The 70,324-nt window shown below is 35.6% G+C and overlaps 8 protein-coding genes across 9 annotated transcripts in view; 2 read left to right on the forward strand and 6 right to left on the reverse strand.

Moving 5' to 3' along the window:
- LOC132176666 (patellin-4-like) overlaps positions 1–158 on the reverse strand; it is a 4,201-nt gene extending 4,043 nt beyond the window's left edge. The window contains exon 1 of the mRNA XM_059588933.1: positions 1–158. This exon is cut by the window's left edge and continues 949 nt beyond it. Within this exon, the coding sequence (XP_059444916.1) occupies positions 1–158 (158 nt within the window).
- A 2,275-nt stretch (positions 159–2,433) lies between these two features.
- LOC132174025 (uncharacterized) lies at positions 2,434–4,506 on the forward strand. Its single transcript, XM_059585738.1, has 3 exons — positions 2,434–3,012; positions 3,214–3,271; positions 4,175–4,506. The coding sequence occupies exons 1-3, from the start codon at positions 2,434–2,436 to the stop codon at positions 4,384–4,386; spliced, it is 849 nt and encodes a 282-aa protein (XP_059441721.1). The 3' UTR covers positions 4,387–4,506.
- A 92-nt stretch (positions 4,507–4,598) lies between these two features.
- Positions 4,599–16,173, reverse strand: LOC132175220 (thiosulfate/3-mercaptopyruvate sulfurtransferase 2-like). The gene is made up of 12 exons (XM_059587090.1): positions 15,906–16,173; positions 14,886–15,074; positions 14,444–14,503; positions 14,186–14,248; positions 12,699–12,823; positions 12,428–12,590; positions 11,355–11,414; positions 10,252–10,310; positions 9,331–9,412; positions 8,937–9,000; positions 5,437–5,504; positions 4,599–4,899 (listed from the first exon to the last, which is right to left on the reverse strand). The coding sequence occupies exons 1-12, from the start codon at positions 16,005–16,007 to the stop codon at positions 4,804–4,806; spliced, it is 1,131 nt and encodes a 376-aa protein (XP_059443073.1). The 5' UTR covers positions 16,008–16,173; the 3' UTR covers positions 4,599–4,803.
- A 5,012-nt stretch (positions 16,174–21,185) lies between these two features.
- Positions 21,186–24,011, forward strand: LOC132174970 (ubiquitin-conjugating enzyme E2 5B-like). The gene is made up of 4 exons (XM_059586749.1): positions 21,186–21,259; positions 22,281–22,408; positions 23,650–23,754; positions 23,845–24,011. The coding sequence occupies exons 1-4, from the start codon at positions 21,190–21,192 to the stop codon at positions 23,986–23,988; spliced, it is 447 nt and encodes a 148-aa protein (XP_059442732.1). The 5' UTR covers positions 21,186–21,189; the 3' UTR covers positions 23,989–24,011.
- A 1,225-nt stretch (positions 24,012–25,236) lies between these two features.
- LOC132175579 (uncharacterized) lies at positions 25,237–32,022 on the reverse strand. 2 transcript variants are annotated; one of them, XM_059587556.1, is made up of 5 exons: positions 31,887–32,022; positions 30,868–31,673; positions 29,207–29,452; positions 25,845–26,014; positions 25,237–25,572 (listed from the first exon to the last, which is right to left on the reverse strand). In XM_059587556.1, exons 2-4 carry the CDS (start codon positions 31,588–31,590, stop codon positions 25,883–25,885), a joined length of 1,101 nt encoding a protein of 366 aa, XP_059443539.1. In that variant the 5' UTR covers positions 31,591–31,673; positions 31,887–32,022; the 3' UTR covers positions 25,237–25,572; positions 25,845–25,882. The 2 variants fall into 2 exon arrangements, with proteins under 2 accessions (XP_059443539.1, XP_059443540.1); XM_059587557.1 differs by lacking the exons at positions 25,237–25,572; positions 25,845–26,014 and adding an exon at positions 28,964–29,102.
- An 888-nt stretch (positions 32,023–32,910) lies between these two features.
- LOC132175386 (uncharacterized) lies at positions 32,911–38,030 on the reverse strand. The gene is made up of 4 exons (XM_059587326.1): positions 37,927–38,030; positions 34,233–34,510; positions 33,960–34,076; positions 32,911–33,856 (listed from the first exon to the last, which is right to left on the reverse strand). The coding sequence occupies exons 2-4, from the start codon at positions 34,506–34,508 to the stop codon at positions 33,008–33,010; spliced, it is 1,242 nt and encodes a 413-aa protein (XP_059443309.1). The 5' UTR covers positions 34,509–34,510; positions 37,927–38,030; the 3' UTR covers positions 32,911–33,007.
- Positions 38,031–43,806: 5,776 nt separating this feature from the next.
- LOC132176612 (putative Peroxidase 48) lies at positions 43,807–46,888 on the reverse strand. The gene is made up of 4 exons (XM_059588869.1): positions 46,595–46,888; positions 46,014–46,211; positions 44,523–44,688; positions 43,807–44,396 (listed from the first exon to the last, which is right to left on the reverse strand). Exons 1-4 carry the CDS (start codon positions 46,886–46,888, stop codon positions 43,948–43,950), a joined length of 1,107 nt encoding a protein of 368 aa, XP_059444852.1. The 3' UTR covers positions 43,807–43,947.
- Positions 46,889–48,482: 1,594 nt separating this feature from the next.
- Positions 48,483–69,847, reverse strand: LOC132173784 (uncharacterized). Its single transcript, XM_059585388.1, has 17 exons — positions 69,580–69,847; positions 63,925–64,114; positions 61,414–61,722; positions 61,224–61,313; positions 59,760–60,242; positions 59,521–59,628; positions 58,623–58,753; positions 58,376–58,508; positions 56,916–57,279; positions 56,304–56,828; positions 56,011–56,189; positions 55,767–55,925; positions 55,240–55,314; positions 53,389–53,551; positions 50,346–50,500; positions 49,400–49,615; positions 48,483–49,218 (listed from the first exon to the last, which is right to left on the reverse strand). The coding sequence occupies exons 1-17, from the start codon at positions 69,804–69,806 to the stop codon at positions 48,571–48,573; spliced, it is 4,155 nt and encodes a 1,384-aa protein (XP_059441371.1). The 5' UTR covers positions 69,807–69,847; the 3' UTR covers positions 48,483–48,570.
- Between the last annotated feature and the right edge of the window lie 477 nt (positions 69,848–70,324).

Raw genomic sequence — 70,324 nt, forward strand, 5'->3', positions numbered from 1 at the left:
GCTTCATTCTTTGTATTCTCAGTCACCACCACCTCTTTCTTTGGTTCTCCATCTCCTTCTACAATACTATTCACATTTGCCACTTTAACATCTTTGTTTGAGACATCCTTAGATGGATTTTGCTCTTGTTGTTCATCAATCTCATTAAATTTCTCCATTTTTTAATTTCCTAGTGAATTATGGGAAATCAATGAGTAAAGAAAAAGGAACTACTTCAAATATGGGAAAGAAAAATGTAGAGAGAGAGAGGGTAGAAGAACAAAGACCTCACATCTTTCCCCATTTTTCCTCCTATGTTTTCTCTGTTCCTTTGTTTGGTGGGAAGAGAGAGAGAGAGAGCTTATGAATGGATAAAAATTTAAGAGTTTGAAACAACCATCAAAATTAGTGGTACTTTAGAAACCGAAAAACTTATTGAATTTAGATCCATTCAAAAGCTCTTCACACATCGCCAATTGAGCTCCATGGCGAAGCTAATCTACGTTCATCGCACGACAATGATTTAATAAGGGTCTTCTAGGGACCAAAATTTGCTACAAGCTGATTTGTAGCTAATTCATACAAATTCATCTAATAAAGTGACATGTGTCCCTTAACATGCGAGGAACACATGTTTTTTTTAATAGTTATGTGACACATCACTTTATTAGATATGTTTGTATGAATTAGCTACAGAAGAGAGACAGAAGTGCGCTCTATCTAATAATATGTTGTAGTAGCCGCTCCAAGGTGGGCACGCCAAATGGATCCTCATACACCCAACCGTCACAAGAGTTGAAAATCAACGGTTGTTTGGAGTTAAGAATTCCCTGGCCTGTAACTGTTGTTCTATAACCAACTGTTTTGCATTAAATCGAATGTGTGAGAGAGAAGCAGAGACAGATCATCTTTTCCTCATCCTCTCTTCTTTTCCCCTTTATTTGTGGTTTTCTTCAAGAATATTTGGAATAGATGCTTAACATGAAATTAATTTTAAGGTGTCCATTTCATAAACATACCTAAAATTTAAAAGAGCAAAATCCTATGACTTTTTATAAAAAAGCCCCTTGAACTAACAACGGTTCTTGAAATAGCCCCATGAAGTGACAAGTGTGCTAAAGTGATACATTAAACTATCAAAATGTCTAAAAAATGCCCATTTTTTTTATTATATTTTGTTATATCCTTTTTTTTTTTTTTTTTACGGTTTATTTTTTAATTATTTTTAGGACACGTGACATGTTTATTTTACGACACACGCGTGGTAGTCCGTTAATTTGGGCTAACGGAATGTGATGGAGATACTAAACTGGTATTTACCCATAAGTTAGGTACCATATGTGATACCATTTGAAAAAAAAAAAAAAAAAAAAAATTGGGTTGAGGGTATGTCTATTCATATAAATACTAATTTTGTGACATTTTTTTATTTTTTTTATTTTTTTTTTAATTTTGGAGGGGCTGGAACCTCCCAATACTAGGGATGGTTTCGCCCCTGGACTTGATGTCAACCAATATTGCATCAAAAAAAAAAAAAAAAAAATCTGGTGTATTAATTCTGTCTTGAACGAGTGTATATATATATATATGTAGGACTTTAAATGTTTTGTTTCGTCCATTAAAATTATTCCTCATTTGAATTTGAGAAGTACAAAGTTTTGTCTTTTTTATATTTTGTTTAATTACCGCATAGAAATTAATGTGGTTAAATTTTGAAATTATAAAAAAAAAAAAATTAAAAAAAAAAATCCATGCAAATATGGAGAAAAAAAAAAAGGTTTTGGAATTAAGGATAAAGTTGAAATTTTATACAAAAATAAGGGGTATAAACATCATGTAACGTTTAAAATCTGACGGAGGGGTTCACATTGAGAGCAATTGAAAGTTCAGAAATCCAAATTAATCGAAAAATTTTAAAGTTCGGAGAGAGTGTTAAATCGCGTAGAAGTTCAGAGGGTGACCCCTGGTAAATTAATGTCAATATATTTCGATAGACTATACTATATACAGGGTCTTCTATTATTTATTATTATTTTTTTTTTTTACAAAAAAAAATGCGGTTTTGCATTAATACTAGCTGCCGCCAATTATTAGCTGAAAAGGCAATAACGGTTTTGCATAAAGCAAGGCCCTAGCTTTCCTCGCAAGTCCTCCTTAACCGCTCCAAACCTCCACTCCCAGATTTATCTCACCCCACAATCCACCCACCCCCATCTCTCTCTCTCTCTCTCTCTCTCTCTCTCTCTTTGGGATGGAGTAGTAAGTAGTAGTTCAATATTGAGGCTTGCAGTGAGGATAATGTCAGTCGTTTATATAGTTTTCTAGTTGCAAGTAAATGGTCTCTTTTACTTCAACAAACATTTACAATTCCTTACACACTTTCTTCTCTCTCTCTCTCTCTCTCTCTCTCGGATTTCCTGCCCCTTTTTCATGGCTTTGAGTACATTCTCCAATATGGGTGCACTTGAAAGCCTCAGCTCAGAAATGAGAGAAGCAGAAATCCTGAGCTACTCCAACAATTTTGATCTTCCATTGATCAACACTACCTTTCTTCATCCACTCTATGAAGAAGAAGACCAAGAAGATGACACCCATCATCATCATCATCCATGCTTGCAGCCTTGTCAATATTGTGACCCTCTCATCATCTCCTCCCTCTCTGAGATGTTGACACCCCAAGATTTGGACCCCGCGTACTACTCATACCCAAAGCGCCAGAAATGCCATGGAAATGATCAATGTCTCTATGATTTTACACCAACTTTGTTTGATGGGTTTTTACCTGACTTCTTCTCATCCCCCATGCCCCAACCCCAACAAACCAAAATGATCTGTAGTGAAACAAGTGTGTCGTCGCAGAGCATTGCGGCTCGGGAAAGGAGAAGGAAGATCACTGACAAGACTCAAGAGCTTGGGACCCTCATTCCCGGGGGCAACAGGATGAACACAGCTGAGATGCTCCAAGCTGCTTCCAACTATGTCAAATTCTTGCAGGCCCAAGTTGGGATTCTTCAACTCATGTCCTCTTTCCAGGTATTTCTATTTTACTTTATTAATTCTATATATATTTTAACATTCCCACGTACATACTGCATGCATGTAGCTAGTTTTGAATCTTTTGATGTATAATGTTATTTAGTAGATTCTCATACGATAGTTTATTATAACGACTGTCAGACAAAGACTTGTAAAAATAAAAATTAAAGACTGATATTCACTATCACATCATCACAGTTGTATGACAGTTCATGTACTAGAAGGATCAATATTGGTTTTGCAATCTATGATAAGGGTCAAATATTCCTCAACTATATATGCTTTCTCTATAAAGAATTAATCAATCAAATTAGCTGTCAAATTAAAATTTGATAAATAAATAAGATCAATAAAGGAGAGAGAAAGAGAGAAATTAGGAGACAGTTAAAAGGGAAGAAGGTGAGGAGCAAAGGGGAAGTTAAGCGATATATCTGCACGAGACTTGAGGAGAAAGTTAAGAGACGTGCATGGAAGTAGGAGAGAGAGAAAGCCGCACATGTTAATTCCAAACAATAGTCCAACTATTTAAAAAAGAAAAAAAAAAAGAAAGGTGGGATATGTAGAATACTGGATTTATTTTTCATATGCTACTTTTTGTAATGCCTAGCTTATTTATTTTTCCTGTGACCAAAAACCAAGTGGCAAAGAAAGTCCAAAATAATTATGATAGAAATGGTAGGAAATGATTTGTTAAATAGGGAGATAATAATAATAATAATAATAATTTATATGGGATAAAATAGTTAGGAAAAAAAAAATGTGATGGACACTAATTAGCTAGTTGATTAGATTTCATAAAACTAACTCTATATTAATTGAAACTTAATTGGGATACTCTTGTCAATAATTCTGCATGATAATTCTGATTACAATTACAAGTCCTTTATTAATTAATTCAAAAGCGCAGATTGATGGGAATTAGACTGAATTGACAAAACTTTTGGCCACCTTGGACAAAACAAACTTTTATTTTTTTTATTTTTTTATATATATATATAATTAAATTGGCTGCCTTAGTCCTAATCCATCATAATTTTCAGCCTCCATTTCTGTTGCCTTTTATTTAATATCAAAATTCCATCCCAAATTAGCATCAATAGTACTGAAATGGCCTATTTATATCAAATTTCTAAATAGCTCATGAATATGAAATGATGAGAAAATGATTCTGTGCAGGAAATAAATGGTGCATCACCCAGGGAAGAAATGCAAGTCATCCTCAAATCCCCATCGGTTCAAGAGAAGCTATCTTTGGAGGACAAGTGCTTGGTCCCAAAGGAGCTTGCCAAAATGTTATCAAAACATTGTGACATCAAATCTAACCCTTCAATTTCTAATGATCTCAATCAGCTGCTAAGGTCGGAGAATTGACAAGGCGGCGGCGGCAGCAGGATATGTTCCACTTATGTGTTTTACTTGTACGAGTTTTTTCTCCAATTAATTTTCTTGTAAATATCTTCGCAGTCGACTTTGATTCATCTGATGGTTAATTAATTTTCTGCTTGAAAAGTTTCTCATCCAAAAAGACAGTTGCTGCAGAATACATCTTTGTTCAGCAGGGAAATGTGGTGGTTCACTTGGTCTCAATAACACTTGGTTGACATGAAATTCATCAACCAGAAAAGTGGAATAACTTAAAAACTAATGTAATTCAATTATTTCAGTCTTGCGTGTCACATTGGTTTCCCAAACAACTGTTTTAGATACAACCTCCTTGGTCACAATATGAGTGTGACAGACCTCATGAAGCTCATGCTTCTGGTAAGCTTCCAATATTGTCATAGGCATTTAGGAACTGTCAACAGGTGTCTCAGAATGTGCCCCCCATTCAGTCCAAGATCCATCATAGACAGCAACATCAGACCGACCAAGTCGGTGTAGGCCCTGAAAAACACAAGCATAACCTTTTCAAAACACAAGCATTGATGAGACCAAGGTTATTCTATTGCCGATACAAGCAGAGCAAAGTTATATAACACATTTTTATCTCACTTTACTGATGTGGCATTCCCAATCCAAAGGCTAATTGACGATACCACATCAACAATGTGAGATAAAAATGTGGAGTATACCATTACTAACGCAAGTATTTCCCAGCAGAAAACTAGCTCTGTGGGCATCTAATTATTCTTTGGGGCAAGTATAGGCACCTAGCTACTCTATCATCTTATCATTCATTTTGTACTGTTTTCTACTAATTGAATGGAAATAAATGAGAAATATAAATTATTTTACCCAAATGCCCAGAGGGAAAAGGACCCCTCCCTTTTCCTCTTCATATCTGTCTAACCAAACAAGGGAAAAGCCAATCCTTCCGTTTATGTTCCAACTATCCACCAATCAAAATGTTTTAACACATTCCAACACACACACACACACATATATATATATATATATAGAGAGAGAGAGAGAGAGAGAGACCAATGCAATGACGCATGCAGTTACTCCTGTGCCACATGAAGTTACAACAGGGCTTTCCAAAGAGATGCCTGCAGAAGAGTTTGGGATCAGGATCCTCATATTACAAAATCAAGTTGAGCCTAAGTTGCCAATGGCCAATTTACCCCTATGCTCGCATAAAACATACGCATGGCATAATTGCAATTGATCAAAAGCCCAAAAACAAGAAGTAAGCTTGGTGTATAATGTATATTGAGCCAAAATAAGTCTTTAAGCTTATTCTTGGAATCACAACAAAATATTTAACCTCTAATATTTGGTCCACCACTCATTTCATTGGATTTCAAAGGGGATACAGTTAATAAACTTCGATTAAAATGTGAAACTTCTAATCTTTCAAAATATCATATATACCATTTTTTTTTTTTATAAGTAGTGATGCATTAAAGAGCATAGAGGGGCGCAACCCAAATACACAGGAAGTGGTGAAGCACATATTGTCACCATTTCTAATCACATATTGTCAGCATTACGCTTATCTAATTACAATCTCAAGGGCTTGAATGAAATGGAAGTGGTGAAGCACATCGTTCAAACTACTCAAAGTGTTTAAATTGATAGATTGACACAAAGGAAACATATATATATATATATATATATATATATATATATATCTTATTCATGTGATATATTGACACAATTCATACATAGAAAATATGGAAATGCAAATCATGATGATTTCAGAATATTTTGTACTGCAGGATTCTTGTCTCTTTGGATTGAGAAGACAAGTCAAAAGAGGTTGCCTAGACTTTGCTCAGATCATTTTCTCATTCTTGATTGTGGCGATGTTCAGCTGGCAGAAGATACTTTAAGTTCGAGAACATATGGTTAAAGGCCCAAGGTTTTGTGGATAGGATGAGACAATGGTGGACCTCTTATCATTTTCAAAGCTCTCTGAGCTTCATTTTGGCTCATAAACTCAAGGGCTTGAAAGTTATTTAAGAGTCTGAAATGAACAAGTGTATGGTAATGTGGAGAGACCCATCTAAAGATTCTTTTGGATGAATTGGTGTTCTTGATGGCTTGGAGGAAAGAGCTTTATGTGACAAAAAGTTCAGGAAAAACAAAGTTATTAGTGATTTGGAGAGGGCTATCTTATTGGAGGAGATGAGTTAAGAGGCATAAGTCAAGGACACTATGGTTAAAACAGGGTGACAAGCACTAAGTTTTTCTACCGAGTGGCCAACTCGAAAAGGAGAAACTACTCCATTGAGCCTTTGTTAGTGAAATGCTCGGTTTCTTCTAACCAAACTACGATCAGGGATCACATTGTGCAATTCTATGACAGATTATTTACTGAATAGTTTAATTAACAGCCCAAGATGAATGGCCTAGCTTTTGATTTCATTCTGAAAAAATTCAGGGCTATTGATGTTAAGGACTTTCAACCTATTAGTCTTGTGCGTGGAGTGTACAAGATTACTGCCAAAGTCGTAGCAAATAGGCTGAAAAGCGTTTTGGGGAAGATTACTTCCCAGCCCCAAAAAGCGTTTGTCAGAGGTTAACAAATCCTTGACTTTGTACTTATAACAAATGAATGTCTGGATAGCACGATCATATCTGGTGAGCCAGGGATGATTTGAAATTGGATATTTAGAAATGATCATGTCAATTGGGAGTTCTTATTGTATTTGTTGAGGATGTGCAATTTTTGAGGAGAAATGGCATTCTTGGATAGCGCATTGTATTTCTTCGGTGCACTTTTATGTTTTGGTGATTTTGGATTCTTGAGATCTTTTGTCTTTGTAGCTGTTTGTCATCATCATGGAGACTTTTAAGTAAAATGTTTTTAGCCACTGCTAACGGGGGCCTTCTTTTAGGCTTTTCTGTGGGGTCTAGAAACTTTGGTAGGATTAATATATCACATCTCTTGTTTGCAGATAATACCTTGATTTTCTATGGGGCTAATCTAGACCACCTCCGCTATCTGTGTCTTATTTTTACGCTTTGAACTTTGAAGTTGTCTCCAGTTTGAGGATTAACTTGGCCAAGTCAAAATTGGTTCATATGGGCAGGTTTTCTAGGATACAGGGTTTCTTCTTCGCTTTTAAAGTATCTTGGGTCTTCCATTGGGAGCCAATTTTAAGGTCAAATCTATTTGGGATAGTGTTATTTAAGGGCAGTAGGATTACCATGATCAAGAGCAACCTTTTAGTTTACCCATGTCTACTACATTTCTCTTTTCCCTCTCCTTACTGGTGTTGCCAATCACATAGAGAAGTTGCAACGGGATTTTTTATAGGGCGGGCTAAGTTAAAATTTCAAATTTCACTTGGTGAGCTGGTCCAAGGTTTGTTCTTCGATTTTTGAGGGAGTTCAAAACTTGCTTTTGCTCAACCTTGCTCTTTTGTGGAGGTGGCTATGGTGCTAGAGAAAGGCTTTACAAAGAATCGTAGTAGAGCTTATCAAAAAAAAAAAAAAAAAAAAGAATCGTAGTAGAGCTTAAATATGCAAGTTTGAAGGGTTTGTGGCGTTCTAATGAGGTTCATGGGTCGTATAGAATGGGGTTCTAGAAAATATCAAGAAGGGTTGAAGGGAGTTTTAGTTGTACCATATATATATATATTTTGACATGTCCCCACAAGGGAATGGGGAGGGAGATTTGAACTAGTGACTTCCGCTTCATGAGACGTAGTCCCCAGCCGATTATACTACCTCTTGGAGATTCGTCATACCAGATTTAAGGTGGGAGATGGCTCCAAGATTAGATTTTGGCATGACATATGGTGTGGGGACCAGGCTTTCAAGGAAGCTGTTCCAAATATGTATAGTATTGCTCACATTAAGGATGCTTATGTGATAGATCATTTGGAGATTTCTAGTAGCTCCCATCATTGGAACGTAAGCTTTACAAGGTGGATGTCTTTGCTTCTTTTTTTGTTTTTAATTGCATTCCTTTATATTTGGGCAGGGAGGTGAAGACAAGCTTTGTGAGCCTCTTCCAAAAGAAGTTTATTCATCGACATTAGACCATTATACAACATCCTTGTCCCTCATGATGGTTCTCCTCCCTTGGAAGAATATTTGGCGGGAAGGTTTCCTTAAGAACGGGGTTCTTTGCTTGGCCGGCCACCCTAGGGAAGATCCTCACTTTGGATTATCTTAGGAAGCATCATATACTGGAGAGTTTTACCTGTCTCACGTGGCTAATTCATTATGTATTTGTATTGATCCAAATTATTTTAGATCCACATTTTTTTTCTTTTTTTTAGTTTCAAGGGGAGAGGGAAAATGGGAGATTCAAATTAGTGACTTCTACTTTATGCGGCATGGTTTCCAGCCGAGTATACTACCTCTTGGAGTTTCAAATCCACAAGGAATTAACATGTAGATAGGAATTTTCTCAATTAAGTTCAGTGAGGAATTTCACAGCTCCTAAAATAAAGTATAAATTTTTTTTCTCACAAGAATAGAACCAACACTAGGAAAGAAAAATTAAGAAAGAAAAAAATCCTTACCTTCTTGATCAAATCGTCTCTTTAGCTCATCTGCAGGTAAGAGTGTCTGGGAAGCATCCAACACCTACAAAGAAACACCATACATATTGATAAACAAATTGTTTATGTTGCATAGCTCAATGGATTTGGATCCAATGAAGCAGGCACAACAGGAGAAATCCTGGTGAGAACCTACTAAGAGCCACAAGTGAAATTTATTTAGATTTCCAAGTCAGGAAAAATGTGGGAGTAACTAAACCACGAAAACCATGGATCAACCAACATTTGAAGTAAAGCTAAATTCAAATGCAACCTGGGAAAATAAATAGATTCAATGCAACAGTTGGGTAAGCTATGTGTGATTCTTCAGATCATCACAATACAACAGACACCTTACAACAATTTGATCTCTCACCTGGGCAAAAGGAATACACTTGCTGCCAGGTACATGACCACTTCTTATCCCCTTTCGAGGCTCTGCTGCAGATCCATCAAACCTGAGAGAAGATAATATCTCCATCAAATTCAAGAATGTTTTACTAGAAATATGCATTCTGGAAATCATTCAAAATTATATTTACAACCAGAAATCACTTTCTTGACCACTTAACATAGTGAAGTCTGGACCATCCTTGGCAATCCTCTACAAAATAGGCTACAACAATCATGGGCTTGTGAGTTGGATATACCCAATCATATCCAGATGATGCTTAGGTTTAGCAATTAGAATCAAGCAAACTACGTCAAAGCAAACGAAATAGATGGAATCAAGCTTGAGTTGTACTTTGCTTGTAAAGTTCTGATCTAAAATATTCCAATTATTCACCTGGCCACCAAACTGGCCCAAGAACCAATTTCATAGAGCATTAAAAGTCATATGAACATAAAGGCCTCCCATAAACAGGAACTCTTGGTGATATAAATATCACATTTAGATTATGTTGACACACATTTTGTTAGTCAACGATGCCAATCTAATTGGGCTTACAGAATTAGTGCATGTTTGACCAATTACCCATTGTTTACATAGAACTTGGTATGTTTACCATAGACAGGAGCTTCTTATCTATTTGTTATCAAGCTTCTTGTCATTTTATTGGCAACGAATAAAAATTACTAAAAGAAAATACAAAGACAAGGATGAGAAATTTATGAAGAAAAGGGAAGGAAGCAATAAACAAACTAAATGCTGAAAATCAAACACAAGTTTTTCAAACCAACAGCACAAGAATCAGAGTCAATATTCCACAAAATTTCACGTATATTACCTTCTCTGGGTGAAGCCATCATATTCATAGATCAAGAGAAATACAAAAAAGAGAAGAATATTGGCTACCTGGCCTTTGACCGGGCATCTAAGTGTTGGTGAGTCCTTTCCTCGATGTTCTTTTTAACCTGGAAAATCCACAGAAGAAATGTGGTCAGAATATTGAAATCAGAACCTAACTTACCTAGGAAACTTCTGCCCATACTTGCTGAGACAAAACTTGCTTCCATAGAAAATAAGTCGCTAACTTAGAATTCTCTAGTTACTTCAATAGAACAAGTATAATGCCTAGGGTTGTACATGCGGGCAGTTATTAACCGGAACTAATCACTAACCACTAACCGCATATGTGGATGCGGTTAATAACCACATCTGCATACCTTTAAATATATAAATAAATTCCCCAACCACACTTTGTAATTTGTATGTTTGTATTTTCTAGATGAACCCATCATAGGGTGTGTATTTTCTTTGTTATTTTTAAGCTGGAATGTGGAATCAAGATATGGATTCATCTAAAATACTAGGGCTTAAAAAACACTAAAACAAGCCCAAAACACTAAAACAGGCCTAAAACATTTCAAAATCATTTAAAATAGGCATTAATAGAGACCCAAAAATGGCCCAAAAGGCCCATTACCTTATGGCTGATATACGGATAGGGGTTAATAACCGTATTCAATAACTGCGTGGATAGCAATTAGTAACCACATGACGTGAATGCAGAAAGTGATTTCATTATCATTAATTAAATGCAAACCAGCACAACTCTAGTACGCAGAGTATACAAAGAGAACCCCTAATCATATGAAAAAGAACAAAAATTCAAAAAATCTGCAAATAACCGCATCCGCATGTATAGCCCTAATAATGTCCATCCATAATGGATTTATACATTGCAGTCAGCTTAAAGGCATTTTACTAGAATAAATAACTCATATGACCCTTTAGAATGCATATCACATACGATATATTCACAAAAAGCATGCTATGGGCCCATGATCATGCATCATACCGTTACTAAAACCACAGACATACATTTCATTCATTTGTCATAATACATCAGGTTGGAAAACCTGATCATAGCCAGTTAGCACTTTCGTAAATGAAAATGAAACATAATCTTAATTTTATTACGAAAACAGTACGGATTAAGATAAGAGCAACCAAACCTGCTCAAGGGTCCAGACAAGATGTGGCTGAAATTTTGTGTGAAATGTAATTGGCCCAATCTGCATAAGAATAATGCACGTCATTGCAATGACTAACAAGATTGCAAAAGTACACTCAAACAGTACAAAAGATGAATAAAATATTAGGAAAAAAAAAACAATTATCAAACAAGTGGGGGACCTGGTATGATATATATGAATCTGATACCTTATGCCAGCAAAGAATATTGAAGCTTTAAAAAGGCAAGGAAAAACACTTATCATGAAAAAATGCACCTGTGTCAACCTCTAAATCAAAATTTATAATTCCTTTCCCACTAAATTATGTTTCACATTAAGCTAAGGAACAAAATTACAGAAACAGTATTATTTTACATAACCTAGTTGGCAGTAAACAATAAAGAATTTCCCATGGAAATTGTCTTCTCTGATCCATACTATAAAAGTAAACACAAGAACGAGATATGTCTTTCAAAAACAAAAATGCACAACAGGCCTACTTAGCAAAATGGCTATAAAATAGCAACATACTTTAGCACCTACCTTCCTGCAACATTTGCCTTTGAAATCCTAACCTTGCAACTTGCTCCAGTTCAAGTGATCGAATAATAAAATTTTCTTCTCCAAAAGCAATTCTTAATTGAACACAATTTTACCACAAAAACAATTTTAGCTCAGTTTTCAAAAGCATGAAGTAAGAAGGTATTATATTTATAATGTAGCGTCTTAGAACCCCAAGTCAATATTTTCTTTTTATAAGTAGTAATCAATATCATTAAAAGAGTAAAGAGTAAAGCGCCTCCAAGTATACAGGAAGTATTCATGAGAAAACACCTAGGTAGAAGAAGAAAAAAGTACAAGAAAATCATGTACCGTAGGAGAAACAAAAGCACCGTATTAACATATAGAGAGCTTTTTCTTCAATATTTAAGGTAAAATAATTATGAGAATTATTTACAAGACAATGAATTACCATAAGCATCAAGAAAATAAAACCTAAACTATTTCCATCCCACGAAAAAGGAACCAACAGAAGAGAAATCTGAGACAAATTGAATCAGTTATGAACTTACCGCCTGTCCCTGATAAACTTTCTCTATCGCCTCACTGGCAGCACTAGCTTTCACAATAGCATCACTAGAAGCACTAGATTCAACATCGTATCCAGATGCACGCCATCGTGGCAGGCCTCCATCTAACACCCAAACTCTGTCATGCCCAAATACTCGGAACATCCTTATTATTAGAATAGAAAATGAAATTTATCAGTTTATGATTAGTAGCCAAAGCATTAGACATTGATTCCAGTGAAGTTGAACTTTTATTATCAATGCCACAACTCACCACCAGACTCGAGCGGCACTAAAAAGCCCCTTCCCATCATAAACAACCAACCCATCTTTGTTCTCGATGCCAAGAGCAGAAACAGCAGCAGCAAAAGCATCCTCGGATGGCAACATGTGAGGCAACTGATACAAGTCACCAATTCTATATTATAAACAGGGGGAAAAAAGGGAAATGCATACAAGATAAAATAAAAAAGGTGGCGTATGGATGGCACAATAGCACACCCACCTAGAAAAGTCTCCTTGTTTAAAGCAAAATCATTAGAACATTTCGAGCTCATCTGCTGAAGTTTAAGGAATTGGAAATTATTTTCTCAAACGCATTCTTTAGACTCTCATACAAGATATGTTCTCTTATATATTCAATCTATTTATTGGTTAACTGAAGAAATTATCATGTAATAAATGAAAGAGGTCTCTTATAGGTCCTTTATTTTCAAGAAGCACATAAGCAACAAAATCCAACTGACAATAGCTTCACAAGGTGCAAATTAAATATATTTTTCAAAAATCCACAGAAGACGACAGTAATTTAGGCTGCATTCTGCTGATTCTCCACAAGTGCTTCTAGCTAAAATTTTAGGGGAGACCTTTGCAGCGAAAACCTTCTCCACAAGTCCATTTGACCAAAGATACCCAAGATAGCTTTTCAAAGTGTTCATGAAAAGCTATTTATTCACTTAAGTGAAGAGATAGACAACCACTTTTATCTCTATTTTAACACTTTATTTAACCAAAACCAACCTATTCTTTAATCATCACAAAATATTTGATAATAAATCTGATTTAGGTTGCAAACAAAAGAATTCACCTCTAATTCTAAAATTTCCCAGTTAGAATGTGGATTTCTCTTCACTTCTCACTCCCTGCTTTGCTTTTCTTTTCACAAAGGCTTTACCTAGAGAAGCAAAACCCTCGTACACGAAAAAGTATACAAGAGAAGCAACTACCCTATTAGAGTTGAAAATCTAAAAAGTTAACAAGATCTACAAGATTAGAGGAAGAAAAATTAGGAACAACAGTAATTGTAGCACATTAGACTCGTGGTCCTTGAAAAGACACCGATTTCTTTCTCCCTAAATACTCCAATATACAACAATTACTGATACAGCATAAAACAATCCAAACCCCTGACAACCTCCAGGCCTCCCCATGAAGCACATGAGGAACACCAACAACACATGCTCCAGGAAAAGTCAATTATCTTTTTTCCATTGGCACTATGCTGCCTCACCAAGACACACAGTGTGGTTCATTCTTTTGTTGGGGAGGGGGCAATTAGGTCTTTAACTATTATTTTTTTTATGGTTCATGAATGTATCTCAACAGAAAAGTATGTATATTGCTCAATATGTCAATATACATACATACATACATATATATAGAAATCTAAATATATAATCATCAGATATGTATGTGTGTAAATATGTATTTATGTTTTGCATGGATGTGTATAAAAATATGGAAGACAAGAAACTGTCTCACATTTGTAGTTCGGTCTGTTATCCCATCTACGTCGAAGAAAAGGGCACCAGGAATATGAGCAACCTATTGGAGAGATATCAATTGAGGAAAATGGATCAGAGCTGAGGCAGAAAAAGTACAACAGACAAAATCTTACAGAAATGATGTAGGGAGCATATCTCGATTATACCATATACCAAATTTTTTTCAGAACCCAGAGGATGAAAAATCTATCAAACACTATTTTCAAAGTGATTTTAACATAATCTTAGCAAATACCTGGTACTCTTGAATTGGATTCCTCTGCTCATCTGGCATGTACCAGGATGCATCCAACACCTGAATAGAAGAAATATATGAAAAACCAACTCTTAATACTAAGCTTGGTTCTGGGGCTTGTATATGGGGTGTAGTGAGGTTGACGTTCCGTAAATGCAAAGCTTACTGTTATGAGAGAGAGAGAGAGAGAGAGAGATTTGTGTGCATCTATGCACGCTAACATATATGTTAGCATGGATGTATCTTTATGTACATAGAGATATGAAGATGTGATATATTTTTTTTGCTTCATCTTAGATGTGATATATAAGATGAAGCAGAAGAAATTTCCACTCTAATAGAAGAACTGAATTCAAGAACACCATTCAAAGATTCAGGTCATTTCCACATTCCACAAAAAGGAAAGAAAAAAGGCACGGTAGGAACAAGCCCAAGCAGGAACCTTGAGATCAGGCTCCTTGAGGTTAGCAAGGAGCCAATCAACGGAAACAACAGGCTCATTTGTAGATAATGATTGTGTTGAAAAATGAGCTCTTCTCCCAGCCACTGAGGAAGCCATAACACAAGGAATCCGAGGTGATGTTCTATATGCTGTATAGGTGGGCACGGCTTGAAAGTGAAATGGTCTCTTCTGCAAGTAACATGAAAAACCATATCATATCATCATATGATCTTGGCCAAAAGAGCATAACAAGATTGAAGGGATAGCTTCAACTCACTAAGACTGTTTCAATACAAACACAAAGGTTTTTACCATCAAACTAATTTCTTTCCAAAATATACAAAATCTAAATAAATAATTGTACGAAAATCACATGATCAAAGATTCTTTTAAACATTTTCGCAGTTCAGTTTAGACCTTCAGGATACAGCAAAAGCATGTAAAACAGATTTGCACTATAGGATTTGCAAAGATATCACTGCATAAGTCTCGTCGAGCAAAAGCATTAAATGCACTCTATGCACCCTAAAAAAATTCTGTCTTTCCTGCATTGATCTTGCATAAGACACGACTCGTTGGATTTCACATTTCCACAGATAAGTCCATACCTGATGCTTCAAACATAACAACAATCATAAAGAAAGGAAAAGTAATAAACTAACACGCAGAGCCCAAAACAACTGCTCGTCTTTTTCGTTTGGTTAAAATAAGAGTCCAAAACAATTGCTACAGTAATTTATAACAACCCTTCCATCATAGAAACCCTGATCAACGCAAAGCCCCACTTCTCACACTCAAAACCACCAAAAATAATTCAAAACTATTAATAAATTATAAATTTTATATACACGTCCCAACAAAACGGAATACCCACATGGAAAAACCGATCAAAACAGCCATTAGAACAAAATTTACCCAAATACAATCACAGAATTCGACCAAACAAACCAAAACCGACTCATGTTTTGGACATTTAGCACATACCCAGATTAAGATTTCTCAAAAACAATTGGGACTTACATTGAAGAGGGATGTCAAAAGTCGGGGCTTGTGAGAGAGAGAGCAGGAAGAGTGAATCAGGCGATAACCCAAAAGAGTCCTTGTTAGGCTGGCTGTTGCCATTTACTTAGAGACCATAAGAGTTAACGTCGGGCTTTTGGTGGCTTTCGGGTCAGATTTCAGTGAAACAAGACGAAGGACTTGTGCTAGCGCTGTTGGACGTTGTGGTCACTGACAGCTGCTACAGCCCTTACTGGTTTTTATACCATTGTTTGCGTTTGCGTTAAAATATTTCAACGCATCTTGAGTCACTCATTGAGTTGTTTTATATATATATATATAATTAAAAAAAAAAAAAAAAGGTTGGGTAAGCTTAAAATAGATAGAAGTGAAAATACTTTTATAGCAGGTCAGATTTAAAATATTTTTATTAAAGATAAATGATATATGTATTTTTTAAGTGTCCTCACACTAAAAATTATCATTGGATTTAAAATTTAGTGATAATTATTCAAAATATAATAATGGTTTTTATTATAAATAATCACTTGAAAATATATATAACATTTTTAGTTTTTTTTTTAAAAGAGAGAGAGAGAGAGAGAGAGAGGAAGTAAAAGAATAGGAGCGAAGGAAACAAGAAAGAGAAGAAAAAAATGCGGAAGAGACAAGAGAGTGGACCAAGTGGAGGCATTTCCAATTGGTGAAAGAATGGCAAGAGAGAAATGATGGGAGGAGGAAAACTCGAGAACCACTAGGCCATTTGGCCACTTAGTTTTTTTGTGGAGGGTTAGGATTAAATTATGATTGGTGATAGTTTTTGGAATATTTCAAGTATAATATTGACATGACGTAAGGGTATTTTGGTACTTTTGTTAGGTAATATTTTAAATTGGAAATTCAAGATGGAATTTCTTAATTAAGATAATGACTCTGGCTCTAGAGTTTATTTAAGTAAAATTTTACTCAACTTTGTTAAAAATAAATAAATTTTAACGGAAACTTTACAAAGGCCTCATGAGCTTTCATTTGTTTTAAAAAGATTCCCTTAAAGTTGAAAAACTCTAAATTTCATTTATCGCCCCTCCCTCCCCAGCTAAAATGGACAGTAACAGGGATGAAATGACATTTATAACCCTGAAACTTTTATAAATTTTAAATTTACCCTTAGTTTTAAATTAATTTTTTTTAAAAAAAAAAAAAAAACAAGGGTATTTTGATATTTTTCATAGCTTCTGTTAGGAGTTAATGCCAAAAACGGATGGAAGTAGTAGATTGCATCAAATTAAAAGTTTGAGGGGGTGAAATTAAGAGTTTTTAAACTTTTGGGAGGTCTCCTATAAATTAAAACTAGGGTTTCTTGTAGTAAGAGTATCCATCGAATCAAACGACGTTTGGTTTCTTTCTTGGCCAACAAATGCAACAAAACAGTATGGTTAGATTAGATGATGACCATGGATCCTTGTTATGCCAATTACCCACCTAAATTAACAAGTAAATAATTGATATGTTTTACTCGCAAGTGCACAAGATCAAAACGATAATATAGTAGGCAAATACAAGATTATTGGTAAATTATGCTTGGAATGTTTTCCTAATTAATTAATTAAATTAAACAATATGTCACGGGTTGAATTGAATAATAAAATAAAAAAGTAATAAAAGATAGAAATAATAATAAGAACGAGGGTTAGGGTTTTGACATCCACCGCTAATCATACTCAATTAAGATAAACAATATGTCAATGTTAACAATTATACCGATATACTAAATCCTTGCCAGTCTAAGGGCATGATATCTACTCCTTAAGCTATTTATCTCCCTAAGTAATGAATTAGGCATGATATCTACTCTAATTCTTTTATTTCTCAAAGAATTTAGCATGGTGTCTACTAAGTTGTTCTTCAATAAAGTATAAATCTATGGAAATCGACAAATACATAAAACTTATGGCATGGTATCTACTCCTAGTTCTCCATGTTAATTAATCCAGAACTCGTGATAAGATTCTTTTGTCACTCTATTATGCCAAGAACTTGGTCATCCAAACTGACACAAATAACAAACCCAAACACATGCATTTGTTTGTCAAGCACATTCATATGAGGAATTCGATTAAACAGGAAATAATCAAGTTAAACACTCAAATATAATTGCAGCAAATGCACCAATATTGAAATCTTAAAAATACATGACTAAGGCTTTAATCGAACTCTAACTAAAATATTAGTTACATATACTTCGGATGCTAATCATCCTAAAATTAAAAGGGAAAAGAAGAAACCGAAAACGCTTCTTGATTGAGCCTTCAATTCTTCTTTCCAAGATTATCTATCTTTCTCAATGCTTAGAGGTCTATTTATAGGATTAGGAGAAACCTAGAAGCCCTAAAAACCCTAATAAAATTGTAGGTCAGTCTCCTAATCCAAAAAGGAGATTGAAAACCCAATCTGAAATGTAAAAGGGGTCTGGCCACATGCTGGGAGCTCGAGTGTGCTCGAGCACACATCTATGCTCGATCTTGGCCTTTGTGCGCTCAAGCTTGGCTTTTCAGTTTTTTTCCCAAATTGTCCTTAATTTAAACTTGGAACTTTCAAAAAATGCTTTCTTTTATTCAAAAACCTAAAAACTACAAGAAAACATAAAAACAACACAAAACATTACATAATAACAAAACTAAGAGATTAACATATATGAATTAAAGGGCTAGAATATGTAACATTCAACACTTAATTATCACACCCCCAAACTTACATATTACTAGTCTCTTAGCAATATGAAACTGAAAATAAAAACAACATAAAACAATAAGATAAATCATTCTTTCGTGAGATGTACGATTACATTTAACGTATGCAACAAGCTTTTTAAACCCCTAGGCATCCCTAGAGGACGAGTAAATTTTCGTGAGGGTTTAACAGAAATGTTATCCACAAACATTATACAAAATTCATATTATCCTTAAGATTGAAGTATCCCTCAAAAACACTGATTTTTCATTCATTAGTAAGCTTAAAAAGATAAATTCTTTCTTCAAAATGAATTTAAATTTCAAAGTCTAACCACTTACAAAAGACAGGCCAATGCATCACAATTTCAACTTAGTGTAAATTGAACTAACACATTATTATGAGGTTTCAAATTATTTCCAATGTGCAATGACTCAATACCTCAAAGTTCACTGAGATTCCCTATGAATGAATAACCAAGGCATAACTTTCTTTTCTTTTTTGATCAGACTGTGTAATGCTTAGTTCCCTTAAGGTTTTTAACTGACCCATATAATGAGTGTTAAGCCAATGACTCCCAAACTAGATGGTTTTAGAGTATTAGGTGTAAAGACACCGTTAAGGACTTATTAACTCGAGTCAAAAAGGCTACAAAACCAAACTAGCCATGATTTTAATCAAATCAAAATTTTTACATTTTAACGTGAACACTCAATTCTTAATAAGGCAAAGAGGTCCACTTACTTAAAATGATCATTTTTTTTTTTTTTTTTTTTTAAATATGCCAAAGTATCCATTCAACAAGTCTCCCAGCTTCACCCAAGACATTGAAAATATACACAATCAGATTCACATGTCATTCCTCAAAAAGTATCTGCTAATGTGCTTGTGGCAATTAAAATCAAAACAAATGAATTCTCAAATGTCAAAAGTAAGTAACAAGACTTAGAATTCTTGCCATCAGATCATGTGTTCAACATTTTAAGCCCATCAATAAAATTCAAATCATAGTTTTTAGATTAACCAAAATCTCAAGAATAACATGAACATGCATTTTTCAAAAACAAAAAATTTTGGACAAAGTGTGTGTGTGTCTCCCATACCCCCAAACTAGAATTACACATTGCCCTCAATGTGTAGAAAAATGGAAAGATCATACCCGGGAGATGAGAAAATTGGTTGGAATAGGTATGACTCGTAGCAAGCCCCCAAACTTGAATGTAATAACACTTGTCTCTAAAACTGAGGGTGCTATAGAAAATCTCTGAAAATGTGCGAGCGCTCGTGTACTACAGTGTCAAGTGCTCATGTACTGTTTATCCAAGGGTTTTTAAGTTGTAGGTGGCACACGCAGGCAAAAATCAATGGTCAACAAGAAGTCAACGAGCGCTCGGCCTGGTCCCCACACGAGCGCTCGTGTATTGTTGCTAGGTGAGCACTCGTGTGGTCCCCCACGCGAGCTATTGTCTATTGTAGCTCTGAAATTCGAAATTTTTAATAATGCCCCTCTAGGTGTTCCTAGTAACCTAAAGTCCTCTTAACCCCTTAACTAAGTTGTCTTAAACCTAATTAATTATTTGAGTCACTACACCCACAACCACAAACCATCACCAACTTGAGGAGGGCGCCAGAGCAACAGACAATGAGCGTGGCCAGAGGTGAGATCAGAGATGACAGATAATAGCGAAGACGACATCGAAGGCTGGCCGCTGCATGCCTCCTCCTTTTTTCTCTTGAAAGGGAAAAGAGAAATAGGTTTTTTTTTTTTTTTTTTTTAATCATAAGATCCGGTGTATTCATTCTTATTGTTTGTGGTGTATTTAGCTTATTTGTCACTTTCATATTGGATGCTGTTAAAGATTGGTTTTACCCAACGTTGTGATTGAAGGTACTCCCTTAAACAAAATAGCAAAGGAGTCGAGAAAAAAAAAAAAAAAACAGGGGGGAGACTAACGGAATTACTGGGATCTTTGGGGGAGAAAATTGTAATTGTCAGAAATACGATGGGGAGGAAAATATAATATATGAAAGAATAACTATTTTAAAGGCACGTCCGCTCAAAACCCTAGAAATCAAAAACGCAGAGATCGTACCAGATTTCCATCGTCACCCGCTCAGACTTTGTTTCCAAGGTATAACCCCACTTTTACGTACGTTCCTCTCCATCTTCGCAGATTTCTCTAAAATCCTTGATTTTTCTTCTTCTTTTTTTTGGTTCGAGAATTAGGTTTAAGGGATTAATTTATTTTGCTTTCTGAGATGTACATTAATTTTAATTAGGATTGATGCGTATTCATGGCCTTCTTCTGTTACTTAGCGTTCATAACTCGACGTTGAAGAGGCTTACTTCTTGACCCTACGTAAACTAATATTTATCTACCGTTTGTTTTATTTTATTGAAAAAAAGTTTTCAAGTATATATATAGCATTATGTTACGTGCATGAGTCTTAAATATTGAATTTTATTTATCCTAAAAATGAAGTAAATTTTCTGTAGTTTATTATATATTGACTTTTGAGAAATTGAATAATGGACGTATCCTGTTTGTGTTTCAAAAAATGTACAGAAGGTGTGATGGCTGGAAAACGTATTGGTAAGGAGCTAAAGGATCTGCAGAAGGACCCTCCTGCTTCTTGCAGCGCTGGTTTGTTGCCAAATTTTCTCATTGATTTCCCTTTTTTATTACACACTCTTCTCTATATCTTTGTGTGTCTATATATTTATATATATGATTCTAAATAGAGCTTTGGTGTTTATTGTGGTAACATTATATCATTTTGCATGTTGTAACGAACTAGGGAAATTAAGTGTTGGTCATATCAAAGTTATCATCCTAAAAATGCTAGTTAATTTGAAACTTCCCTATAATCACTTATAAAGCCTAAACTTCTATATAATCACTTATAAAGCCTAATTTCACATAATAAGTAAGGAATTAATATGAGATGACATAACACACATGTTTATCTTTATAAACCTATGTAGGTTACTCATCTTCTCAATATGGGATTTAATTGGGGGGTGTTACAAACCCATCCCATCTAAATCTCTAACATCCTCGTCAGATCCACATCATGCAGTGTTGATAGTATCATATGGCATTAATAGGTGACTCTAATACCGTTTGTAACAACTCTGGAAAAGTACTAGCGACGCTATCACCCAAAATGACTAGTCAATTTGGAGTTTTTCTAAAATCACTTATAAAGCTCAATTTTACCTAATAAGTAAGTAATGCGGAACTTAGCACACATGAGTGATTTTATAAACCACTAACTCTATGTGAGTTACTCATTTTCTTAATATGGTACTATAGTGTTACAAACTCTCTCAACCCCACATAGCATTATTAGATAGTTCTGATAACATTTGTAACAACTCTAAAAAAATACAAACCACATCTACGCTATCACCCTCAAAATGATTAATCAATTCGAAACTTCATTAAAATCACTTATAAAAAGCTCAATGTTTTACCTAGTAAGTAAGGCAATGTAGGATTTAGAGTATCCTTATAAAACACTCACTGAATATGGTTATTCATCCTCCCAATATGAAATCGGGGTGTAACAAATATTAAATTAAAATTTCTTTCTTATAAATTCAAGTATTAATTGATAATTCGTTCGGCCTATGATATTCAATTTTTACGTATACTTTTACAGGGCCCATTGGACAAGACATGTTTCATTGGCAAGCAACAATAATGGGTCCACATGATAGCCCTTATGCTGGGGGTGTATTTTTGGTAACCATAAACTTCCCCCCAGATTACCCATTCAAGCCACCAAAGGTAACCTCCAACTTCCTTTTTATGCATTTAGAATTTTGATGTGCATATGGTATTAAAGTATTGATCAAATAATTAAATCAATTATTTCTTATCAGTTTTAAGCTTTTAAGATAAATAGTGATTTAACATACTCTAACTCTACAATTCATCCCCAATTGTAGTTAACTATTTCTACATGTTAACATTCACTTATTAAATGAGAGTTTAAGCCCACACGTAAGGAAGAGTGTTAGAATATTTGATTAAATAATTAAATCATTATTTCCTATCAATTTAAATTTTTGAAATTATATATATATATATATATAACATGCATCCATGTCGATACATGTTTCTCCTTTAATAACTATGTGTGCCCTTGAATTTCTATCCTTTGTTTTTTTAATGCTTATATAAAAAAAACAAAACAAGGTCATACCCCAATCAAACAAACACGACAAGAATACCCTAAGTCAGGAAAAAAAAAGGTCATAAATATTCCCTCATTGACTCAAAAAGAAAATATTCTTATCTACCTACTACCCAGTTCTTAATACCCCATGAACATTAGAACCTCCCGCAGGCGCGCGCGCGCACTCACACACACACACACATATATATATATATATATATATATATATAATAAGAATTGATCTTAGAGTTGGTTTGAATTGTTATATCTGTATTGTAAGATACTTGTAGAATAATAATGTGATTTCTAGTATTACTTCGCTGTTATTTTCAAATTTACTTGAACTTTTTAGAAAAGGAACCCTTGCTATTTATTGCATGTTCCTTTACTTAAGCACAAATGCAAGAAAATTATAGGTTTTAGATTGTAAACCAACCAACTTTATAATTAAGGTTCCAATGCTCCATTTCTTATAGTTTTGGACTTATTCAATTTGCCAACTGTTTGTCACCAACCAATTGCCAATAGAATTGATCAAGCGCTAGGGTTTCAACTTTAATCCAATTTGGCTTCATGCCTCACCGATCCATCAGTTACTTTTTCCAATGGATAACTAGGGTTTCAACTTTAATATGAAGTGTCATCGCGCCACATTGATGTACATTTACTTTTGGGTGATTGATCAATTACTTTTCTATTGATCTAGGTATCCTTTTAGCTTTTATATTTTTCTTATGTGCCTTGAATCTAAAAAGGTATCTCAATCAAGCTACATTAATATTTCAAAGTCACAGACTTTTTCTATTTTATTAATAGTTAAAGACAACCTCAATTGTTGTTTAATTGGCAGGTTTCCTTCAAAACAAAAGTTTACCACCCTAACATCAACAGCAATGGAAGCATATGCCTGGACATTCTTAAAGAGCAGTGGAGCCCTGCTCTTACAGTTTCCAAGGTATTGCTTGCTTGATACCTTGGATTTATTAATTATTTATTTCTTTTAATTAGTGGGTGAATGTAATGTAATGTAATTGGTTGGTTGCAGGTGCTGTTGTCGATATGCTCATTGCTGACAGATCCAAACCCGGATGATCCTCTTGTTCCAGAAATCGCTCACATGTACAAGACAGACAGAGTCAAGTACGAGGCTACTGCTCGAACTTGGACCCAGAAATACGCCACCTCCTAGCTCAGAGCTCCTAGCTCCATACCAATTATTTATTTATTTATGCCTACTTTTGCTGCTTTGTAACTTTGTTCCAGTGAGTTTTGCTTGCTGGAGAGATTTTGGTTCAGTTGTGTGGGATGAAAAAAAATCTATTCATCCAACAAAAAAGGAAAATTTGGCAACCTTTTTTTAGTACGTGAGTTGTGTTGTTACATGTCGGGGCCATTTTATCATGTTATAATATGATGAAAAGCAGAGAGGAGGATGTGGTTTTTGTTTACTTCAGCAAACTTATACCCATTGGTTTGCTACAACATAAATACTTGATATTGGATATTTTGGACCATTACAATCACAAAAATCACCGCTTAATAATTATAAGTAACATTTCACGTCAACTTTAGGGAGATAAACATGTGTTATATGTGCGCAGGATTTCTATCCCCCTTTAATGTGATGTGAGTTCTAAAATTACCATTACATTAAAATCTAATAATAATCCATGTTAAATCTAATGATAATTTTAAAAGCCACGTCACCTTTGCTTTGAAGATAAAAATGAGATAAAAGTTCTACGTGTACTATTACTCTTTTTAGGTGTATACTTGCTCTACCCAAGATTTTAGCTCCCATGAATTGAATTTGTTTTAAATATTGGTAGTTTGTTGTATAACAAGATAGGAGTGTTGGTTCTTGATCAATGATCAAGATATAAATGTTAACCCGTCAAATTTTCTCCAAACATATGGTTGAAAACTCCATATGTATATAGACTCCATTGAGGGGTCTGTGGATATATGACGAAGTGAGGCTTCAATTGTTCTGTAAATGGGATTTGTCCAAAACAATGAGTTATATTATGGAAGTAAGGAGCAGATGTTGTGGATGCATGGGATATTATGATAGGATGTATAATAAGTATTATAAGCAAATTTTTAGGGTTCCTTAGTGAGATTTGAAGAAAAGCTGGAGAGAAGAGGTATATAGGAAAATTTTAGGCAAACATTTCCAAGGATAAGTAGGATTTTGGGGCAAATTCTGAAGACAAAATTATTATAAAGTAGGGGAGAATATAACAGTCTAAGATTAAGGTAAATAAATTATGAAGAGAAAGATGTTGTTAACATTTTTTTGTCATTTTGGGACGTCAAAGAGGGACCTTGCAACCCCAATTATAGATTGCGGGACACTACAAAAATTGAAACATTAGGCGGCATTGCAAATGGGGTAATAATTAGAGGGAGATAAATGTAATTTTCCCAAAGATTAGACACTTATCTAGTCAGAAAATATAACTAATAAAATTAACATCTAAACAAACAATTTGCTTGTTTTCAACCATGCATCCGAAATCAATTTCCAATTTTTCTATACCAAAAAATAGGTTTTCAGTCAAAACTTGCCAAAGAGGTCTAAAAATGATTTGAAAAAAAAAAAAAAACATTTATAATTAGATATTCCTACAATCAACTAAAAGGTAACTGTGAAACAAATTGTGGAAAAGTTCGTAGAAGTGATTGGATAGGAGAAGTTTCTTGATTCTGTCTTGCTGGGCTAGAGAGTTGTGCTACCCATGCAACAGGTTGCAACTAAGTTGAGGTTCCCCTGTAAAAAGTTACATGGAACCCTAGGGAGTCAGAGAGGAATTATGTAAGAGTAATGCTATTTTTTCATCTCTAATCTATCTCTATCCATCTTTTTTTTCAAATTAACAATTGGCCGATTTGAAAAAAAGATAAATCGGAGATAGAAAAATAGCAGGTCTCATTGGGTTAAGTCCACAACAATATGCCTCTAAAGTTCATAAACATGAGGATGGCTAATTGAAAAGCAAGAGAAAGGTTTTGGATTATTTTTTCCCTTTTTTTTTTTCTTACCTTAATTGACGGCTGCGATTATTGACAAATCATGTTGGTCATTGACGGAATCCAGTTACAAATCTTTGAATTCCAGCAAAATCAGATACTATGTCCAAACTGCGGAAACTGCCTCTCATATCGTTTCCCAAGTACTTCACAAGACACTTGCACTGCTGCTCACCATTTGTCTGCAGAGAGAAGATGGGAAAGAATGAAAACAAATACAAATCAACCAATTCATCTAGAATACCTATGCATTTTAAAGAATTAATCAAATTAAACAAAAATTCGGGGAGTTCACATCTGGCTCAAGCATGTCATGTTATAGTAGAGCAAGAAAAATATGAAAGCAATGCCAATGATCTCTTTGATAAAATGAATATCTGCTCTCCCCATATAAAGAGTAAAGCATCAGGTCACAATGTTTCAACCTTATATGAGTTGTATTATTTAAAAAGAAAAACATGCAGACATTTGCCCTACTTTATGATATTGGCATTCAATTTAGGAATCCCTATTAATCAATGTTGGTGATGCCACACTAGGTATAATGTTACTCCATATTTGACACTTAGATATTCTCTTCTTTTTTTTTTTTCTTTTTCTTTATCTTTTTTTTGATGAATGGCACTATAAGATAATCTGTGTCAATTAAAATATGTATTTACATGTACAAAACAATAATACAGGAGCAATAATTTACTTCCAAGTATAAAGTTCATACATTCTACAATAATTTCAAGTTTCGACACATTAAAGTCTTATTTTCTGAATTTATAAAGGCTTAAAAATAATACTTGCCCAAACAACTTTTTCTGCCTCTCTACATTGCCAAACACCTCATTCCATCTTCTTAAATCAGTTTTCAAATCCTTGAGCCTGCAGGCCAAAATGAAACTCGGAGAGCCTTGAAAGTGACAATAGCTCAGAATTAAGCCACATGTTTTCAAATTTGAGATACCTTTTACACCCCAGAAAGTCACCGTAGTTAAGAAGGATCTGGAAGTGGTCCAAGCACAGTCTAGGGAGAATCCTCTAGTATACGCCAGGAAACTTGACTTCCCCAAAAAAGAGACAACACATCTATCAATCCTAAACCAGAAAGGGAGATCCTGATTATTTGACCAAGTTAAAATTCCACCAACAAGAGGAAAGTCCATCAAATCCTGATAAAAATGAAATCGGATAACTACATCATAGCTGGATAAAAAGGAGTTACCCCTGATCTCTCACTAGGGAAGTGGATGAAGATAAAAAGGAGTTACCCCCAATGCACCAAGGCAAGTTCCACCAACTGAGCAAACCAGTCAATTTATCCCAAAGAAGCCTTTTTTCCTCATTAGAATTAGGGTCATAAATACCCACAAAAACTCAGCTGAAATGATTTTCAACGCTTCTAAATAAACACGCTAGAGTAAACTCCCCCACACACTCGCCGATTTATTCTGCCGCCCTCCAATCCCACATAATAAAAAATTCCACCGAAAGCCTCTCTTGAATCTAAACAACACCAATCCACATAATGCCAACCCCATAAACTATGTACAATGCTACAAGACATAACCACCAACTTGGTTTCTTGGAAACAAACTATATCATCCTTTCATTCTCAGAGTAAATTCCAAAACCTTAGAAGTTTATTCCCATCATTCAACATTCTCACGTTCTAAGATAGCGACTTAGGCTTCATCAAGAACTGAGAAACCCTTATCCTTGCCTCTTCCACAGCTTGAACTTTCACCTTTAGAGTCATAATTAATAGAGCATTTCAATCTTTTTAACTCCCCAATACATTTGTTTACTAATTTGGAATGGGAGCCCAAAACCTTTAGGAAACAACTCACTTCAATAGCTATCAAAAGTGCCATAAACGGCTTCTCAAAACCCTCACACGATCCCTCACAGCATGATGGATCTCCTTCACTTTTTGCAATACCCAATTGGAATACTTGAACCCTAAGCAACCAGTATTCCCAAACAGACCCGTCGGACAGGAACTTTGAGGAGAGCAAAACAAGGGTTCCTCCCTATTGTAAAGATCCACGTACAGGCATGGCTCTGGTTCGGACACAAGTTGGTTGTTCCCACCAACCTAACCTAACTCCATCCCAACCAAAATGCAAAGCGATTCCTTCCCCTTATCACCATCACTGACCTCCCTCACAAAACCAGAAGATAACATGAAGCAGAAGGATCAACGTCCAGTGAAGAGATTAATTTCCCCTTTTTAACAACAAGAGCCCACTCATAAGACCTAGGATCTGCTACAACACCAATAGGGTCTGACTGACTACCTTCACAAACAGTCTGTGAGACGAAAGCAACTGCACCCAGGCCATGTACCTAACTGACTAAGCAAGCCACTTCTCCAAATAACTCAGCAACACCAGGCTCAACACCACAGGGACCAATCCTAGGATTAGCCATCATCGTCTCCTCACCAGGAAATTCTAAAGAGAGTTCTAGTGGCCTTGCTTTGAGGGGTTCCCCGTCCTCATAAATGAACCCGCTAGAAGCCATGTTGCATGGACAAAGGAACAACTATACGGTGAGCCTAGGTGTACAGGTACCCAGAAAACATGGTTTTCCAATTGTCTCGCTAATTAAGGTAGATAAAGAACCCCACTAATAGAATTTGGGACGGTTTATGAACAGACCAATCTGATAGAGGTTGGGCATAGGTCCAAGGTAGAGTTGTCAGGTTTTCGAACGCATTCAAACTAGATAATAAAGTTAATAACATAACCTTGATGTTAGTTTATAAAACAACTGATTGACAGATGGGGTGGAGTTTATACTTGGGACTTTGATACTATGAAATGATGAGTTCAAGTCCCTTGGGATTGTTGACATAATTTGACATTTGGAATTTACAAAACTCAGCTCCAAGCAAAATTCCACCTTCAATTCTTTAATTCAAACAATGCCCAAAGATATTTTGCGTACATGTTATTCTAGACGCAGTAAGCAAGTTATACTCAAAGACAGGTGCCTCCTGCAAACGTTCTCAAAACATGACATGCCTAATTGTTTTTAAGTATCTTTATAAGCTTTTAATTGAAGAATTTTACATACTTGAGCCACAGTCATCTATGTCCATCTTTTGTTACTTTTTCCAGCCATGCTGGGGTGGTCTCATTTAAATGTCTATGAATACCAAAAATCTTAAAGTTTCAAAAATAGCTGCTCCATCAAGGCCCTTTTTTCAATACTTCTTTTCCAAGCCAAAAAGAGGGGGGATGAACCAATGCTGTAGACTTTCAGCCTCTGTTATCGCTATAACATTGTCAATGAGAAGAAAATAAAAGCAAATAATAAGTTGGGTAGTATGATGATTCAAAATTTTGAACTTTGAATTCTATGTATTGAAAGATCCATACCTCAAAAATGAAAAATCCACCAGGTTTTAACATTGAAGCAGCCCCATTGCAAATATGGAAGAGATAATCCATTCCACTTAGACCACCGTCTAATGCAAGTCTCGGTTCATGTCTACCAACCTCAGCTTGTAGCCCAGGGATATTGTCACTCGGAATGTATGGTGGATTACTTACAATACCTGCAAGTTTTCCTTCCACATCCTTCAATGGTTCGAACCATGATCCTTGCCTTAATTCAATTGCATCCTGAGTGGTTTCTTATAAAATGAACCATAAGAATGACCACAAATAATTAGGGAATTTGAATTTTAGTAAAAGGTGAGAGAAAAAAGTTGGAAACCTCAATTGCTAATCAATATGCTTCTAATTTTTCCGAGTAAAATAAGTCTCTTTTTAAAGAGGTTAATTTCATGTAGCTAAAGTTGTAATCGAGCTGAATATTGATTGTGCAAGCTTAATTCATTTAATTTTGTTTCAATTGCAAGCCAAGTTCAAGCTTCTAACCAAGGTAGATAATCTATTCAAACTCATTTCATTTATTTTTTGAATGAAATCGAACTTGTTCACAAGCTGTTCAATAGAAGTCTTCCATTTATATTATATCTAATAACCTTATTTAAAATCCTGAAGATCCAATCTCGAGTCTATATGTATGTTTTACAGTATATATATACATTCATTACTCATACACATACACATATACATATATATTTATATCGAAACTCACAATCACAAGGATTCAAGCTATATCTATCATATTAGGAAGTAAAATTTTCTATTATCTTTTTAAATACTTAAAATGTTCTCATTTCAATTTGGACATTACTACCATCAAATATTCATCTGAAAGCTTCTGCTAGTTAATTTAGTAAAAGAGTGCCTAGCAGATTTCCCAAAAGTAATGTCTAAGGTTAGCCAGCATATTTATTCTCCAAGATTCTTTTGTGTTAGGCACTTTAGACAAATATTTGATAATGCACTTATCAATTCCATATTATAGATTATAACTGTGCATGTCAGTATATCCCATTTAAAGAAAACATATTATCCAGTTAGCAAAGATTTCCATTGCATCTCTGATGCAGGAAACTCTAATCCACAAGGAACGCAGGACAGAGTCTACACTACAGCATGAAAATTAGGGCTATGGTTTGATATGGCAAGATCTATGGCTGGTGAGGGTTTGATAAAACAGGAAATTAGGAATGCAGTCAAAAGGTTTTGATCCATCTTCAATAAAACATAATCTTTTTTTCTTTTTTCATTGGTAAGTCACATGCCAACTCAATGGGTCTTGAACTCATGACTTCACCCTCTACTCTATTCTGACTGCATTATCAGTCGCACATCAATGATATCAAAAACAAAATCCTTTAGGATATTTCATTAGACGCAATAGCAAGACCCTTATCAGACTTAACGGAGGTGGTATTTTTGTCTACCAAATTGAATAAATGATCTAAAATGGAGCCCATCTTTCACGTTCTATGTTAAATCAATGATCTACTAGAAGCAATTTAATAACTTCAAGCCTTTCATTTTGACACGGAACACGGAACAATGGATAGATTTTGTGATGAATACTATTATTGAGTTTGTGAGTTTTCATGTAAAATTGATGGATGCAGTAATCCTTAGATTACAATGATGTGTTCACTAACCTGCAGACCATACCTCCGCACATTAAAAGCCGCCGCGGACAGTGCGATAGGGCTTAAATCTGTTGCAATGACTGTCCCACAACTCCCTAAAATCCTCCCAATTGCAATAGCAAGTGCACCACTTCCAGTCCCCAAATCTGCCCACAACCCCTCTCTCAATCCTTCATCGTCTGAAACCACATCAGCCACCAAGTCAACAATGTGTTCAGTCTCAGGTCTTGGAATCAAAACCCCCTCTTGGACACTCAAAACCAAGTCCCTCCAATGCTCACACCCAACTACATACTGAAAAGGCCTCCTCTCTTCAATCCTCTGCTTCCACAGATTGTAAAGCTCCTCTATGCCTGCCTTTAATCTTACATTTGTCTGATTGTTTCCAATACCCAATTGGGAAAATACCGAGTGATCTTCAATTGCATCTTCCATGAGCCACTTAAGCTCCCTAGACAACAGGCTGGAGTCTGGACCATTGTCTGAGTCCTGAAACCTTGTCCCAACTGAAGAAGCAAGGTTTTTGGCCCAATCATGCCAGTTTCTGAGGTCAGGAACGGTAGCTGAGTGCACTGGTGGTCTTAGAAAGAGCGGAACTTGAGGTTTTAACGAAGTGGGTAGGGAGGATAATGAAGAAGAGCATACTGTCCGATGAAGATTCGTACAAAGGGAGGGTTTAGTAAAAATTGAGAAATTAGAGGGACAGCATGCACTTGTGAAGCTTAGCCTCATCTTCTTCTTTTATTTCCTTTTTTTTGGCAATCAAAATGGCAGAAAACTCAGGTCTCTCTGTGCTATATCCCCATGCTTAGACCCTGAAAGAAAAAAAATTAAAAAACGAAGAAAGTTGCAAACTTCTATGAGATTATCATTATAACAAATCTAAAATTTAAATCCAATTTATGGTCACGAAACTTAATGAAAAAAAGGAAAACTGGGTGTTTAGTTTGAGGCCTTTTTTAATGAATTAAGAAGATTTTCTAGGCGACCAAAGGAAGGGCTTAAAAATGAAAGAAGAAGATTGGAACCTGGACAACTCCACAACCAGTCTACAAGGAGAGCTCCTCATTGCCCTTCGATTTGGTCTTCAACTGCTGTGTCCCGTGTGTGAGAAAGACGAAGGACTTGTGCTGCTCTGTTGGACGGTGTGGTCTCTGGCAGCTGCTACAGCCCTTACTGGTTTATACAATTGTTTGCGTTAAAATATTTCAACGTATACTGAGTTGTTTTTTTTTTTTTTTAAAAAAAAATAAAAAAATAAAAAATTAAGTGCTTACTTGTCTGACAGTAAAGATTATCATTGATTCAAAATTTAGCTGTAATCATTCAAAATATAATAATAATTTTTATTATAAATAATCACTTGAAAATATATATAACATTTTTACTTAAAAAAAAAAAAAAAAAAAAGAGAGAGAGAAGAAGTAAAAGGAGGGCCTGTCTTTCATGTGCGAAGGAAACAAGAAAGAGAATATATATATATATATATATGTGTGGAAGAGAGTGGACCAAGCGGAGGCATTTCCAATTGGCAAAAGAATGACAAAAGAAAATTAATGATTAACTTTCAACTAAATTAAGTCTAAAGTAATTCTAGGTGACCTATTTGTGTTTTACTTGTGAAGTAATGCTACTACAAGTCCCTCTTATGTCCCTCTAGAGTCCATCCGAGAATGATGTGACTATTAAAATCACCATTGGGCTTGTAATTGATTATTATTGAATTTTGATCAAATTGTAATTTTAATAGCCACATCATTCTTGGAAAGATTTAAGAGAGACATAATAAATACTTCTAGAATTACTCCTACTTATGTCCTACTAAGAATGATGTAGCTATTAAAATTATTATTGGACTTTTAATTAATGATTATTGAATTTTGATCAAAAAATGATTTTAATAGCCACATCATTCTTAGTAGAATGCAAGTAAGCCACCTAAAATTACTCTAGAGCCTGAAGCCCACTTGTAATTAGTAGTTCTTGTATAAGATGCCCAAAGGCCATTGTAATCGGGGATCCAGAAAAATAACCAAATTCTTTTTTCTCCTTCTTCCTTTGTAAACATTGCCTATGGAGACTAACCCAATTTCATTCATACGATTCCATACACCATTTACAATCAAAATTATCTTGTCAAACAACTTTTCTAGTTTTTTGAAACCCTTGTCAAGCGGGAAAACACACTTATTCTCTTCTTTTTATGACAATATTCATTTTCATGTTCAAGAGGTTCAACTTTTTTCACCATCTTTCTCAACTTGTCTTGCCTCTGCAGCAACCCTTCCATGATATCATCCACTGACTTATCCACTCGGGTATCATCCACTTTCTCTAGTACAGAATCTTTTAAGGCCCGATCTAAACGAGAAAACACACTAGTTCTCTTGTCCAGAGTATCAGAATACAGACCCTTGCTGCTTGGAATTTTATCTTCATAATACAAACCACTCTGTTCTTGGTAGCCTGTACTATCCTTCAAGTGGCAATCACCCAAATTAAACAAAGAACCCGCAGCAGAGGAGGACTCAGCTATTCCACAGCAGGAATCCATATCTGAACTTGTCGCGGCAAATGGGTGACATAGATTCTCCAGTTTTGATGTTTCATCAATCGAGATAGGCCTGATAACATAAGGTTTAGGGAAGCACAAGTCTTCGTCACACTCAAAAGTAGCCGATCCTGCTTGATTGTACTCAAAACACCCAACCAGAGAGAAAGGAGCTTCTGCATCAGCAAGTTCAGAATCATCAGGCGAATCCAACGGTATGAAATCTCCAAGGTCAGTACTAAAACTTCTGGAAGAGATATTCAACTTTTCTGGCTCCTCTCTAGGTGTAACAGGTTGAATGCCAGAAACATGGTTAGCGTTTATAACTTTCAGTTCTGTTTCTTCACTAGAATGGTTGCGATCCCTTTTCCTAGCACTGTTTATGAAAGTTGGAGATTTCGGGACTTCAACCTTTTTTGAAACAAATAACATGAGAAGGCTCTCAACCTGACATCAAAGCACAATCAACCATAAGACTATATCAAAAGGACATACATCATTTGACAAAATGTGCACCAATATTTCACCAAAGATGAGAGAAAGAGTAAACCTGATGCTTAGACAGGCCAAAATTGAATTTGTGCTTTTCATAGTAATTTTCTAGAATTGCATGACGAAACTCATGTTCTGAAAGAGGACAACAATGCCAGATTGTTGTAAATCGAACCTGGAGCAAATTCAAAGCAGGATAGCCATAGGAGTTTTTGACAAGAAATACGGAATTTAACATAGCAGTAACAAATATAAACTATAAGGAATGAATGCAAATGTATAAACCAAAGGAGGAACTGAAAAATTTTTACATGAATTTTTAAATCATTACCTGTGCAGGAAATTGCCTCCCGGATGAACTGAATGCATGGGGAACAATATTTGTCTCACCATCTGAAGTTGCCTCAAAAACCCCATAGAGTTTTCGCTTCTCATGTTCGAAAAGAAACAAAATCATTCCAACCTTAACTTCTCTAACAAAACCAGTTTGAGAAGCTGGTAGGCCAAATAATTTTCTCTCATAACACTCTTTCATTGTACTCTGATTTGACATGAAGATGGCTCCGAAATTCGGAAACCTTCTAGTATCAACATTCTTAAACCCCATATCTATCATAGAAAAAAACATATCATATCAAATGTGTTATAATATTAATTAATTACATAATTAATTCCCTCATTTCCTATCCACTTGAGTTTTTGAGACGATCGGTAATTTAATATAGTACCAAAGCAAAGATACTGAGTTTGAACCTGACTCCATAATTTATTTTTTGATAAGTAAAAAAAATTTGATAGGTACCTGACTCCATAATTTATATCCCATTTTAGTTAAATATTCCACTTATTTCACTTATTGAAGGGGAATTTGAACTCACACTTGAGAGAGAATGTTATAATATTCGTTAAATGAACACTATTTCCTATCAACTTAAACTTCTAAGACAATTAGTAATTTAATAAAATGCAAATTATGACCAAGGAAATATCTAATTCCCTAATGAGCAACACCAAGGTCAGAAGACACAAAGAGAAACTTTCTACATCTTTAAGTAAATAAACATCCACACTAAACAAAAATAAAACAGATGTGCATGCACGCACACACACACTGCAGCAGTAGTGTGCATAACATAGAACTGGATGAGCGATACAATGAGCAATGCCTTGTTATTAGTTAGAAAATCAGTAGAGCCAACAATTTGTCAAAGAAAGAAGAAATAATATGTTCAAGATATTGCATAAATGTTAAATGTAAAAAAAAAAAATGATTAAATAGAGCAGCCAAGGACCAAAAACTAAAGGAAAAATATTTAAACATGCATCAGTATCTCTGTAAATTTCATTTCTTATCAAAAAGAAAATGAAACAAAATCAATGCAGTAAAATCCAATTGTAGAAGAAAAATTCCAAAACCCCTTATAATTCCAGCCTGCAAACTATATATATATGATCATGGCAAAGCTCAAACTGACCTCAGGTTGAACTTCGATTCCTCAGAAATGGAACTGATTTGGCAGACATACAGAGATGTGTAACAAAAATTCAAAAATGAAACAAAATCAATGCAGGTAAATCCAAATGTAGAAGAAAATTTTGGAAAGCCCTTATAATTCCAGCCAGCAAACAATATATATATATATATATGATCATGGCAAAGCTCAAACTGACTTCAGGTTGAACTTCCTTTACTCATAAATGGAACTGATCTGGCAGACATACAGAGACGAGTAACAAAAATTTTATCCCTTTTTTTTTTTTTAAAAAAAAAAAAAACAATAACAATATGGCAGTGGCGATTCTAATATTTGTCGTGGTACTTCATGGAGTATAGAAGTAGCTCATGCACCCAACAAAACCACATGATGACTTGCAGCTATAACGGCAGCATCATTTCAAAGTAGTGATCAAAACCTTGTCATGCTTCAAGGTGAAAACAAGTCATCATCAGCACACAGCGGCTAAAACCATAAAGATGACTATTCTGAGTTGCTCTAGCAGTGAGCTCAGATTATTTATTCTGAACTTGCTAGCACAGGAGGGAGAGAGGGAGAGAGAGAGAGAGAGAGAGGAAGGGAGCCCTCCCTCCCTCAAAGTGGTGATCAGAACCTTGTGAAGCAGTTAAAATCAGAATGCAGTGATCATCAGCCTGCACACTCAATGCCTAAAACCTTGCCAAGCAAGTCAAGGTCAGAACAAATTCATCATCAGCCTGCTCACATGGTGTAAACCTGCCTATCCTGAGCTGTTCAATTTTTTTCTCAAAACCTTGTCGACCGGTCAAGGTCAGAACGAAGTCACCAGCCTGCACTCTCAGTGGCTCAAACCTCAAACACGCCTATTCTGGGCTGTTCTAGCCATTTGGCTCATATTAGTTACGCTGAATACACAGACTCTCTATCTCTCTATTCTAGCCATTCAGCTCATATTAGTTATTCTGAATACACAGACTCTCTCTCTCTCTCTCTCTCTCTCTCTCTCATAGAGAAAAGGCAGGTCCGTTTTGCCTGTTCACAAGTCTTTTTACTAGCTGACTGCTTCCTCTCTGCTTGCCAGCCAGAGCAACATGAAGTATATGTAGATCACTCCCATTTTTTGACAGGAATGTAAAACCATGCTAGCCTCCAACAATAAATTGCAGGAAGTTTTCCATAATTGAAAATAACAAACCTAAAGAAGTGTCCAGTATAAAATTTGGTGCGGTTTATGGGCATCAGAAGCTAACCTACAATTACTATCAACCCATATACTTTATAAAGCTACACCCTTTAAGTTGAAGGCGTGTCTAGCACGTGTCTAGGGGTATCCAAGAAGTGTTTTACAAATTTCTAAAATTAACGGGTTTACTTTTATGTTTAGGAAGAATTTGGTACACATTAGGTAGAATCCGAATTCAAGTTGGACATGAATGTAATGCAAATAAAGCACCCCATATACCAACATGTGCTACATGGCCAAACCACTTTAACTGTCACTGTGAAATAGATCGTGGTCTAGCCAAACCTCTGCCTTTGCTCTAATAAGTCAAGCCCATTCATAAGAAATAAAAGAAAATAACATAAAACATATATTAGAAGAACATCAATTCGATTATTTATCAATAAAAATAGTAGAAGAACATCAATATCCCCTCCCTCCCTCCCCAAAAATAGGAAGATTATAAAACAGTAATCAAGCAGAATTTGTTTTTAGGGCTTAATTGCTAGTGCAAATACCCTTCCAAAATTCAGAGCTAGCCTGTTCTTAAAAGTATTATATGTCAATTTGAGCTTGGTCACCTCCAACTTCACAGCCATTAGCTACAAAACTTCTGACATATCCGGTATTCGAATAGCTCCTAAATATGAAGTACTCATAGGCATTACCTCTTGAATAGAGAGAAGAGCTTCAAAATTTACAGATAAGCATCTATTTATGCATTTCTGACCCAATATTTTGAAAGGGATTGCCAATACATCTTAGATTCATCGTCTATCATAACCGAATAATTCCCCCTCTTCGAGGTGGAGGATAAGGTAACCCTGACAAGTGAAAGTGTACAAGTTTTCTAAACTTCCCAATAGGATCCTAAGCGCAGACCCAATATTCTTTCAGACCTCATATCCAGAATATCCGGTCCTTCTTCAACATCACCTAGTTCCTGATAAATAAAACACTTGAAAACCACTAAATATATAACACAGGACATGAATGTTAACACCACCAAACATATCAAGGATACCATCTTCTAGAAGTAGTCTATAAGTCAAAAACATTTAAACAAACACCAAATAAACTGGAAGTGAAGGTAGCTAACTCAAATTTGATATAATGTTCCACTGTAAACGAAAACCCACCTAAAACTAAGCTATTCATAGCCTTATAAATGCTAATTCCAGCAACCCTTTGATTTATAAAATAGCACATATAACATCATTCAAACTCTTTAACTTTCTCTTCTTTTCTTCTCTTTTCTCAGAAACCAAACAGAGCAAACGAAAAACATATAAAAAGAAGAAGAAAAAAGTGTCATTTCGCGATTGTACCTTTTTGCTGAGAGCTAATTCTGAGCAAGAAGAACAAGTTCTCGTTCTGCTCTAGTGATAAGTGGGACTGTGAAGAGTCGCTCTCTCCGGATTTGGCGCTTACGTTTTCTTTTCTGCTCATTTCCATACGTTCCAATTTCCAAGCGCTTGTGTGCGCCGTCCGATGTAGTCTCTGTTGAAAGGGTGGATCCAACGGCTGAAAGTTTGTGTTTGGCTAACACCTAGTCGTGATTAGTGGGACTGTGAAGAGTCGCTCTCTCCGGATTTGGCGCTTACGTTACGTAGTTACGTTTTCTTTTCTGCTCATTTCCATACGTTCCAATTTCCAAGCGCTTGTGTGCGCCGTCTGATGTAGTCTCTGTTGAAAGGGTGGATCCAACGGCTGAAAGTTTGTGTTTAGCTAAGCATAACACTAAAAAAATACTTAGCATTTCCTTTTTATATATATATATATATATATATATATATATATATATTAAATGAAATGGGAAATATCCAATTAGTGTATTTTATAGGAATAAAATTGTTCAAAAATTTAAAATAGCAATTTTATTCATTTAAAAAATATTTACTAGATATTTTCTATTTCAAATGAAATAAAGAGGATCATGTTTTAACCACGTGCCATTAGTGTCAATAGTAGAATAAACAGTTCTAACTCAGCCTAATAAATAAAAAATTATAACTTGGTTAAATTAAGCTACAAACTGATGAAGACCTAAAGGAAAAATAAACTCATCTCTTGTGGCTTTGTCGTCAAGAAGAGGTAATCCCTTAGCTTAACTTCAATTCTACTATTGTTTTTTAATTACAGTCTAACCGTATTTTCGTGGGTTTAATTGGCTTCTTAGTTGCATATTGAGCATCAAAGGTTAATATGGTAATATGGATAATGGGTATTGCATGTGTAGTTTATACTTAGGACCTTGATATCCTATTGGTTTTGCATGAATAACTTTATATGTTTATAGAGCTTTAAGGTAAAGCCATGAGTTCTGATAAGGATTAATGCTAGATCTAGTGAATGGGTTGGTTGTTTAAAGACAATTAATGATGAAATATGATGTGCATGGAAAATGATCCTCTTCATTTCAAATTTTTTTCATTTTCTTTAGTTACTGCATTTAAAATGACAAAATTGTCCAAATTTTTTTCAAGTTAAAATTTTTGGACAATACTACTCTTCTAAATATACTAACTGGAGGAAATTGAAGGAATCATTTTCCGATATTGCATGGCATGAAGACAATAGTCGTATTTAGGATTAGGAGAGTGTTTAGAACTTTAATAGTGAGCTTATTTTGAAATAGTTTAGAGTTTATAAATCGTCTAACTATTAATAGACCCTGTCTCTGGTGGTGTTTGGTAAATGGGTTGGCCTAGATATTATAGTTGATGTAGATTGATGTGAAAAAAAAAAAAAAAAAAAGTAAGAATGTTTTGTATAAAAAAAGTAAAAAAGTAGTATGAAAAAAAGAAAAAGTTTTGTTTTGTAGTGATTTTTTTATTTGAATAATAATAAAAAGTGAATGATGTGATATAAAAAAGTGAAAATGTGAAAATGTTTTGATGTTATTTTTTTGGAAAATGGTGATGAACAGTGTCTAAGCCAACTCCAACCCTTTTACCAAACAAGACCTAATGTGAGTAACCAATTTTTTTTTTTTTTTTAAAAAAAAAATTATTAATACCATTACTGTCGTTTTTGCAAATGTCAAAAAATATAAATAAAATATTAATGGCGTTATTATTTACACCACTAAAATAATACGACCAAGAAAATAGTTATGATAATTGGGGGTGCCAACTCGGTCCCGGTTTTTGGTTATTGGCCAAAACCGGGAACCAAAACCGGGGTACCCCGGTTATTGATTTTGGGAAACCGAAACAGTTCCGGTTTGTACCCTTGGGCTTATTTTCAGTACAATACCTAAAATAAGCCCATTTTTCGCACACAGTTGGCCTATTTTTTTAAAAAACTATGAGCCTTTTTGTCCCAATAAACTGGGCTTTGTTGTGATTGTTCCAAATTAAAAAATAAAATAAAACCTAAAAAAGCCCAAAAATCCTAAAAAAATCAATGTTTTTGCATATATGGGCCTTAAAAATAAAAACCCAATTTTTTAAAATGCCCTAAAAATAATTTTAAAAGCTTACCTAATACATAAAATATGTAAACAAACCAACAAAAAAAAAGAGATATCTCCTTACATCAACTACAAACCTAAAGAAAACAATAAAAACAAGTACTAAAAACTATAGAGTAAAAACAAAAGCAAAAAATAAAATAAAATTAAAGGTAAAGTCCACTTATCCCCCTTCAAACTAATATCCTAATGACAATTTACCACCCAAACTATTAATTGTGACAATCTACCACCCAAACTATTAATTGTGACAATTTACCCCCCAAACTACCAAAACAATGACAATGTACCCTCAATTTTTTTAAAATGACAAAATTACCCTTACTAAAATAAAAACAAAAATTCTAAAATTTATTTATTTTTTCAAAATTTTAAGGGCATTTTTGTTTTATTGAAAATTTTATAGGGATAATTTCATCACTTTGCTAGCATTGAGGGGTACATTGTCATTGTTTTGGTAATTTGGGGGGTAAATTGTCGTAATTGATAGTTTGGAGGGTAGATTGCCATTAAGGTAATAGTTTGAGAGGGTTAAGTGAATTTTACCCTAAAATTAATATATATATATATATATATATGCGCACCCGGTTACCCGGTTATAACTGGGTGCCAAAAACCAGAACCAGTTTCCCGGTTTCTCGGTTCTGGTCCCAGTTTTTCGGTATTTTTTTGACACCCATTGATAATAGTTTGGCAACGTATATTGTGCGCAGAGAATTAATTCTCGGTATTTTTTTTTTATTTTTTGTGTTAAACGGACTGGACGTAAGATATCAATATATCAAGTGACCTACCCGGAATAAAATTACAGAAAAAGCATTTAAGGGCATCGGTATATATTTTGAGGCGAAAAACATAAAAGTAGCTTTTTCAGAGATGGTACTTTCTTATTTTTTTTTTTAAATAATTATACATGAAAAACACACCTTCAAAACCCAGCTTTCTCCTTTACTATTTTAAGTAGCTAGGTCTGAGGAGCACAAATTAAAGCATTATTGGACGAGAAATGAAGTAATATTGGTGAATCCAACAGTTGTAGCTCATGCATGCATGTTTATATATATTTTTTTTGTTTTTCCTGAATGGGATAATAGAAAATTCCATGTTAGTAATATAAAATACCTTTTAAAGTGATCTCCAATTTAATGGCAATGGCATGCCTCTTAACATGACATGGCATCTTGTGAAAAATAATCTAGCTACACCTCATGCATGCATATATAATAATTTTATTAGCATTTATTGTAAAAAGCATGAGCTTGCTCTAAATATATATATATATATATGCAGAAACGAAACCTGTATATATATATATATATATACAGGTTTCGTTTCTGCAAAAAATTAGTACATATATAAGGCATGGAGAAATCTTCAGCCTCCCAAGTTTCCGGCAACAAAAAGTTTGTAGCTTTGCCACCTAAAGTCATAGATATTAAAAAAGGGTGTGCTACACGCTTTTGTTGTTTCTCTCCACCAGAAAGTAATAACACAAAACCGATAAGTGTTGTGCAGAACACAAACATGTCTTCAAAACCCAAGTACTACAATTCTGAAAGCTACCGGAAGAACTTTGATGATCATCACAAGGTCAAGTAAACCATTGTTTTCCATCTAAAGCATGGATGATGAATCAAAATTTTTAGGTATAATAAGGAGGCGTATATATATATCCATCGTCTTCCGCGCGAGAATATATATATATATACACTTGTAGTTTAATTAGTAGACTTATTACAATAAATGGAAGCACAAATTTGATATTTGGATGCATGTCTCGTGCGTCTCATTTACATGTGATAATTAATGGTTGTTCTTTAGTGTTCTGTTCTGGGTATTTTATTCATTACTGATAGAATCCTAATTGATGGCCGTTGCATGTATTTTTTTTTTTCTCCGCATTTTTTGGTGTTTTTTGTTGCTCTGTTTTAGGCGCTTAGGAGCAGCAGCAGCAGCGTTGAGATTAAAAAAAGTGCGTTTTGGAGAATTGGGAGATTGTTTAGGAAGAAGAGAGAAAAGAATTGTGAGAGATTGAGTGTTGGTGGTGGGTGTGATGAGAGAAGTGATTTGTGGATGGTTGATTATATGGGTCCAGGTCTCTTTGTAGTTTCAGGGGCGGTTGGCTGTGCCTGTTTGGGTCAGAGGATGGGGATCATTTGGTTGTATGATCAGATGCTAGGAGTTCTATTTCTGCAGCCAAGAGTTCTGGCGTCAATGGGGGACTTCAAGTATGGTGCTTGTTTACCAAATGAAAACAAGCGGATCCTTAGATGTTGGATATTCAAGTATAACACCAAAAGTACTTCAGGAACATCCTCATGCAATGCACTCAAGTACTACTCATGGAAGAAAATAGAATTATGGGGAAACATGGGGCATACGAACTGCAAGAGGTTACATAAAGAGCAGAACTAAAGATCAAAAATTTTCTTAATTGCAATACTAATTCGCATGGGCAAGCTGATGGTGCCGCTTGGGCGGGAGATTGAAACCCAATCGTATTTGTTCATAAATATCTTTTTTGGAGAGAACGCATGCACCCTTCCTGAGATACCATTATCTCGGGCCTCTAATCCTCGAAACTGCTTTCGTGTCCCGGGAGCCGGGAGGCATCTGCTCCCGGGGATCCTTCTATCCGCTAGCTGGCCATTTTGTTCCGAGACATACGACTTGCAAATACTCACGACTTTTGGTTCTGCGAAATGAGCCCGTAGGCCTGCATCAACGGTTTTATTCCCAACAGATAGTAATGTTGAGCGTGTTGATGCTCTTGATTCGAAGATGGTGAGTCATCTAGTATAGGCTGAACTATATATATTCAATGAATTATATTCATGGCACCATGGCCAATAAGTTATGATATATATGTTCAAATAGCTATTTATTTTAAAAGTTTAAAGTTTGATAAAAGATTGTGAATTTAATTATTTAATTAATATTCTAATATTTTTTTCTTACGTGTGTTTAAACTCTCCTTCAACCAGTAAGACTTAACACATAAAATATATAATTGAAATAGAAAATAATTATGGAGACAATTAAGGCACGAAAGAAGTCCAATGAAATACTTGGCATGTTGCATCTTTCTCTTCGTTTTTTATTTTATTGTGTTTTTTCTTTTCTTCTGTGCCTTTTTTTAGTACAATTGAAATTTCAAAATTAAAAACGGGAAGAATACAATATAACTATATTCATAAAATCGAAAATTCAACGAAATAATAGAAAATGGACAAAGAACATTAAGCTAGCTTGTTGATACTTTCCCTATCTAATAATTAATCATTTTTATTATAATTTTTAATTATAGATATATTTTTTTTTTTTCTAATAATTATAGATAATTAATAATTCAGACATGGACCTTTCAAAATATTTCAAACTATCTCATGAAGAAATTAAAAATTAAAAATTAAAAATCATGTCTCCACGTGCACTCCAAGAGCACAATTATAATAACTATGTTATAATGCATATTTGTACTAAATACCTGGATTAACCTACAATTCTATAAATAGTGATAATTATTTATAGATAATTATTCACTATTCTCATTATCCAGATTTTTTTTTTTAAAGTTTATATATATATATAGTTCAAAGTGGGAATGCATGCATAAATATACATATGTTGGAGAGATTTTTTGTTGAGAATAATGGCGCATACATTCTTCATATACTTTATGCTAAAACTTGGATAACGCAGCTCTGCACTTAAAAGATCTCAACAGCAAAAACTTATATCTATATGCACTTGTTACAATCAGATTCATTATTGTCACCGTAGCCTCCTACTCTTCATTGCTCTTTATATACAATACAGAATTTCTGTGACATAGATGGCATGAAATCAAGAAGATTCCAAGAGTGAGTGTCACTTAAAAAGTGAAAACAGGCATGGAGCAATTCCGTCTGACCTGACCTTTCGATCCAGTGAGAACACCAAGGCTTGACATCTTCATCAATGCCCGGCCAAAGTCCATTCTAAAAGTTGATCCATCGTCTGAAGCATAAGCTCTTACCAGTCTCGCCGTCTTCTCTTCAGCCATCAGCTGTTGATCAGCAAAGAGGAGTCCCCTCCCCATTAACAGGCTCCGGTAATAGTGAGTGCCAAAACCTGCCCCAGATGATATTGAAGATGATAATGTCTGCAAGTATGACATCCCCGGTAATAGTGTGGTGCTATTACTACTACTGTCTTGGCACTTGAGTCTCATTTCAGTCAGGAAATCAGGAGCTATCATTGGGTCTGGCTGCCCTGTCTCCTTGAAGTCAGAGAGGCGCTTCTCTATTAATTCACACCCAATTTTCCCAATGTTGTGTCCTCCTTGAGAGGATCAAGTAAGCAATGAAACTCATAATTAATTAATTACAACCTTTTCTCTTCAACTCCATAAAACAAGGGGGGAAATTAGAAAAGGAGAAAAGGCAGAGAGAGAGAGCATGTGAGTACCTAGAAGACTGACTGTTTCTCTTTCATCAAAACCTCTGAGGGCAAACAGGTGAAGTGTCTGTGTCACATTATCATCCGGTCGTGGAATCTCGGCCAGTGCTTCGTCGTAGTATGAATGACTGCTATCCCTCCGGCCTGTTAGCACTGGATAAAAGGGGCCACCAGCCTGTGATGTCAGGTATAATAAGCTTACATCAGAGAAATCCAATAACAACTGCAGGTAGATGTGAGAATAAAATATCAGACAGAAAAAGACCAAAGGATAGAATCGTTCTGCTCGACTTGGATGCCAAGAAGTGGAGGAATAGGATTTGAAAACCACAGTTACTACAATGTAAAGAAAACGAAGGGGGGAATTTCAATTTAACCTAGTGTAATGTAGGCTATGTTTGCCAACAGTTTTGAAACGTGTTTTTTGAGTTTTGATTTGAAAAGAGATTTTGATGTTATGGAAGTTAAGAAGTAATTTTGGTGGGATTTACATTTGAAAAGTGTTGTCCATGACGTCCGCGGAAGAAAATTGTTTGGTAAACTTTTTAGTGTTTAGAGTATCAAAAAAATAAACACTAAGCATATTTATTTTGAGAATACACATTTTACTTTAAGTGTGGTGATTGACTTCTTGCTTATTAAAAAAATAAAAATAAAGGGGTAGCCGCAGCCGAGGAGTAGGGTAACCCCGCGGCAACCCCTGTCTGGTTTGGGTGGCCACATGGCCACCTCTATTCTATTGGGGTGGTCCTCTTAGAAGCTTAGAAAATGGAACAAGAGGACGAAAAATTAGAGAATGTATATACACCAAAGTACGAACAAGAAAGGAAAAGGTCAAGTAACCAAATGGCATATAATTGTGTGTCTGCATGAGGTGTATTGATTTCTTAAGACAATAAAATGTTGAGTCAATTTCTATATATTTCTCATCGTTTTCCTTCAATGTTTTCTCATTAACCCAAAAGAATGACAAGAAAAGAAACTGGCATAATTTGGACAGAAAGAGCAAAGGTAACAAAAAAAAAAATTGAGAATCAGTGAGAGAGATTATAATTCATTAAAAGAAATGAGTGAAAGCAATAACATAAGAAAATATCAAATTTAGAAGAGATATTAATAGAGACATATCTTTTAGCATCGGTTCGACTGACATTAAAAAGATTTTGGAACAACAAAAGCCTTCCAAGATTTTGAATTTTTCAGCATTTAAGATCGAAAAGGCCACAACCAAAAGGGCCCCAATACAAGCAGTTGGCTAAGTAAGGATGAGTTTAACAATTACTAGAAACCCAAACAGCAAAATAGTTTGTTTGTTTTCAGCCAATTTTTGGTTTCTTAGAAGTATGTTTTCCCCAGTGTTTCATTTAAACAAAATTATCCACAAAACAATCATCAAACCCTGCTACCTTAATTGATGCTAAAACGTGAAAAGACACATAACATTTATAAGAATATCCTAAAGACGAATAACATATAAAGGTTTAGGGGGCAAGAAAAGACCAGAACTATGCCATCTCTAGTGGCAATAGAAACAGTATCAGCACAAGAAACAACCCCTGGACAAGCTTTTTCGAGCTCCTCCTTGATCAAATCAATCTGATCAAAACCCTTCAATGTCTTATTGGGTATAGCCTGCCTCTCAATGGAACGGTTTTTATCACCATTGCTGTCATCCAAGAGGACCGAAGCATCACAGCCCTAATCAAGAAAACCCCACAACATTTAACAATTATGATACCCACAAATAAACAACAATAAAGGTGATAAGAAACAGATCAACCATAGTTCAAAAGGCAATACAAGTGAACACCATTTTGAGCCACAAAGAAAACCAAGAAAATTCCAGAACTGCCAATGCCAACAAACACTGTCAAGAAGTAGAAGAAGAATCGAATATTCTAATCATTTAACTTACCAAGCTCCAAAAGAAACAGAAAGAAGCATCACAAACATATTGGAAATGAATAAAAACCAGAATGTTTAGAGGAAAAGGAGTAGCAAATGAACACCCAGATAAGAAAAATACAAACCCACATCTTAGGAAAAAGAAGCGATGAGAATGAAGGGAAAGGAGCAGTTACCTCAATGAAGCAGTCAAGGAAAAAGAGACGCAGTAGAGCCGGTGAGACATCCTGGTGCTCAGAATAAATGCGAGCCATCGAAGACCTCACGATGGCCTCGGCTTGTGGGCAAGTCTGGCGGTAGAAATCGTACTCCAAGCTGGATTCAACATGGGAAGAAGCCAAACTTACAGAGGAAAACCCAGGAGCAGAGGGAGCAGAGGATTTGCCACCTTCCCCTATTAGACTAGTCCATGATATAAGCACAGAGATTGAAACCACCAGAACGAACCAAATGTTCAAAGAACTCGGCATCTTGATTCTTCTTCAGAATCTTTCTTGGAGAGAGGGACGGAGGGAGAGAGAGACTCGTCAGAGAGCGGGAAAAAGGAGTTACTGGGAAGTTGGATGAAATGATTTCCTTTTATATCGGGATTGGCAATGACGAATTTGACCTCCATTATGCTGGTTGCAAGAGAAAAAATCAGAACCTCTGTTTTTTTTTTTTTTTTTTTGGGTAGAGCTAAATATATTTTTGCCCTTATAGTTAACAATTTTATTTTTTGAAAAAATTATAGTTTACCCCTCTAAAGTTGACAGCGTTTTTCAATTCGAACATTAAAGTTTTAATTTTTGCAATTCACCCCTACAAAGTTTCAATTTTTTCAATTCAACCAATATTATCTCAAAATTCCCATATTTTCCCTGATTTTTTTTTTAAAAAAATTTTATGAAAAAAAAAAAACAAATTTGGGGTGAAAAAAATGGCCAAATGGGCGAATTTTTTTAAAATTTTTTTATAAAAAAAAAATTATGGGCAATATAGGAAGTTTTGGATACAATTGGTCAAATTGCAAAAAATTGAAACTTTGGGGGGTGGATTGCAAAAATTGAAACTTTAGCGTTCGAATTAAAAAACGCTGTCAACTTTGAGGGGGTAAATTATAATTTTTCCTTATTTTTTTCTATTTAGTTTTCAATTTGTGTCGCAGAAGTACGGCTAAAAACGAAGACCTCTCTATCTATTTTTCATCTAAAAAGTCCACAGAAATTCACGTCTCCGTTTCTACAAAGGCAAACACCTATCCTAGATGCCACGTTATTTGTCTCTCTCAACCACATGGATGACATTATTGACATGTAACTTGCACGTTATTGCTGCGTCACATTTTTAATTCATGTCGTCACTAGATCAATTCAAAAATTATGAGGAATTTTTCAACCTAATTGATTCACCTTCCCTCTCAATTTCCCTTCTCCATCTAAAAGACATTGGAGCCCTAGTGTAGTTGGATTTTGGTACTTTTCTCCCCAAGTTATCAACATTTCGGCCAGATATGCATATGCAAATGTCAGAGCCCAATTGTAGTTTGTTGGAGCCGATTTTGAGCAGGTCGTATAGCCAGAGCCCACTTTGAGGAGGCCGTATTGTAGCTGGAGCCCATTCGCCCACTCTCAACACAAATTTTTGAAGTAAAATAAAAGATATGTCTGGAGCCCACTTCTCATTTTGTATCATTTTTAGAGAAGCAAAAGTCGTTTGAAGTAAAATACTAGTCATTAGATATTATCTACTTCACCTTCTTAGTTCGATTTGGGGAGAAACAGCAAAAGAAGAGCTACCAAGGGTTCATGCAATTTGAAACAAATTGGGGGAAATCCAAGAGGAAGAAGAAAATGAAAGCTAATTCATGTCTAGATTTTACATGCCAAATTTATTACTAGGCACTAGCATGGCTAGGTTTAATGTGTCTAGTGACATCTAGGACATGTCTCCTTTTTAAAGAGGCTTACCGGCAGTAACGTGAATTTTTGTTAACCTTTTCGACATAAGATAGACGAAAGTACCATCTCTATTTTTAACCATAGGTACTATCTACAATACAAATTGAAACCTAGGTGAAAAAAATAATAATAATAATAATAGTAATAATAAAATAAGAAATAAGATGGAAAACTAGGTTGAGATGCAAAAACTATTTACAGTAACGAGTCCCCTAGCTGTACATTTGGTCAGTAAAAACTTGGGAATGCAGTTTCTTAAAAACAGTTTCCACAGAAGAAAAGTCAATGTCAAAACCATAAGTCTGCCCTCCATACTGCACATAAAGGAATCCTCGAGGAGAAGAGGGTGGAGGCAGAATTTGAGAAATCTCTGGTAAATCTGGGATGGGTGGTGAAGGCAGATGTTTCTTCTTCATAGAGTAGTAAACATCAGCTAAAAGAAGCCATATAAGGTCAGGATCAATAGATGCAAGTCCAACAAGGGCATTCGCAGATGCATCGTGCAGACCAACAACGCCGCTACAAGCTATCCCCACGACAATACTGCCGACCTTCTTGAGAACTACTTCCATTGCAGAAGCACTTCTTTTGTTCTTTGACAATTCACTAATCATGTTCAGCACTGCAACTTGGACTTTCAAATTGGTGCCTTCAGCCACCGAGTCCTCTGGCGAAATAGAAGTGCTTCTGTAGGGCAGTTGTAATGGAGTTCTTTCTTTGAGATTGGGCTTTCTCTGAAACGGGGATGTGGTTAGAAGTTTCCAGATGTGGACGCCATCAGTATGGAAGCGCCGTGAAAAGAAATCTCCACCACAGATTTGTACTACATTGCTTACCACACCTAAACATCTCCTGACAGCCTGCAACATATAGATGATAATCTTAGAAGAATGGTAGCACAAAATAGAATTAATCTCAGGATTACTTCAGTAAATTCCATGGTTACTATATAAACGCGGAATTATTCAAATCCTACTCAGTAAAATACCATTATTATGTTAGTTTAAAGTGATAAGCAAGTAAAAGTGAACGACGACGCACCACCGGATTTCTGTTTTGAATACAAACAACCAAGAAGGGCCATATCTTATTCATTGCCGGAAGCAACCTGTTCTCATCAGTCCCTTCATCAGCAGCATCCAACGTATCCTGAATCTCATATAAGGAGCACGACCGTATCATCTCTTCAACTGCTTCTTTAGTTTCCTTCTCATGCTTATAGGCTTCTTCCACCTTTGCCAGTGCTCCAATGCCATCCTTCAGAAAAGGAAAGTGTTCATCATAAATTAGCAAAGCCAGGACGAGTCCTCATCTATCATGACATGCAATATTAGAACAAACTCCTATGTGAATTTTTCCAATACACCAGGGAACTTATTTAATTTCACTGTGCTTTACTTAGCTTATGAAGATATAAATCCAGCACCCAATGATTGATTGAGAGAAATGAAAACCCTCACCAAAATTATGGCATCGGATCATTTTTGGGTTCCAATGGAACACTGCAGAGCTTCTATTATTTTAGTTTGATTGAATTATTGTTTTGTTCCATTAAAAAAAAAATGCAGGACTCCCATTTTTAATCACTATGATCATCTAAACATCTGTAAGTTGCATTATAACAGCACTGAGTTGATCAAACTAAAATTAGATGTCTTTCCTGAGTGAATTTGGCAATTATCCTGAAAAGGGCAAGGAATGCATTTGATCTTACATCTAGCATAAGCAAAAAAAATTCAAATATGTAGATTTCAAATTTCCTCCTGCTTATAGAGTACACCACAAAAGAGCACAAAAGAACTTTTGAATAGCGTCTGATAAAGTTGCAACAATTAATAATTTTAGTAAATTCAGATAGCTCAGAAATAAAATTCGATGAGAGTGCTAAGAGTAAATAACAATTATTTAGTATGATAACATGTTACATGTTAATAGTTCAATAACATAACATACATGGAAACAAGTTTAAACAAAAGAAACTATTCACCTCAACTATATCAAGCGCAATCAAGCACGCTGCTTGCTTCATAGAGGCTAGTAGAGGGATTGCAGCTGTTATACATGAACTTGCAATAGATCCAACTGTTCTTCGATATCTTTTAGAGTCATTCAACTTGAATGAAATGCTCTCCCATTGCTCTACTATATTCACAATAACACTAAAATATGAGCCAGCAGCCTTCATTTTTCAGCAAGATACCAAGATTTTAGAAGCCAGTGTAAAGGGATTGATTATTTAACTTGTGTGTGTGTATATATATGAAGTAATTGCATATTTATTAAAAAACGCAAAAGACGCAATCCAAGTACACAGAAAGTATACAAGAGATACTCACAATTATAAGAAGAAAAAAGATCTAGAAAAACATGAAAGCTCGAAATACTTTAAGTCAAAGGCAGATCTGTCCAGTGGTAAAGTGTCTTAAAATATTTTTATTCCACTGCCATCAACTAGGGCACTATTGGCCACTAACCACTCGCTAGCCAGCCGCTCAGGCTCTGCATTTCAAGTTCATTATCCTAACCATCTTCTCTGCTCCATTGGGAGACTGACCTCCCTTGAATCAGACCAATAAAGCACGGGCAAGTCCCGGACGCACCAACGACCAGCCACATTATACAGATGATAGGACAGGACTAAGGCAGTAATCTCTACGTAGAATAGGATGAGCTTTAATGAAAAAAAAAAAAAGAATTGGTAGAAAATCTCATAGGTGAAGTCTGTTCGCAGTCTTCAAAACTCAAATAATTTATTTTCCTACAAAAACACCACATACGGCAGGATGAAACCAGCTTCCACATTACAAGATTCTGAAGCCTACCAAATTGCCCTTCCCAACAAGCGAAAATGTCTACCACTCGACTAGGCATAACCTAAGCTAATCCTACAAGACTAAAAATATAATTCCATAGAGCACTAGCAATCTCACAATGGAGTAAAAGATGGTCCACTTATTCCCCACTTTTCTTATACATACAATACCAATCAACCACAATGAAATGGCACTTTCTTAGATTGTCCATGGTGAGCATCTTCCCTAAAGCAACCGACCAAGCAAAGAACATCACTCTCAAGGGAGCCTTATTCCGCCAAATACTCTTTCCAAGGGAAAAGAGTTCTCATGGGGAACAAGGAAATTGCTATACGATCTAACATTGAACAATCCTCTCTTAGACGCTTGTTGTACCCAATAAAGCTTGCCTTCACCACCCCATCTCAATCTGAAGGAGTACAACAAATTGAAAACGTGTATGTGTGTGTATAAAATTGGTTAGTGTAGAAAATTGTTTAGGCATCCATCTACCAACAAACATATTGCTGCAGAAAAGTACTTACGCAGACACATAAATCATGCAGCAGCTGTCAAACCCAACCATGTAGTAAATACTGAGAAACAACCAACATGGCAAACCCAATGGCTCAAATGAGCTAAAAAGCACTAAGGAGCATGTATATGACCAAACCCTTGTCAAGCAGTGGCCAAAATGGTGCCAATGTTCAACTAGCGTCTGAAACCCATTTTCAGGCCACAAATAAGCTGTCACAGGACTTAGAGAAAAACCCTAAAGAAGCCCACTATCTTATTCACATGGAGATAGAAGGCATAGAAAAATGGGTATGAATTAATAGAGAAAAAGCGATGGGCAAGGAAAACACCACTTTACATGGTATGAAATCTATAAAGCCAACTGAAGTGAGCACCATTAATATAGTGGACTTGGGCATTAATCACATTATGTAATAACCCGAGTTCTCTCTTTGTGAAAACTTGTCCACTTAACCATGCAGGAGAAATGTCTCTGACATGGGAGTCCCATTAAGCATATATACAAGGAGTAAATCAAAAGGGGCCCCAAGGAAAACTATGGTTGGTTGGCTTGAAGTTGAGGGACTACATTAGTAATTATTTACAAAGAGAAATTTTAAAAAGAAAAAAAAAAAAAAAGAAAGAAAAAAAAAAAAAAAACCTTCACTCTCCCAGATAAAACAAGAAATTTCACCATGCGAAAAGTGGAAAAATGGGATCTACATGAGAAATTTTTTTTTTTTTTTTTTAAAAAAAAGAAGTTATCAACTAGGTAGACGACACAAAATATAGAAGATGCTGTGTTTTGAGAAAGACCATTAACAATTTGAGCCTTTCTTGTTCATTCCTGATGACATAAATTCAAAAGACACCATATGCCTTTCTTATCCCTGAAGTGTTTTGAGAAATGCATTTTTTTTTAATACGTTTTGAGAAATACTATCAGTTACGGATTTTTTTTATTTTTTATTTTTTATCGATACTTGGGTCAAATTGATTGTTGTTGCTTCCCTGTTGATTAATATGTTCTTCTTCCTGAGAAAGAGATGCAATTAACGATAGCCTTAAGTTAACTAGGAGCATAAGTGGTAGCAATACTCAAAGTATATGAGATAGAAGAAATCTCTGACATATGCCAACAAATAGGTAAACCTAAAATACTAGTTTATCTCTGCATGGTCATCCCTGACTGGATAGTAACTTCTGTTCTGATGGACTACTAGGTGTCTTTCTTAAGGAATTGGAGGAGGATGCAACGATTTTTCCCAGGAAATCCCCAACGAAATACACACTAATTCCTACATTTTCTATAAATCAATCATAACCACTTCCTACATTCCATGATATTGTGCACCAAATAGGAGGTAATAGGAGCACATATCCCATAGAAAGACATCACAATCCTTGGTGGAAAAATAATATGTAATTTCTTTGTTCTTAACACCCCTTAATTTCCAGGAATTAAGATAAGGAAGGGTGGTCGTAGATCAGCTGATGATATATATATATATATATATATATATATATATATTGTGGAGGCAGAAATAAAGATATCAAATTCCTGCCAAGATAACTAGACACTCCAACTAATAAAAACCCAAACGAACCTTAGAAAAGGATATAAGGTCCAGCAGAAAATACTTATTATAAAATAGCTTAGAAATACTGCTGTGACCTAACAAAAAGGAGAAAAGAAACCGCCTAATTCCATGCGAGACATACCAATATTGTCATCGAAAGATGATTTTGAGCATTGTTTGGATTCTCTTGCTGTATTCTTCTCCACATTGAAGATTATCGACTTCACATGCATAAAATAAGACTCTGCCTGAGAGGGCAACGTGCATGCCTCATGCTTTGATGCCTTGGCAATTTCTGCTACAGCCTAAAAGAAATTAAATATTGCTTACGATATAGGCATTCCAGCCAAAGCAGATATAACAGATGGAGTATTAAATATAAAGGCAAACACAACAAATTAATCTAAAATGCCTATGACTCTTGGAGATTAGCATTTAAGCAAAAAATAAATAACTCCAATGACATTTCTTTTTTTTATTATTATTTTTTTATTTTTTGAGAAGTAACTCCAATGACATTTCTATCATTATATCATGAGATGATCTAGATTTGACCTACTAAAAGATGTGACACGTCCATTTTTGACAAGGGATAAGGATGCAAATGAAACACAAAGTTTTGCCTAATGGCTATGCATTTGAATGGAATTTATTTTGTTTCCTTAGCACAAATAATGAGAAATAACATTAAATTTGAATCTAACAGTCCTTTTTTTTTTTTTTTTTTTTAATATCCAAAACAATGTGATATTACAGCTAATAAATCAAATTCTTAAGCATTCTTGTCCTAGAAGAAGAAGAAAGAAAGAAAAAGGAACAATTAAAAAATGCAACTGAGTTCATAGTCTTGTGTGTGAAAATGTAACTTAACATCTTTTAATTCCTCACTTTATATTAAAAACAAAACATGTTTTAAGAAGTGCATCAAGTGTCATGACTTAATCTTCACCCCCATCAGTTTTATAATTTAATAGACATGCATAAAGCATCTTTAATTAAATCGAACTAATAACAATGGTGGTGATGATGATGATGACGACAACAGTATGGATAAATATTCATACAACACTTAGAAACTGAATTCCCCAAATACAGTACCGTTTCAAGTCAGTCACAAATTGGTTGTTTTTTTCTGTTTTAGTCCCAAATTGGTTGATTGGAAACAAATCTTCTCATATTACTCACTGCCACAAGTTGCAGACATAGATACAAGTCACTATCCCCACACTCTCATCTAATCTTCATTGTTCTCAAATATCTTTTCAGCTATGATTTGCTGGGTCAAAACATGGAATTTCAGGTTACTGGAAATTTAAGCACCATCATTGTTGGGTCATTTGGTTTCTATGAACTTGATGGACAACAAATGAAATATAATTACAGCTTCCATTCCAACACAAACCTGTTACAAGCTTCAAGTCTTAAATTATTTTCCTTCGTTTTGTGGCAACCATAGCTTAAGTGGTCTACTGAGTTATATTTGCACACATATGATACAATAGATAAACACATAACAGAATAGGCATTACCAAACCCTGTTGCTTTGGTTAACAGTAACAAAAAAGTAGCACCACCGAAAAGCATAAACTGTTTCACTATCTGGAGTCAACAAATCAAGACTTAACTGAACCTTCTTAAACATTTGGCCATGACAAGTTATCTTGATGACAACATACGATGGAATCAAATTTCTATTGATTTTCCTCCAGTTCTATCAGCAGCTAAATAGAAGATAAGATAGTTAAGGATTGCAGCTCTCACCCGCTTATTCCTGCTCTAGCTCTCAATAAGTCTGCCAGTTAACCAATGAGTGAATGATGAATTTAGACCTCACAATGGGATGATAAGTTCAAGTCCAAAGGCAGTATAAAGGAGACAAGAAACTCTATAACTCTCTAATATAGACTTCAAATAGCAACTAGAAAGAGCAAAGAACACAAAGCAGGCAAGTACTGATGCAAACAAAGAAAATATGCATTGTAAGAAATGTTACCTTTAAAAAGGGAACTGTTAAATCAGGGTGTTGACTCCTGCTAAGAATCTCAAGTTCCAATGAAATGGAGCGTATCTGTTCAATTTTACAACATCAGACCAAATGCATTACTTCCCAAAAGTTGCAGGTGGCATTAGAGCCAGTTCTTTACCAAATATAACAACACAAGAAACAGAACATAAGAAATGAAAACACATATCTGGGAAGAAAATAAATTACAGAGACAAGCCCAGTATATGCACTAGCTAAAAGCAGAACTTTCTATTTCACTGCAAATCAAAAGCCTAGGAGTAACAATTTCTTGAAATCAAATCATAAGAGCAAATAGAGAAGAACTTGGAATTATATTTAGAAGACAAGACATTATTAAACCACTGAGTAGAACATACTAACTGAAAAAAAAAAAAAAATCCCTAAAAAACAAATCCAGGACTACTACAGGCACATACCATCTTCATGATGCACCAGAAAGAAGAGAAAGTTAATTGCCCTAAATATCTATCAAAGTCAAGGATAACTAGTCATACCGGTTCCTCCAATAGAGGCAATATTTTGCGAGCTACTCCAATATAAGAAAGCATAGCAGCTAGCACATTTGGAACATGAGGATTAAGATCCAAATGGCGTAATTGTCGGCATATGGAATCAATCACATAATCTGCATTTCCCAAAACTAAGTGACCAACCTACAACAAATTTATTTGACAACAGTCATGCATCAGAGATTTCTTAAAACCAAAAAAGAAAGTAGAGATCTTTTCACACTCTTACCGTCAGATAGCCAGATGTAGCTGAAAGGACATGTAAGATAACATCAGCAGCACTCCTAACCGCGAAACTTGAAGAAATAAGATTTTCAAGCAACAGATACAGAGAAGAATGAAGAAATCCATTAGAAGCAAAATCTCTTCCAAGGCATATATTAAAGATGCCTATTCCGTCAATTATAACCTGTTTGAGGAAAACAAAGCTACAATCAGTACCATGTAAATACACAAAGCAGAACCTGCTAAATTGGCGCAAGATTCACTAAACTATATACGTTAGGAGGGAAATGTAAATTTCCTGGTGTAGCATAGCAGTGTCTCGGAAGAAGTGTAAACTTATATCTTCAGCTTCATCATCAGGATGTATAAGAGAAGATTTATGTTCTACTGGAAGATCCCACACTTCAGGAGATAGGTACTCATGTAAGATTCTACCAACACAATCAATCAATTGACTCCTCACATCTTTATCCAGAGAAGACCTCCAGACAGATTCATTAGCCAAAGAACATTCAACTTTGTTATGTTGACCATTAGCAAGTCCTGCATCCAACTCCTGAACCTCTTCCCTTTTTGCCCCTGACTTCTGAAACATCCTTGTGAAGATGTCAACTGCTTGATCTGATAGACCAAATATCATCTCGTTCAGTATACAGACAGCAGTGCTTGCCTGGCGCAGTAATTGTCCTGAACCAGTCCTATTATACCAAGACTGCCAGCTCTCATTATTGTACTCCTTCGCACGAATCTCAGAAATCAATTTACGCAGGTAAACCAGCGGAATATCAGCAATAATTGACAAATGCCCTTCACTCCTTAAGTCTAGCAACAAGCAGAATGAAATGTAAGTACAAAACAGAAAATACATAATACGAAACAAAGAACTTGAATTCCAAGAGTTGAAACAACCTGCTATCGAAGATAAACCTACAAGCCTAAGGATTCCTGCAAGAGCCTGGTATAGCTTCGGACTGCCAACATAAACAAACCAAGGGGGCATCCGGGGAAGCTCAAAATTTTTCTGTAAAATTTCCAGTGGGTAATCTACATCTTTGTCCCGAGTAACCATGAGCGTTGAATTTTCAGATGGAGCCTGACTCGCCATAGTCAGGTAATTACTGGCAAAGTCAGTTCCAGCTTTCAACTCAGAAACAGAAGGAAGGTATCCAACTGAGGATTGCCTACTTGAAAGAAGCTTGTCAAGAGAACCAGCAAACAAAGAATTCTGGCTCAGACAGACAGCAAAAACATCCAAAAATCTAGCAGCTGCAACCTAGATTTCCAAACAAAAATTAATTTCATACAAATAAAAAAGAGCTCTTGCAAAGGACAACATATATATATATATATATATATATATATAGCACCTAAAAGGAATCCCAACGCATTTAAGCATTGAGATTACAACTATATGGTAACATGCATAATATGAGCAGGGTGGGAGTAGACAACTACAGTTTAAAAATCCCATTTTTAGCTGATAGTATATTATTGTTCACAAAAACATTTTTTGTTTTAGTTCGTGAGTTATATAGGCACCGGTAGGTCTTCAACCAATGACTTCACCTCCACCCTGTTCTTACAAGGAGAAAAGGTACCTTCGAGGTGGTTTGGCCACCCCATTTGGCCAAGGGGGTGGCTCGACCACCCCCTCAAAATTTTTTTCTTTTTCTTTTAGCCATTTGTGGTGGCCGAACCACCCCCATGGTCAACAACCCCCAATGACCATGGGGTTCATTCGTCAACCCCTAGATATGGATGGCTAAACCATCCCCAATGGCCAAACCACCCCCCAATGGCTATGGGGGTGGTTTGACCATCTCAAAGCCGACCTAAGTGGAGGCCGAACCACCCCATGACCTTCGAGATGATCAAACCACCCCCTATTTGGCCAAAGGGGGTGGACTGACCACCCTCTACATTTTTTCCTATAATATATATTTAGTTCTTTAATTTTTTTTATAGTAAGTAATACGTGTCACACTATAATTGGTACTGATGTAACACATTAACGGATTCTGTCAACTTTTCCAACGGCATGGCCCTATTTTTTTTTTCTTGCTTACCCAAAGAGTGTTTATTGTCAAAACCCTAAACCATAAAGACCAACTTTGAAATTATCCCTTTTTGATGAGTAAAAACATAAAAATGATTTTCTGACACGTGGACATAGGTGTTGCATCCTCATTTTTGGAATTTTCAATAGAAGTGCCCCACAAATTATAAGTTGAATATCATATTTTATTAAAAAATTTATTTACACAAACCTATAATTCATGACTACTATTAAAATAATTTCAAGATAAAGTTCACAAAAAAGCAGAAGGATGCGTTTAGATGTGAAAATCACATTGAAAGTAACCACATACAGGAGAACGAAGGAGGTGATCCACCACAAGCTGAGGACCAGAGAAATATATTACTACGAGTAACTGCTGAGCATGTGAAATTGCAAGTGATTCCTCTCTCCCAAGCACCATTTTTGGGAGCTTTTCAATGAGCCTGGTTTTGCAAAAAGAAAATATATATATTTATATAGATCTTTAATAAGATTCCTTTCAAAAGGTAAGTTCAATTAAAGCCCTACGCTTGTCTAGTATCAGATATAGCACAAACCTGCTAAAGATCTCAATAACATCACGTTCTAAATAATTTTTCCCACTTAATGAGAATAAATAATTGAGGAACTGTTGCGCAGCCATAGACACCTCATCAGAATCATCACCAACCAACACACACAAGCACTCCTGCATGAGCAACTCAATATATTAAACTCAACATGGCAATTAACAGGTTAATAATGCAACGCTTTTCATCAACAAAATTTTCATTAATATACTGAAATACGAAACAGCTACAAGCAACTAAGCTTCTAGCTTCAGATGGGGACAATACAAATATAGACACCAAAAGAGCAGCATCAATCTGAAACAGTTTAGAGACCACTGTAAAATAAGATAAGTTACATGATTATAAAAAATATGCAGGAAGTACCTGTTACAGAAATTATCTAGCAAATGAATATGGAAGTTTTAATCAGCAAGCCTATTGTGGGAAATGAATACATAACACATAAGAATCTTTTTCTGAGTATTAATTAATGGGTTATTTCATGGTCACAAGACATTAAAAATGACTTAATGAAAGCTATTTTGATTTCACAGACTGGTGTTAGTTATGAGGCGAGAATTAAACCTGACACTAAGAATCTGATCATCTCAAGATGTCATAAATGTCTATTGTTCTAGTTTGATCCAAAGAATTTCCTTTGAAGTCCTCTGCATTCTCATTCAAAGGAATTTCCTTTAATGTGAGAACATTTTTTCCTTCCGCTTTTTTCTCACATTAAAGTTTTGGCATTCTCATTCAAAGTCTTTACATACATATAAAAACATTTAACAACCAAAGAGAGTAACTTGCATATTTATTTAAATTTATGCAATGAGGATGCATCAACATCAGCTAAGATGTAACCCAAACCATTAGAAAATACTTATTCGAATTCTCAGCTCACCAGAAGCACCAGTCTGCTCTCCTTCAGCGTGTGAATACACTTCAATAACAGTCCTTGTATGGCAGCTAGGAGTCCTTGTCTCACCTTTTTTGCTGGATGAACACAAATCTGACAAACATTTAAGACATTTGGTCAACTAATAAACAAATTAAGAGTAGTTACCATATTAAAAAAAAAAAAAAAAGGCTGTAGCGTAGCCTTAAGGAATAAATACAATCAAATCAAAGATAAGAACATACATGTGGAAACGTTGCAGCTAAAAGTTTGTTTACATGTGCTGAAGTTTTCTCAATCCAATCTTTTGTACGATTCACGCGCAAAGATCCAATGCCCTCTCCAGAAATAGTGCTCCTCTCCTCTATGACTCCAGATTTGGGGGCACCTATTTTTATTGCTTCGGCACTTGAATCTTCTGCTAATATTTTACTTTTTTCTTGAGCTTTATCTGGCAAACTGCGGAGCTCCTCCAGAAAAGATTGTGTAGATTTATACTTACTCGAATTAAAGTCAGTAACAAAATCTATTGACATATCAAGGCTAGATATATTAGCATCATCCTGAAGGACAATCGTAAGATACTCAGCTAAACCTCTAATTGCTTGGTTAATAGCTTCTGCACTTCCAGCAGCTCCACTTGTCATTGTTTTTGAGGCATGCAGAACTTTGGCAAATTGACTGACAACACCAGGTAAAAAGAACGCTAATGCATCTGCACTACCCGCCTGCAGCAAGAACTCCATTGGATAAAACTAACCCTGATTTTCATACATGAACAAGCACAATTTCACAAGAAAACTGGACACAGGAATCTGTCAGCTTAAGGCAGACAGGCTGACATGCATATAAATAACTAATCTTTTCCACTAAAACCTGTTCCTTTAGCCGGTGAGCAGAAACAAAAAGACTGAGTAATATTATGACTAATAACAATGGTAATTAGAATAACAAATAAAAACCAAAGATGTCCGCAACAATCATTTTGAACAATAATTTAGTCTTGGAGGACCAAAAAAAAAGCCTTCTTAACAAATATGGTTCTTCACAACATTTTTGGGAAGCGTTTTTCTGCTATCCTACTTAAGATATTCACGTATATCAAAGTCTGATTGACATAGCAAACATTAATGAGAAAATGATAAATCGAAGGAATTCAAAGTTGACTTCAGGGAAATAGAGGCCAAGCTTTACAAGAAAAAAATAATCAATATCGCAATCAAGCCGCAGGTCAGCCCGGCTTTTTTTTAATTTTTTTAACGTCCTCTGTTAAGATTTAACAGAAAACTCTAATGGAGGAGTGACATTGCAAATTTTTTAAAGTTTGATATACTAAATTGAGATTTTTCTTTAAGTTTAGAGAAATGATTGCAAAAGCATTGAAAATTCAAAGAGATTAAGTGAAGTTTTCCCAATTCATTAAGAACGGAAAACATATCAAAAATGACCGGAAGTCATTAAAGTTGTCTAGGAAAGAATTTGAGATCTTAAGCATCCATCTACCTTTTAAAGCACTTGCATCCTATTAAAGGTTCATATAAATCGCAATCCAAGAATTATATTTTGAAACATTCTTATACTCTCTTTTTGTTAGCATTAAGAGATTAAACTCATCAAGGCTATGTGCAATTTAATTAAGGAAGAAAAGCACAACTGTAAACAGTAATTTAAAAGCCAAAAGAATTAGGAACCGAAAGGGACAAAATAACCTTAGCAACAAGCACACGTAGGGTTGTAAAGGCTTCAATGCGAAGTTTTGCACTGCCCCGATGTCCTCGTGCAACCTCAGTTTCTGCAGCCTTTGCATAAAAACATGTTGGAATTAGAAAACCTAAGACAAAATAAAGTACTCCAAAAGGAATCAACTGTTGGGAACAAAAAATAAATAAATTGGTGTACTTGGAGAAGAAGCGATAGCCAGTGTCCAACAGCAGCAGAAGCAGGTTGAGACTGAAGAAATGCAAGCATACATTCTTGTGATTCGGAATAATATTTCGAAGATGTACAAAGTGAAATTTCCACAGATCCACTTTCTAAAAGTGTAGGCAAACCAAGAATTTGTTTACATGAGCAAGACTTATCAGAGCATGGGAGCAAACTCAAAAGCAAAGCCCTAAAACACTTGATTACTCCTTCACGGAACTCTTCTGAAGCCTCAGAGAGAGGAAGCAAAGCACCGTAAGTCAATTTTTTTAGCACCACAACCATCTGCAAAAGCAGCACATCATCAAACTTTGTGAAAAAGCAAAACGGAAACCAACATTCACAAACAACTTCACAACTAGGGGACACAATTGCAAATAAAATTGCATCAAATCTTTTTATATAGTTTCTCCTAAGTGCATAGCTCAAAAGGCAATAATGAACAATTGTTGCAAGTAATATTATTTCATGCCTTCTGAGGCCATTGTCACTGTCCTTTAAAAATGGATAGACATCCAAATGATCAGACATTAACCCTCTGTTTGTTTAGGAGAGGATCTAGAGGGAAGGCACGGAGAGTGGAGGGGAAAGGGTAAATACCTTTGTTTGGTTGAAAAGATGAAGAGGGGAAAGGAGGGAGGAGGGGAAATCCCTCTGGCCCTCCAAAACCAATCCAACCAATGCTTGGCTAATTAGGGGAGGAAGAGAAGGGTTTCTAAGACAAGTCTAAAATTTATTTTGTCCTCATTAAAACCATTTAAATCTGGATACAGTTGTAAAATTATATCTTTACACTCTCCTTCCTTTTTTTTTTTACTTCCGTCCTGCAAAACATCCTGAGAGGGGAGGTGGACTCCTCTCACTTCCCCCACCTTTCCCTTCACCCCTCCCCTATCGATCCCTCATACTTTCCTTCCCTCCTACCAGATATAACACAAATGTAGCTTCGGTTGATCAAGAAGTAATAGATTGCATAAGCATTATAAATTCATTCGAGCAATCTATAGCGCTCATATATTATGTCATGAACATAATGCATCTATAATCCGAAAAGCTCTAACTACCACAATACCTGTGCTGGAAAAAAAAGGCCCAATTATCAAACTATGAAGCACCTTTTTTTTTTAATAAGTAATCGAAATATTATTAAAAGCATAAGGCGCCCTAGTTACACAGAAAGTCTCCCAAAAAAAAAACCCTAGCTAGCTAGGAAAAAAAAAAATTAGAGGAAATCGTGACGAACCAAGATACTATATCAAGATCTAACATCGAACAACCCTTGTTTGAAGTTTTTTTCTTTAATGACAAGATAGGGTCATTTTGTATACTCACCCCTATTGGGCAAACCCCAAACACGTACAGCACCCTCTCCACACAGATCGGGTAGCAGGTGCGGTTCCAAAGAATTGTTTGCACCCAAGATGATTCAAAAGTTATACCTGATGGGATGTCACTAAGACCAAGGTCCTTACCACTTGAGTGAATCCCTTGAGGTTGTGAAAGTTTGAAGTACCCACCCTCATCAGGCAAACCCCGATCACATGCAAAGCACCCCCTCCACACGGATCAGATACCAGGTGTGGTCCCAAGGAATTATTTGCACCCAAGAGGATTCAAAATTTATACTTGATGGGGATGTCACCAAGACCAAGGCCCTTACCATTTGAGCGAACCCCTTGTGGTTGCGAAATTTTGAAGTAAAATCCTTTTATCATGCATTGTCCATTCTTGTAGGCTCTTCATTTCCTTGGAAGAGTATTTGAAGAGGTAAGGCTGAATTGAGAGGCATTTTTTATGTAAACGATAGCTCTAAGCAGGATCGTAAGTTTTTGGATGAAATCTATTGTGTTCAAACCCCTTTATTCATGGATGGCGGTGTATAATAGTCCTCATTTTTCTAGTTTTACAAAAAATTTGGACTTTTGTTCTTTTTCTTCCTTTTAGGAGATCTATCCTGTATACTCCTCTATACATGGATTGCACCCCTCTACACTTTCTAATGAGATTGATCTACTTTAAAATATATATATATATATATATATATATATATATATATATTTCAAAGTGTTGAAAAGCTAAACCATATGCTACCACATAAACCAAGCCTTCACATCACGTGTTCATAGACCAACCAAAACTATTTAAAAAGAGAAGATGAAAAAAAAAAAAAAAAAAAAAACTCTGAATTAGTGAGGCCTAAGGTTATGCATCCACCTACAAGCTAAATATATTGAAGAGGACAAAATAAATTAGAAAAGTATAGACAAGCCTACATAGCAGTCAACAATGGAAACCTCAAATTTGTCTTAGATTTCTGTATCTGCACTATCTTGTTTCAAAGGAATTACAAATTTCTTCAAATGGTATGAGCAACATTAATCACCGTATTAATAATTAGTTGCCTTGATAAAACAGTATGCCAAAGATATTGATCTTCTAATTGAAATAGAACAAGTACAAGTTGAATAGCATTTACAACCAGAGCACCTGATTCACGGATCTAAAATGGCATTTCTTCAGAAGTTCTTCCAAACATTGAAGTACACCTTCTGCCACGTAATCACTCACTTTATGAGGCATCTTCTGGACACCGGGCATCACATCAGTATCAACCTTCTGTGGGGATCTGCAATCAATTGCTGCATCCAATAGAAGCAACAACGGGAACAAGGTGTAGCTGAAAGACAAATGAAGAAATCAACATGTCAAATATCAAGATATCAAGAACACAATACATAATAGACTCACATTAAGGAAATTAAGAGACGGAACAACATTATGATTTTTTTTTTTTTTTTTTTTAATTCCACTAGAAGAAGTATAAGCTGAAACACATACCAATTTTACCACCATAAAACCTTGGAAACTACCATCTTAATCAAAAAATATTTTAGTAAGCATAAGTAATGTAATTATCGTTGCAAACATAGCGTGAAACGTTATTTGAGAAATATCATTAAGAAAAAAGACCTAGTCCTCTATGTCTTTCCCACTCTCAGCACCCTGTCTTCTATTCCCTATTTTCCTTCAAAAAATCTGTCACCAATTCTCCATTTTTTTTTTAATTTTTTTTTATATTGATAAGTGTCAATTCTCCATATTATTTTTTTGGTGAATAATATGATTTATTAGAATATGAAGAAAATCTTTGATACACGAAAAATATACAAAAGAAGTAACTACCCTATTCAAGTTGAAAATCTAAAAAGTTAACAATATTTGCAAGATTAGAGGAGAAGAAATTAGGAACAAACGTTAGTAAGTTAAAACCCAATATAAAAGAGATCTCAAGAAGGCGGATTTTAATAGTTGCACATAAGACTCGTGGTCTTCAAAAGTATGCCAATTTCTTTCTCTCCAAATGCTCCACATTAGTAAAGTAAGGATGACTTTCCAAATGGCCTTTTTGAATTGTCTCCGCCCTTGCATCTTCCAACACTGAAGTAGCTCTAGCATATTGCTAGGCATGACCCATGAGACTCCTAATAAAGTGAGAACCAAGTGTCAAATCTTGCTAGTAAACTCAGCATGGATGATGGGGTGGTTTACGGTCTCCTCGCTCTTCTTGTAAAGACAATACAGTAAGACTTATCAATCGTGAAGATTTTACCCAAAGCTGCGATCCAAATGAAGAAAGCAATACGAGGTGGAGCCTCCATGTAACACCCCGGTCCCATATTGGAAAGATGAGAGAATGCCCACATAGAGTAGGTGGTTTATAAAGATAGTAATGAATGCTAAGTCTCATATTGCCTAGTTACTAGATGAAACTAGGCTTTATAATGAATTTTAGGAAAACTCCAAATTAACTAGTCCTTTTGGGGTGATAGCGCAGATGTAGCTAGCACTTTTTCCTGGATCATTAATAATGGTATTAGAGCCACCTAGTAATGTCAGGTCATGTGGTACTGGAGCTCTGCATGACATGCTCTGACGAGGACGTCAAGAATTTAAAGGGGGTAGTTTGTAACACCCCGATCCCATATTGGGAAGATGAGAAAATGCCCACGTAGAGTGGGTGGTTTATAAAGGTAGTCATGGGTGCTAAGTCCTACATTGCCTAGTTATTAGGTGAAACTAGGCTTTATAATGAATTATAGGGAAGCTCCAAATTGACTAGTCCTTTTGGGGTTATTAAAGTAATGATTAAATAATTAAATTTATCTTTTCCTACAAACTTAAGCTTTTGGAATAACTAGTAGTTTAACATGGTATTAGAGCTAAAGATCATAGGATCGAACCTTGACTCCGTCAAATCACCTCCCATTTAAATTAATATTCCACGTGTTGGGCGTCACCTATTAAAAAAGAGTTTGTACTCACACGTGAGGGAGAGTATTAAAGTAATGATTAAGTGATTAAATTTATCTCTTCCTACAAACTTAAGCTTTTGGGATAATTGGTAATTTAACAGGGGTGATAGCGCAAATGTAGCTAGCGCTTTTCCCTGGGTCGTTACACTTCACCTTCCAAATGCTCTTCCAAGGGAAAATGGAAGACTCTCCAAACTGTAATGTATCGTAATAGCTCTTCATTTCAAGCATATGATTACGTGATGGGGAAAACAACATTTTATCTCTCTTGAATGGGTTTTCAATAAGTATAAAGGATCGAGGAATGCAATAGGGGACTCAAGCTCTCAAACCTAGACCAGCCCGAGAAAACTCAGGTTCCAATGGACATAAGTGTTGGAAGAGTTCATGTACTTTGACACTAAAGCCTCTTTGTCACAAGGTGTAGAATAGAGATCTGGGAATACGAACTTGAGAGTAACTTCCCGCACCAAATATCCTGCCATAAACGGAGGCGAGACCCATCCCCTACTTTGTAGGAGACCAAGTTCAAAAAACACCCCATCCATTTCTAATATTCCTCCAAAGACCCACCCCATATAGCCCTTCCTCAAAACAAGTGCCCCCTCTCTACATCCCATACTTCCCAACAATAAGCCATTTACCCAGTAAAGCTTTATTAAACAACGTGAAGTTTCACACCCAACCCTTTTCTAGGAAAAGGGGAGTAAACAGTCTTCCAATTCGCTAGATGGAGCTTACACTCTCCATCAAAACCATCTCAAAGAAAGTCCCTTTGAATATGCTCCAATCTTCTAGCTATACCGGCTAGTAAGTGGAAAAGGGACAAGAAGTACATAGGTAAGCTAGAAAGCGTGCTCTTGATAAGGGTTAGATGGTCACCTCAAGACAAATAGATCTTCTTCCAACTACCCAATCTTCTTTCCATTTTCCCAACTGCCCCATCCAAATAGCTTTAGACCTGAAAGGAGCACCTATGAGGAGACCCAGTATTTCAGCGGCAAAGAAGAAATACTACAATATAGAATGTCAACCAACTCTTCCTGATTCGAAACTTGGCCCACCACAACTAAAAGACTTCCAAAGGTTGACCTTCAAACCCGAAATAGCCTTGAAACACAGGAGGATGTGTCCCAAATTAAGTATTCGGTCTCAATCTACATCACACATAATAAGAGTGTCATATGCCAAAAAGAAGATGAGAGATCTCCAAAGGGGCTGCGCTATGGAGGTCGACGTGGAATCCAGATAAATAACCCCCAATCGTGGCTCTAGACAACATCCTACAAAGCACTTCCATGACAATCAGAAAAAAGGAGAGGCGACAGAGGGTCCCCTTGATGATTGCCCCTAGAGCTCACAAAGAAACCATGCGGGCTGCCGTTAATCAAAATAGGGAAACAGGCCGTGGAGATACAAGCAAATATCCATTTCCTCCATTTTAATCCAAAGCCAAGGTGCCCTAAAAGATAGGAGAGGAACTCCCAATTGACATGATCATAGGCTTTTTCCAAGTCCAACTTGCACAACACACCAGGAATTCTAGATTTCAATCTACTATCCAAACACTTAAACTAAGAACTTAATCTAGAATTTGTCTCTCCACTATAAAAGCATTCTGATTATTAGAAATGAGTGAATCAATCACCTGTTTCATTCTAATAACAAGAACGTTAGCCAAAATTTTATAGATACTTCCACCAGGCTAATAGCTCTGAAATCCCTTACTTACAACTACCAATCTTTTTAGGGATAGGGGCGATGAAAGTAGTATTAAGGCTCTTCTCGAACAAACCATGTTCATGAAAATTATGGAAAACGTGCATAAGATCATCCTTCACTATCACCCAACAAGATTGGAAAAAGGCAATAGTGAATCCATCTGACCACGGTGCTGTATCACCATCCATACCAAGCAACGGCTGATGAAATTCCTCCTCTTGAAACGGCCTCTCCAACCAATCTACTTCTTTAGCATCTAGCAAGGGAAACTCCAAAGCACCAAATTTGAGCCACAAAAGGGTTGTTTTTGTAAAGAGATTCTTGTAATACTGATTGACTGTATCATTGATCACCTCTTGATTGGCGGTATCCGAACTAGAGATAAAGTTATTCCTTCTATGGGAGTTGGACAGGTAGTGGATAAAACTCGTATTCTGATCCCCTTCTTCCAACCAAGTCACGCTTTATTTCTGCCTTTCTTGCATAAAACTACTTTCTCCAAATATGCTTTTAACAAAGCTCTTTTGACTATCTCCTCTTCTACAAGAAGCCTCTCCTTTTCTGGCAAATCAAGAGATTGGATCTCCTCTTTAAGAGACTTTTTTCTCTGTACATTTCCAAAGACCTCCTTGTTCCAACATTTTAAATCGAGCTTTATCGGTTTAAGCTTATACGCCAAGACAAAACATGGAGTGCCAAGACAAAGCATGGAGTACCAAGACACGAGTACAAATTCCTCCATAGTTTCATCAAGTCATCAAAGCCTTCTATTTTCAACCACACGTTCTCAAATTTAAAGTAGCATGAACCTCTAACCACACCTCCATTATTGAGCAAAATAGGGAAATTATCTAATAAGAGTTGAGGAAGACGACGTTGAATCAAGTCTAGAAAATGCTCTTCCCAATCTGGAGAGACTAGGAATCTATCAATCTTGGGCACAGAAGGCAGGTCTTGGTTATTGGGCCAAGTGAAGGAACCTCCTGTGAACAAAATATCCATCAACCCTTGATTTGGAATAAATTATGAGAATTTCTACATAGTGGAAGTTAACTGGGACATCCCACATCTTTCGTTTCGGAAGCGAGTAACAAAAAATCCCCTCCAATGCACCAAGGAACTTCCCACCAACTGAGGACTCAAGATAACTCCTCCCATAGGTAACGCCTATCTGAATCCACATTAGAGTCATAAACTTCTGAAAAACTATTTTTGAATTTACGAGTGATGGAAAAAAAGCCCACCAAACTTTTGTCGTTTCTTTCCCCCCAAAGACACCACAGGTGGCAAGAAGGCACCATCTTTCACACAACAGCACTCCTAGTTCTACCACCAATCCACCAACAAGCAACTCAGATTCAACCCTTCTATTCCCTACTATTATTATCATTCTTTATTTTATTCTCTCTGTAAGTAAAAAGAAAAAGGTTTTATAACCATGTGTCCCATGTGGCTATATTTCATCCACATATGTTAGAATAATTCATTTCATAATTTTGGAAGGATGGAAGGTGAGTTCGTAAGATACAAGAAAGACCCTTTGGGCTCAGACATACCCAACACAAGTGAAAAAATGTTAGGGTAGTTTCATGTCCAACACAGTATTCAAAACGGACATGGATCCTTTAAAAGTATTCTTGCTACTTCCATTTCAGAACAGCATCTATTTGGAAGTTTCGGTGACTTCCCAGCTACAAAATGACCAAAAAAAAAAATCAATACAAGATCTCTCTTCCTTAAATTTGTGTCATGGGTTCTAGTTCGTAAGAACACCCATGCTCTTCCACCAGTTACCTCACACCAATATGTTGCCACACTCATACCCAAAATTTGTCCCTCGACCAATCAAAAGTAAAGTTCAGAAGAAAAACAAAACAAAATTGTTGCTATCCAAAATGGATCTCCAAAAATTGTATTCATAGACCGAAAAGTTCGATTCCAAGAAACAAACAAATAAAAAAATAGAAAATGACAGTATAGCTCAAGAATTACAATTTATTCATCCAAAAAAATCAGAAATTTTCATTGTGGGAAAAGAGCCTAAATCAGTTACTAATATGCACCAATTCATATTAATTCACAGACATGTATGTGAGAAATGGCATACTCGAAGAAGGGCTGGAGAGCGGAGGACGGAGAGCTGCCAAGGAACTGAAGCATAGCGGGGATCGCAGAGGAGTGCTTCTTGGGTTTTTCAACCAGCTCCAAAAGCTCTACGCAGTAGAGTTTTAGCCGTAAAAACACGCTGCTTCTGCTCCCCTCTTCTCCTTCTTGTTCTTGAACTTCTTCTTCTTCATCGATGAAGCCGCCAGTAATTCTACCGATTTCGTCCATTCGAACGTTCCAACCAGAGACAGAGACAGACAGAGAGTGACTGAGAGGGAAAACCCGCGAAGATTGAAGAAGAACCAGGAGGGGCCGGATCCGGGCGATTAAACGGGTTCAAGTTAGGGTTTATGGACAAAAAATCAATGGGTCGGATCGGAAACCAATGACTGGCAATGAGTTTGTTTGATAAAACAAAAAAAAAAAAAATATATATATATATATAAGCCCTTCAAACTAACAGTTGTTCGCGATACAGTTTTACAATGTTCAAAATGTATTAAAATAACCCATCAAATTACGAAAGTGTGTCAAAAATGCTACATAATTTTTATATTCCTATAATACCCCTATTCTTTTAAAAATTAAAATAAAAAATTAATAAAGTAATAAAATAAAAAACTAAAAATTAATTTTTTAAAATAAAAAAATATATATATAAAAAATGAAAAAAAAATGAAAAAACAAAAGGGGTGGTTGCCAATTGAGCCAACCACATATGATTTGATTTTGCAATTATCTATATT

This window comes from Corylus avellana, chromosome ca3 (genome assembly GCF_901000735.1).
Source record: "Corylus avellana chromosome ca3, CavTom2PMs-1.0".
Taxonomy (NCBI): domain Eukaryota; kingdom Viridiplantae; phylum Streptophyta; class Magnoliopsida; order Fagales; family Betulaceae; genus Corylus; species Corylus avellana.

Excerpts from the sequence above, each read along its gene's own strand:
- LOC132174025 (XM_059585738.1), top strand. The coding sequence starts at position 2,434 with ATGGGTGCACTTGAAAGCCTCAGCTCAGAAATGAGAGAAGCAGAAATC. Across the intron at positions 3,013-3,213 it reads AACTCATGTCCTCTTTCCAG|TTGTATGACAGTTCATGTAC; the intron begins GTATTTCTATTT and ends ACATCATCACAG. Across the intron at positions 3,272-4,174 it reads TTTTGCAATCTATGATAAGG|AAAATGATTCTGTGCAGGAA; the intron begins GTCAAATATTCC and ends TGAAATGATGAG.
- LOC132175220 (XM_059587090.1), bottom strand. The coding sequence starts at position 16,007 with ATGGCAACAGCCAGCCTAACAAGGACTCTTTTGGGTTATCGCCTGATT. Across the intron at positions 12,591-12,698 it reads AGTGCCGCTCGAGTCTGGTG|GATGTTCCGAGTATTTGGGC; the intron begins GTGAGTTGTGGC and ends TCTAATAATAAG. Across the intron at positions 9,413-10,251 it reads GATGCCCGGTCAAAGGCCAG|GTTTGATGGATCTGCAGCAG; the intron begins GTAGCCAATATT and ends ATCTTCTCTCAG.
- LOC132174970 (XM_059586749.1), top strand. The coding sequence starts at position 21,190 with ATGGCTGGAAAACGTATTGGTAAGGAGCTAAAGGATCTGCAGAAGGAC. Across the intron at positions 21,260-22,280 it reads TCCTGCTTCTTGCAGCGCTG|GGCCCATTGGACAAGACATG; the intron begins GTTTGTTGCCAA and ends ATACTTTTACAG. Across the intron at positions 23,755-23,844 it reads CTGCTCTTACAGTTTCCAAG|GTGCTGTTGTCGATATGCTC; the intron begins GTATTGCTTGCT and ends GGTTGGTTGCAG.
- LOC132175579 (XM_059587556.1), bottom strand. The coding sequence starts at position 31,590 with ATGAGGCTAAGCTTCACAAGTGCATGCTGTCCCTCTAATTTCTCAATT. Across the intron at positions 29,453-30,867 it reads TGCGGAGGTATGGTCTGCAG|GATGCAATTGAATTAAGGCA; the intron begins GTTAGTGAACAC and ends GAAACCACTCAG. Across the intron at positions 26,015-29,206 it reads GTGGATTTTTCATTTTTGAG|ACAAATGGTGAGCAGCAGTG; the intron begins GTATGGATCTTT and ends TTCTCTCTGCAG.
- LOC132175386 (XM_059587326.1), bottom strand. The coding sequence starts at position 34,508 with ATGGGGTTTAAGAATGTTGATACTAGAAGGTTTCCGAATTTCGGAGCC. Across the intron at positions 34,077-34,232 it reads GGAGGCAATTTCCTGCACAG|GTTCGATTTACAACAATCTG; the intron begins GTAATGATTTAA and ends AATTTGCTCCAG. Across the intron at positions 33,857-33,959 it reads TTGGCCTGTCTAAGCATCAG|GTTGAGAGCCTTCTCATGTT; the intron begins GTTTACTCTTTC and ends CTTTGATGTCAG.
- LOC132176612 (XM_059588869.1), bottom strand. The coding sequence starts at position 46,888 with ATGCCGAGTTCTTTGAACATTTGGTTCGTTCTGGTGGTTTCAATCTCT. Across the intron at positions 44,689-46,013 it reads CTAGAGATGGCATAGTTCTG|GCTGGTGGCCCCTTTTATCC; the intron begins GTCTTTTCTTGC and ends CTGACATCACAG. Across the intron at positions 44,397-44,522 it reads AGAAACAGTCAGTCTTCTAG|GAGGACACAACATTGGGAAA; the intron begins GTACTCACATGC and ends GATCCTCTCAAG.
- LOC132173784 (XM_059585388.1), bottom strand. The coding sequence starts at position 69,806 with ATGGACGAAATCGGTAGAATTACTGGCGGCTTCATCGATGAAGAAGAA. Across the intron at positions 61,723-63,924 it reads ATTTTAGATCCGTGAATCAG|ATGGTTGTGGTGCTAAAAAA; the intron begins GTGCTCTGGTTG and ends CTGCTTTTGCAG. Across the intron at positions 56,190-56,303 it reads CACTGCTATGCTACACCAGG|TTATAATTGACGGAATAGGC; the intron begins AAATTTACATTT and ends TCCTCAAACAGG.